This window comes from Centruroides sculpturatus, unplaced genomic scaffold (genome assembly GCF_000671375.1).
Source record: "Centruroides sculpturatus isolate CEXI.00-Female unplaced genomic scaffold, Cexi_2.0 scaffold312, whole genome shotgun sequence".
NCBI classification, from domain to species: domain Eukaryota; kingdom Metazoa; phylum Arthropoda; class Arachnida; order Scorpiones; family Buthidae; genus Centruroides; species Centruroides sculpturatus.
Genome location: NW_019384497.1, coordinates 459,409 through 531,497, shown reverse-complemented (window position 1 = coordinate 531,497; position 72,089 = coordinate 459,409). Strand labels below are relative to the sequence as shown.

The window sequence follows — 72,089 nt, the reverse complement described above, 5'->3', positions numbered from 1 at the left end:
AGCATACACACAACCATTTTATGTAAGCTAGGCAGATCTGTAATAAGAGGAAAGATAAACATGTACTTGTATGTTTATATCTAATTTTATTTTGTTTTGATCGTTAAATGAGACTATCAATGAAGATGGATCAAAATGAATTTCGCATTTATTATCTTAACTAATTTTAAAATAAAACCTTTCAAATTATTTCCTCTAAAAGAAAAATATGATGTTGTTAATTAGATAAATTATAACCTAATTATGTAAACATATAATGTTCACAGTTATAATTCATTTAAACGAAGTATGAATTAAATATTTAATAACTCGACTTGAACTAATTTAAACTGTTTCTATGGAAATTTCAATCATTTATGCCAAAGCATTACACTTTTATTTGACATTGTAATACTTAATATTAAAATCATAAATATATTTTAAAAAGAAAAACAAACTGAACACGTCGTATTTGTTAACTTTACAAAATGCAATTTTACTTTATTTAATATAAATATGTGATGATAGATTAGAATTATATCCCTTGATATATTTTAGATAATGTTCAATGTAGCTAATATTCTTATTCTCTTCTCATATAACTGGGTTTAATACATCGAATAAAAATATTTCCTACAGACATTAACAGTTTTCTTATAAATTTGATGATAGTAATTAAAGCAGATTTTACATACTCTTCGAAAATAATTCACAGATGTAAAATGAATATTTCTAAGGATTTTTTCTAATTAATGAATGCATTATGTATCCCATGCTACTAATTGTTTGGTTAATGTATTCCTTTTGCTGAAAGTAAAAGTTTTAAGATCTTACGATTATGTTAAACAATTAAATAAATAAATAATTTTAGATAAATATTATGAAATTAAGAGCACATTAAATATCAATTATTTAGTAAAAGAGAATTTATATAATACTAAATTATTTGTAAGTTCAGTTTCAATGGAAATACTTTCTCCATCAACACGAATTGTGAAATAAATCAGGGTATTACATGTTTCCAGAGTTGGATTATCTATTCAAAAAATTCCAATATTCGGCCCTTGTCATTATCAAGAACTCTTAAAAGGAAAAAAAATGCAAGGTGGAATCGATATAAATGCTAAATTTGCCAGCAATGATAGACTATAGCACACTCCAATTTTCAGGTCGATTTTTTTGATGATCCTGCAATACTTCACACAGTAAAAATTGCTTAAACCACTAAGTTTACATAAATCATCAATACTTACAATCTTAAAATAAATTTATTAATTTGATAATCATAAAATATACTAAATTTTCATAAAGGAACATTTAATTCTTGAAAATATTAATAGCAATTATTTAATTACAACTAAAATTATTAGCAAGAGAACATTAATTTAAAACGAGCATCCATTTGATTTTTGAAAATCAATTTATGAGATATAAATTTAATTTTAATGCTCATTCAGCTTATATAGACTATCGCAACTTTGTCTTAAACTTTTGATATATTTCATAATAGCAATATTATTCAGTAAATAATGCATTTTTTACTTTTCGTCAATATTGAAATATGAAGTTCTTTAATATTGATTCACTGTGAATTTGCTTAAAGAATAAATCAATATAAAACTACATTCAATAAAAATGTTTCAATATAAGGCCGAAACAATAATAATTGATGGGTTCTACGATTAAAAATGAGATATATAATTACAGTAAATAAATTTTATATTTACATAACTTATAAGAGAAAGAGTTTACCGCTATAAATTGAAGAAATGTTAATTCTTATATTTTACGTGAATACATAAATAACTTCCGATCGAAAATGTTAATATTTATAATAATAATACATAATAAAGATGCTATAATTAGAAACCTTTCATCAGTATTTTCAATTACAATAGCATAATTCTTCATTATCATCTAAAACAAGTTAACAAAGTGATCTTTTTTAATTCAGTATCAGATCGATCTTCTTTGATCTTCATTCTTTTATCTTCTGACCCACGAGTCTGCAGTAGTCGATATGGCCAGTTTTTCATCAGATCGGCTGTGCATAACTCAATATGCATCATAAAACAAGATAAAATCTTGAAGCAAACTAACTTATCCCTACACTTATTAGATCTTTTGCTTTTATCATACTAATATAATACACTCGCTGCTGTTATATTTATAAAGAATCATCAAATAAAAAATTAAAAAAAAACATTCATTAGTTAGCATTTAAACACACCAATTATCAACAATTTTTAGAATCAATTGCCGATCAATAAATACTAACAACTGTTAAAAATTAATATTGCGTTAGCAAATATTTTAAATTGTAAAAGTGTACCAAATAATGAAAATGGAAATACAAATAATATTGTATAGGCTACATCTTGCAATGAATTAAAATTTTATTTATGATACAGAATAAAACTGCCTTTGTCTGCCTTATTTTGATCGTAAAGTCATAAATTCAACTGTTTTTTCCCCCTTTCAATCCAAAGCAGCTCCAATGCAAATATACTGTATTGTCATTTGTCAATGAGAGATCCTTCAGTTTTTCACGGTATCCTTATTCTCAAAGGATTTTACAGAATGCATTTATTTTAAGTTTTCCGATTAGAATTTCTAGATAAACAGTTTAATAATACTCCTTGTCAAATGTCAACAAAGATTAAACTATATCTTAGTGTAATTCATCTTTCATAACAGATGAATGTCGTTTGTTTGTCCAATTTTCTACATAAAACATCAGTTTTCAGTTTTATTTATTCGATTTTTTAAAAAACAAAAACAAAAGAAGGATTGTTTCAGAAGAAGAAACTAAGCAAAATTTTCGAACCGGTCTCTTATCAGGTTTACTTCGTCTCTTAAAAACAAATGTGTTCAATTATCCGCTATAATATTAAAGTAATTTAGCGACGAGATGTTTGTATAGTAGAGATGAATAATTTATTATGTTTTAAAATCATAACTAAATAAATCAATTATAAGAATTATATAAATTATTAAAATCCATTACAAACAAAATAGCTGACGTGACCACATCGATTTAAATGAAACTCGTTTTATTAAACTGAAGACTAATCACGCTATTTAATTAAAATTATAATCTCTCGATATGCATCGTAGATGATGTAAAATATTGCAAAACTTTCTAAAGTTACGATTGTTTTCCTTAATAGCATTACAGAGATTATCACATTTTCCACAATATTCGAGTAAAATTATTATTCTAAAAAAATACTAAAATATATTCTCGAAATTTTTTAAAAGATTTAAAACTAAAAAAGTAAAATATATATATTTGTTTCTCGACTAAGAAGGAAAAATATCGTCGCTAAAAGATTAAAATATATAGAATTATTTAGCTTATAATAAAACATTAATACCGAAGTTATATATACAACATAGGATGCATCTAATACTGATTAATAAGTTATTTGGAATAAGTTTAGTACTATAAATTAGCTAATTAATGCAACTTCTGTTATAAAAAAAGCATTAATATATAAATATATAATTCTTAGATATTGAATAACATCTTTAGAGATATAATTTTAAAATTTATATTGGACGAAAACGAAAAAAGAATGTTAAAACTGTAATATTTTTTAAACATTAATAATATAAGTGTTATTGGATGTACTGTAGTTCTGTAAACCTTTCTGGAGATTTTCATCATTTTTAGTGTTTCTGAATGTGGCATTTATTCCTTTACTGAATATCATACTCGATTTTTCTAGAAAATTCTATATTTATCCGTTATCGCTTGGCTTTTAAATGCTAATTTTTCTTGTATCTTTATATAAATCTAATGTAATAACTTCTACAACGGTTAAGCTTTCACTAACATTAAATATAAATGATAAATTTCAGTTTTCTACATTTAAATTGAATATTCAAAATATAAAATCTAGGATTATTTGTATATAAATAAACATATTTTACACTTAAAATCTGAAATATTTAAAAATGTAATTTTTAAATATCTATGAAATTTTCTCAAAAACTACATTCTTTCAATATATTGTTGTATCCCTATTTTATAAAAAAAATATTTTTAGAATAAACGTAAACTCTCATTCAATATTTAAAGTTCATTTAATATTTAAAATTATTCATGGAATTTTAGATCAAATATTAACGTCGTCGACAACAGGAGAATCCAGGATCAATTTTCGTTGATCCTTCGTTATCCTGGACTTCTCCAATCAGTTCTTCTCTTAGACTGATTGGAATCCAACAGCAGCTTTTCAATCAGATCGATGCTAAATATGCTCTTTTTGTATAATTTAGAAAAGGCATAAAAAATCACGCAGTCGATCTAAGTAAAATATCAATACAAATCCGATTTATTGTCGTAAATATTAAATTAGTATTCTGTAGGAAGTATCCAAATACCTTCTGCTTCAATAATTAACTCTCGGAATGACTAGTCTTGTATTTAGCGATTAATACTGATGCGATTGATAAATCTCTTTGCAGAAGTTTCAACTCGGTTCATAGAGGAACCAAACATCCATTGCACCCGCATTCAGCAAACTACCGATTCAATAACCAGGTTATCAAGTGGTAAATAGGAGATTGTCATCGAGAAAGACCATTCTCCAATTCGACGTTTACCATTTGATGATTCTTTGTCGAACTAACAACTAAACGAATATTTGTGCAAAGAACAAACTTCAGACAAATTTTATTTTACGTCCTTTTAAAAAAAACTCGATTGTCGCTAAAGATTTCATACAAGATAAATCATTATTTACTTTATATAAATAACTTTATAATTTATATAAAACTATAGTATAACCTATTTTATAAATATTAAAAAATTAAATTTCTCTTTATATTGGCGTTTAAATTTCTAAAGTTCAAAAATACAATATAAAATATGACTTTCAAATAATGAATTACTCATTTAGTGAAAAATTGTGAATAACCCGCAAAAAAATGTATTTTTTTAGTAATATAAAAAAAAACAAATGGGTTAAACGTATGTATGGAAATTTTAATGCTTTATGTTTAAACGATTATGGCAATGTTTATGGCTCTTTTGGGAGGAGGGATAGGATTTTGGTGCCAAGCATTGACAAAGGACCATAATTGTGATTTACGAGCATTCTTTTCTTTTGTAAAATAAAATTATGTTAAGTAGGTTTGGATGGAGAAAAATTGATAACAATAGAAGCTACTCATAGTAATAATGATCCACACAAGTACAGTTGAGTTATTGATAAAATAATTTCTAAAAAAAATAATGTGAAAAAATAAAAGTTACGTCTTTACTAAAAAAATCATTGTTAAAGTATCAAAGCTACCGCCTGATTAACATATCTATAAATCTAATAAATATTCATGTAACAAGTTCACCTATTAATATTCCTTTAAATAAATCAGTTTTTTTTTTCATATTTCGGATGCTAAAATATATATTCACGCGATACTTTTTAAATTTAATTTCAAATTTTACAAAGTTCTTAAATATTAAAAGAGACGAGAACTGAAAATATCAATATTGACATTATCAGCGTTGATTTTTTAATAAGATTAAATATATCGTCATTATGATAAAAACTTTATGCCAAGTAAAAACATTCCTTTTTTTACTAACGAAAATTTTAAGAATAAATAAATAATTTCAACATGATTCATAATGCAAATTGTAATATAACTTACAAGAAGAGCATAAGTTACGACTTTTTTAGTCACGAATTTTAAAAATGACTTCCCTTTTTATGATTTTCCTTTTACGTGTATTTTATCGTTATTTGTATTTAATGTCCAAATTTTGTTCTTTTTTTTCGTTATCATTCGTTAAATATCTTTAAATGCCAGCAATTTTCATTACTTTCAATATAAAAGCTACCACCTAAAAAATACAAACATTTCAATTTTTAACTGCATAAAAACAGGAATAAATAAATAAATAAATTTCAAATTTTGATTCTATTTTTAAAAATTGATAAGCCGATAATAAAAATTTAGAACGAAAATTTGTTTTGTAAATTGTAGTATATTTTAAAGAATAAATAATGCATGTTTTGCCTATGAATATTAATAATTCGATGCTTTTTTGAGACGATAATTTTATTTAATGGAAGAATATCGATTTTATTAACGTAATTAACCAAAAATTATGATTAATTATTATTATATTTAAAACTTTAAACACGTTTATTGTATCCTTTTTTTTTTTAATTTTCTAAACGCATAAAAAAAGGATATTTCAAATTTACAAGGTAATAACGATAGTCTACGAGAACATCAGAGAAGTTCTAGAAAAATATACGATAACTTAAGTAGAATTGGTATGACGTGCATTTATCTTAAGAATTTAGAATTGCACTTTTATGACATTATTGAAGTAATAGAGGCGACGATGGAACAGATTTGAATAAAGAAAAAATATATAAACGAATTTTCGATCTGTTGAAAAGGCACTTCGTAGTTCTCATTCTTTAATGGCTTTCGAATTGACGGTCAATCCGAATTTACTCGACGTAATCACAGTCGGAAATGCATCATTAATACAGTTTCAACACATATATCAATTAACAATCAATAGTTCTATTTACTTTCCGATAGAGAGTATATAAATCATTCAAATTGAGACAACTCTCACATTAGATATACGAATTATAAATGATACACAAAGAAATGAGATTAAAATTAAAAATATATCCTTATTAAACATCCATCTCAACTATTTCTAAGAAAAAAAATATATATATTTTTCTAATTGTTTTTATATAAATAATTTAATATATGGTACTGTACGTTATCGATGTTATTTTTAAAATTATATTTTATATTGATATTTCGTCTACGAATGTTGAAAACGAATTATTTCTAATAACATTGGAATCTATGAGGGTATCAACGACATAAATATCTTTCGCTAAATAACGACTTAGTGCAACAGCCACTTTTCTGCTTAACAGATAAAAATTAATTTTTTAATAGGAAAAAATATATATACACAAGCAAAAACGATTTAAAATAATTCATATTTCATTATGATAATATATTTTCAAACAAAACTGTTTAATGAATGCAATGCTATCACCACTAGAAGTTATTTTTATGAGTCTCACATGGAATAATAAATAATTATAATTGTTGATATAATTATTTTAATAACGGCAATTTTATTAAAAATAAATTACCGAGAAGAAATGCAATTTTTGAAAGCTTACGATATAAATTTTAAAGAAAACATTAAGTACTTTAAAGCAATCGCATAAATATTAATAAATCAAAACGGTATTCTCTAAACGTATTAGAATCACGTAGAAGGCAAGTCACAGTTTATAAGTCAGTTGTCACTTATTTACGTGTTAGGAATTTTAAACAACCTGATCAAATTAATTTTGTCACATCTATCACTCTAGAGAATCTAGAATTGAATTTCGCTCTTATCTTTTTTGGATGGATATCCACAGCATCAGATATCTGTATCTTATCAACATGGCCAACGAGATACCACAATTCAATAAAGTGCGCAATAAAATGCGTAATTATATTTGTTGTTACCGTAAGGTTAAAAATATACATTGGCCTTACAGCTGGAAATATAATATCCTATCTTTTAATGCCATCCGGATATATCTTCGAGGCTATTTGGCTCATAAATCATTAAATTGCTTGGGAATCGTTAAAGCGAAATCTCTCATTTGGTCCTTTTTTTACTTGTTTTTTTTTATTGACTCAGAGATTATTCTTTAACTCAATGAACAATATATTGTTCATTGAGTTAAAGAATAATCTCTAAGGTCTAAATAATACTTTGTTTACTTCAACTGAATTAAATGTATTTAGAAAAATATACGTTTGGTAAATGATAAATGGGTCTCTAACAGAACTTTATAGTACAGTACTATATGTATAAAAACAAAGCATATTTTTTATTTAATATCTAAATTATGAACACAAAAATGTTTGATTTACTGCCTTTTGATTGTAGCTTTTGTGGGCAATGTAAAATTCTAATTAATTGGAACATTTAATAAAGATATATAAAATTTTTAATCAAAATTTTTATTTAGTTTGGTCTTTAGATTGGCCTCTATAGTACTACTTATGTTATTAATCAACCAAAATACTAAAATATTTATTTAAAGTTTTTATTTATAAAAAAAACTATAATTTTCAATCATATAAAAAACATTTTTTGAAAAATCTCTTATGTGGTTATTATGTAGAACGAAGTAAAGTTCCTTCAAAAGAGCTTTTCAAAATTGTGAAGTCTTCTTTGAGTACTGTTTATTTTACTAATTATTTAACTTTAATAAAGTCCGTTCGAGTAAACACAATCTTAAGATACTATTACTTTTCAAACTAATGAAAATTATTAAAAATGTTATTTCAAAAAATTATTTATAAAATAAAATGCATTGGAATTTTTAGTGTACACATTATAATGTTCTGCAAAAATGTAATTACACCGGATGTAAATTACACTGGATACAAAATGATTGTGATTTACTGCAACAAATATAGCATTGAATCGAACATTAATTTTTATACAGAATTCAAATATATTCTTGGTTCTTCTGCATTCCATAAAATTTTTGAGTAATATAATATAAATTTAATATATTTTTATAAAAATACATAACCAATTTGCATTCCCTAAAATATAAATGCAGTTGCCTTTTGGTAGTATTTTGCAAGAGGGCCACCAGCGGCCGAGCGGTCTTCGTACCCTGAACACTGGGAATTCGGTCATGGATTCGCGCCTGACTCGGACGGGCTGGCCACGTAGAGTTTTCCCGGTTTTCTCCACGTCTGTAACGCCTAAATAGGAGCCAGTTTCACTTAAAAAGACCTCCCGGAAGGCATCCTCCCTAGGCAGATTGTCCAAGCGTTGCGTTGCCATAATTTAACAAACAAACAAGTCTTTTTCAAGAGTGTAGCTTTCGAGTATTCGGCTGAAATTATTTAGCATATTTGGTTCTATATGCCATGATATCCTTTTACCTTAAGAAAATATCTTGATTAAAGCATTTATCGTGTTCATCACCATAAATACTATTCAGGAAAGAAATCAAAATCTAAAAAATTCAATGCTTACAAGTTAGGATGAATTCAGACTATTACATTATAGTTTCCTGTATTATGAATTTTCAAAAAGTTCTTCGTAATATTTTTGAAAGATTGCTATGCATGAGTTTCTCATATTTAGTCAACCGATCTTCAAATTGTTCATCATTTATTAACTCCCTTATTTGAGAATCTTTGATTTTAACACCATACTCAGCTTTAGGAAATTATCCTTCAAATATATAAATGCACCATCAATCAACTCCATTGTTTTGACAAATACTTTTTTTTTATCTGACCAACATAGTGTGCAGTTTAGATAAATTTTTTCAACATTAACCAATGGTTCGCATAACATTTTTCTTTCCGGAATGTGTGATTTTGGTTTTGGCCAATGCATTCGCACATTGATTTTTTCAGCCTGCTAGTCCACGCAGAGAAAAAAACAACAGTATTTCGTGTATACAAGTTACAAACGTAGTAAAATAGTAACCGCTTTTGTCTCACAAATATTTCAGAAATAATACATCTTAAATAGTATAAATTCGTCATCCTAAAATAGCAATTTTATGGAAAAATCTTCATATTACACTATCATATAAGTGTTGTATACCATATCGAAACACTAGCTGTCAAGCGAAAACTAAGAGTGATAGGGATGCTCTGATTACATTTCTGGATTCAACATAAATTTATATATATTTGCAGGAAACACTAAAAATATTATATGTGACAAACTAGTGTTGATATAATAATTTATAAATACAAATATTTTATTTCAAAAATAATAAAACTATGTTTCTTATAAACAAAATCTATGTATCTCTAGCGGTGTGCATGCGAATAAAGTTCACTAAGATACAGTATACTAATATTAAGATTTATATATCAGCTATATATCATGCCGTTTCTTTTGTCAAATTTAAAATAAAAAATCGATACATTAGTATTGTATATATTAAAAAAATTAATTTTATTTTTCTAACAGAACAGAAACATAAATTAATATTCTGGCGTAATTTAATATTGTTAATTACCATCATAAATTTCATATTGATTTTCAGATGTATTCGGGTAAAAATCTGAAAAATAATTTGATGGCCCAATAACGTGGATAACATTTGCAAAAAGGATACGAACATAAGAAAAGTTAAAGAAATGAATTCAAATGATTAACTTCTGCTTTATGTTTAGAGTGTATTACAGCATCTTTAAAATACAGTTTCGGAAAGAAAAATATTTAAGAAATGTATCGGAATGATGAATAATGAATTATCCGATTACTTTCTCTTTCAATTGCCTCGCTGATGATTATTCAGCATTTGCATAATGATTTCATAAAGACCCGAATCATCATCAAAGAAACGACTATCAACTAAAACACGGTGATCAGAAAATACAATTTTCCTATATCTGTTTTTGTTTTTGATCAATTTACACATTTATGGACAGAATTAGAACAGAGAAATACTTTTTCGGCAACTCGTACCTTTGTAAACCGCCAATTCTTATAGATAAACAATTGCTAAAAATATTCAAAACAAAAAAAATATGTCAAAAAAATTTTTACCTATTAAATTTTTTAATATATTTTTATCGCAATTAATTTACATAACCTAATCTTTATTTTTAAACAAAAATAATTAATTAGTAACGGTTCTAACGACATAAATTACATTAAATTAAAAAAATAATAATAATAATAATTTAATGCAATTTATGAAAATTTCATTATCTATGCACTTATTCAAGAGTATAAAAAAATAAAATAAAAACAAGATAATGATTTTTTTTTATATTAATTGAATTCTAAACGTTTTTCTTCTTACTGCTTTGATTTATTAATGATTATCTCTCAATATCTGCAAGGCTTTTTATAAATTCTTTAAATTTCCTTCGTTCTGCTTGTTGACATAAAATTAGATTAGGTTCAATTCTGCACACTAATTCGAAGAATTATCTTCAGATAAAATATAAATCCTACTAATGATGGAAAAGCGAACGTGCAAACATAAATCCAACCTTAGTAATGCTTCCCTCGTAGAATTAAACCTTTAATCCGAAAGAAACGTTCCACGTGTGACATTTTTAGACCTCTATTGACTTTTCTTATCTTCACTGTTGTCATTTATAAAGTTTTTATAAAACCTATATCTTCTTTTGAAATTTTAAATTACAATTATTTCTCTTCATCGAATCAAAAGCTGTGTATTGAATCATAACTATAAATTTGATTTAGTCTTTCGATCGCGATTAAATTTACTGCAACTTTATTAAGATTTCAAAACATCTTAAAATTAAAAAAAAATATCGTTTAATAGCTTTTTTTGGTCTTTGGCTTTTGATTTTTCTTTTGGTGAAGTTAATAAATAGGTTCAATCTTGTTAATAGCCTCATTTTAATTACAACACAGTAAATTAGTTCAAGAATAGCAATAAATTTTCTGTACATTTGGAAAAAATGAATTAAAAAAATTGGTTATAAAATGTAAATGTTCGCAATAACATGGACAATTATGTGAATAACGAATTATTATTATTATTATTTTTTAATTAAAATACAAGAAAACAATAAATTAATTATGATAAAAATCATTATATAAAGGCTATATATATATATATATAAACTGCAATAGATTAAACTTTGCACAATTATAATTACTTTAATAACTCTTGGTGAAATAGTACAGCTTTAAACATTAATTATATTTAAATTTCAAAGTAGAAGCTACGAGAAACGAAATAATAATTCTGACAAAATAACTGCCCCTGAAAATAATTAAAGTAGTTAATTTTCGCTCCTAACTGTAATAATTTCATTTAAGGTTCATTCATTCAACTTCTACTATAAATTAAAATAATAAATAATAATTTTATTTTGAAAAATAAACTTAACTCAATAATTTAGTTACGTAAACAGAAGAAAATAATTTATCAAATTATCTGTTTATGTCTGGCAAGATGAGGATTATAAATAAAAATACAAACTTTAGGCTTTATTGACAAATACTTATTTATTATTTTTTTAAATAATTCTTATAAAATCGATATAGATCTATTCAAAAATTCATTTAACTGAAAATTTAACCAGGTGATTAAATTAACTCAATTTCAAAATAAATGAAAATGACTGAACATAAACCAACTTAACCCGGGGCATCTTAGGCAGACAATATTTATTTCTAACTTTAGTAAATTTACAGAAATTAATAAATTTTCAAAATGCAGTCAAACAAACCGAATCGAAATTTCTTGTTCAAATATTACAAGTTTTTAACACAGCTTTGTGCAATTGTCTTCCCTCTTCCTCTCTCTCTCTCTCTCTCCCTCCTCTCCTTCTCTTCCTTCGTTACGTATATTGATCTCCACTTAAAATTTGATTTTGAAATTTAATAAAAAGAATAAAGTAATGAATATCGATCTTTTCCACGTAACCTTTATTTTTGAAAGAATTATAAATAAATAAGCTATATTTTTACGTAAAAATGAACACTTGTACGCAACTTCGATCGAAAGCTTTAAGTAAACATCACAAGGAATCGTGTTTAATAGAGATAATAATGCGAAACACTTATGAAATGCTGATTAGCAAAATTTTAAAAATGACTCTTGTTTAAATCGTTAAATGAATGTTTTAATAAGCTTTTGTTTTCTTTGCTTCATTTGGAGGAAAATTTATGACATCTCGAAACGAATTCTATCGAGGAATTTCGAAAAAAACTTGATAAATCAAATGATATTTTATTTTAAATTAATCAGCCGATATCAAGTTTTATGGCATCAGTAGACAAAAGTGAGGTTAGAAGGGCAGGATAACTTCAGTCATCTTATCGAATATCGATAGGTAGCTTAGTGTTCTTTCCAACTCAGACTGATTAGCCTAGGGAATCATTCCTGACTGATACTAGTCGATAAAATGTCCAGTCAAATTCTTCTACGTCAAGGGTCGCGTAGGCCAAAAGAAACAATTTAAACTCAATATATTTTCTAAATTTGGAAAACTCAATCAAACAATATCTTAATTTTCTAAAATTACTTTCAGTTTCTGGAAACAGTCTACATAATTTAATGTAAAATTTATAAGTACCACAAGCAGCACTTAANTTTCATTATTTTAAATTTCGTTCTTGTTTCTAGAATTTACTTGGTAATCATATTTGAAATAAAGAAACATGTACAAACTCATTTTATTTTACAATGTGAAATTACATAAAATAGAGTTTTTGAAATTTAATAAAATATTTTTATTATACAGAGTTAAATATTACATACTAATGCATTTATAATGATGTATCCTTTCTATTATCATAAGAGCCGAAACGGAAAATAATATATCAAAACTTCCATTAATTTTTCTGTAACAAAAAGTTCTTTCGTCATACAATCGCCCTTTTCGAGATAATTTATTTTATAAATTAAAAAGTAATTTTTCAAAAAACAAAGAAACAGTCGAGCAAAATCTATTCATATTGTCCTAATAAAGTTTCAAAAATTTTAACAAAGGTTTAAGTCTATATTTGATCAACATTACAATTCTAAATAAACTATAATTAATTAATTAATAATACCGTTTCAATTTTAAAAACAAAATACGAAGATAAGGAAAATTATCAAAGAGTGAGATGTGAAGATCCGATCTTGGCTGAGGATATCCGTAGGATATGACAGTGTATGGATAAAATTGCCTCGAGGGATAACCAAACAATGTCGCTCTAGTGATCTTGCTCCAACAGACACGTTTAAAAGCAGCAACTTTATACCGACTTCACAATTCCTAGAATAACAAATTGACAAAGTTGAAACAATGACAATGACAAGGACTGTTATATATACCTGAGAGTGAAGGGAGAGATGGTGATGAGGATTTGCTGATCGGGAAAAGAGAAGAGGGAAAATTAGTTATGACTTTCTCTGCTCTCTTCTTTCTGCCTCTTAAATCGTCTGGGCCTTTCCATTTTTACAGACTGAAATCATCGCCAGTCATTTGGAATTTGGATGGTTTAAAGGTTTCTGAAATAAAACACGATCATCTCTCTTCTTTTAAAGACTAAAGATCGGCAAATACTTTATCACGGTTACGTGACATTTTTCAAGAATGAGATCGTTTCATCCTTGACAAATGTCACGTAAACATTTCGTCTTCTGTTATCAATAATTAAAACAAATATTTACAAAAGTAAATGATTGCGCTTGTTGTATGTCTAACATTTCTAAAAGGTAAAACTTTATGTTTTTAAGAGGCGCAATTGATAATCATAATGATGTGAGAGCAGTGACCCCAAAAGGATAATCGACGATCTTGCTTCCAGAAGTTCTACCTTGAAAGACCAGGATTATAGATAATGACTGTAGTTTCAGAAAGTAGCAGAATTCCAAAACCAAGGGACCAAATATTTCCAGAACTTACGAACATAAAGGCAAGATTTACGTGATTAGTGCAATGAAACAAATGAAACAAATGATAATTATGTTGTGAAATATATTTTTAAAATGTTTATCTGTGTTTTACTCATAAGCCACTACAGTTCTCTGGGGGTTAATGACTTCATCTGTCAGCGGTTAGCAAAATCACAGATAAGCATCGTTTAAGACTTCCGGCCTTCAATCAGTCATTCCTTTATTACGGATGCACGCTTCTAAGGAATTAAGGTCCCTATTGGGTGCAACTTACGACCTTAAGAATTACAAGTAGATGTAATAAGATAGATTATAAGCAGAAGCAAACTAAGAAATTTATAATTAATATACCGCTGAGAATTATAGGAAATAATTATTTGTTATCTAAGAAAAGGAAGAAGCAAAACCTTAAAATAAAATGAAATAATAATTTTGAAACTTTAAAACGAATAAAAATTTATTTCTATTGCTTAAAATAATGTATAACATGTATTATTTTACATGACATAAATATATATTTCTTAACGCATTTCAAAGGTGAAAAAAATATGTGACCTGATGTTAATCATATTTTCAATCGTTTATTTTCGTTGAAAATATTTTTAAAGGTAATTTGAATAAAAAATAAACAGCAATGGTATTTTTCAAATCAATTTGTAGATTGCTCCTAGTTTTAGTTGATATGTTTTGGGATTTGCTCGGCGCTTGGTTCAACTGCAGTTTTGCATCAGGAATCGAATTTTACAAAACATTTTTTAAAAAATTGAAATTTGACTATCGTTTTAAACCGTCCAAATAAAGTCTGAAAGCCCCTACACAGTTCGACTTCGTATAGAATTTGATTTTCCAGACAAATTTGACAGAAATGGGTTGATCCACACGACCTTAATCAAATTCACGTAAATGCTAAAAATCTTCGATTGCTTAAAATATTATAAGATAAAATATATAATGTAAACATGAGTTACAAACATAAAAATTAATTCTAATAACAATGGAACATAATAAAATTTAAACATCTACCTTTAAATAGTATAATGGCAAACAAATCTTTAAAACAAGCAGATTTACCTAAGAGAAGTTATAAAGCATTTTATTTAAGACTTACTTGAGTTATTAGATAACTTTATATTTTGAATTCAATGTGAATCTTCTAGAGTTCAAAGTATTTTAAAGCTACTTTTAAAGGCTCATATTTTCCAATATCCCCCCAAAAAATTCTTTATGGGAGAGAAGTATTACCTGAAATCTCTTATGTTGCAAAATTGATTTATATATTTATTCTGTTGAAAAAAAGTTATTATACGGCTATCTTTTATTATATGATCTCGTAGAAATATAGAAGATCAAAAGTTTTTTGATTGTAAAAATGTATCCTTTCAACAAGAAAAAAAAATCCCAACCAGTGATATATTAAAAGTATGATAATATTTCAGTGACAGTTATTTAGAAAGGTAGTGGTAATAGATTCGAATTGTTATCTGATGTTAAAAAACTGAAATGGTAATAATGAATGGAAAAATTCGATCGTCTTAAAAATCACAGATAGTCTTTTTCTATAATGATTCCGAGATAGTTTGTTGTAGATGAGAGGACCCTAATCGAAAGAGAAGCAATTGATCATATTTTATATTAGAAAATGACAGAGATTGAAGAGAATCCAAGAAAGAAGATATTCAAAATTTTATAAGAAAAAAAAAGTAATTCTGTAACATCCATAATGGATATAATACGAATGAAAAATTAAAAATATCTTATTTATTATATTTTTTTATAATAAATATCTCATGCCGAGCTTTCGCTAAATAACAAAAATATCAATATAAATTGATAAAATGGCTGGAAACCATATACTGTATTAATGTACTGTAATACTTAAAATATAATTTAATGATATATTGCCACATAAATACGAAAAAAAATCTTGTTAATGGGCTACTTTGTCAAAAGTAGTCAGAGTTGTACATTATGAAAGATAGTTTGTAGCATGTAATGTACTGGATAAAAGTACAATACGAAAGACGATTCATAACAAAAATAACAATTATTTTTAATATTACATTCGTAAATTTCTTAACTAAAAGTACTATAAAATTGAATATTATAGTCTTAAGTTGTAAAGAAATCAAAAACAATAATCTACAAAAAATTATTAAGGTTCAAACTAATATATGCATTTCAGTGTATTTTCTGCAAAGAAATATTAAGAATTACAATGCTGTTGCTTTGATTTTTAAGTACACGAACTAGTTTACAAGAAAAATATCTTAAATTGTATAAAAAGCAAGAGGAAAAAAATAAAAAACTAATGCTATTAGAATTAAATAAAAAAATGTCTTTTAAATTACTACGAACATTCCTCAATTTGTTATTTTCTAACTTTATAAGAAAGTAAATTCAAATTTCATTTCTATGTTTATGAAAATCAATAATGTAAAATCATCGATTTTTAATGTGGCAAAATCATTGATTTATGATTTCGTAGCCATTAATTTTTAACGAGGTTTATATTATTTTCATAAAACAGTCTGCACGCCATAAAATTTTAATTATAAAAAAAGATATTGTACAGTTTTTTCCTGAAGATTCGACATCAAGAAATGCTATTTATTTAAGAGACATAAACAAAAACGTTTTTTGACACGAATCGAAATATTTAGAGGAAGCATTGTATCATTTTCTTTCGCATTTGTTTGTCATAAATATTTCATCATTGAGGAAAGATGCGTCTTTTGATGAAGTTCCTTTTGACAGGTATCTCTTTCATATTTATCTGAATAGAATCTAGACATCTTACACTCTTATATTAGCAAATCCGAGTGCTAAAAGCAGATTGAATAAAAATCCCTGTAAAATAAAAGATTCGTATTTTCCCGGAAAATGGAATATCTTTAAGCGCAAACAATGATAAATTCGTTTTTAAATATCGTCTTTAGTGCTTGTTTCCAAGATATACTTCACATTAGGTCGAAAAAATAAATTCAAAAAATTAAAATATGATTAATAATCTTAATTAATTTCAACTTATTTTAATGTACAAGTGTTTTCTTTTATATTTTTCGAACGAGAAAAAATATTAGCTTTAAAAGACAGAATATGGGCGTTTTCCTTTTACATTTTTCTTTATTTGAGACGAATATCAATTCATAAATCTTAAATCTTGTAGAGAGAAGAGTATTTTAGTTTATAATTTATTTTACTGCATTATTAATGATTTTATCGATTTTCTAGATTAGAATATCGACATGGAAAACTATCATATATTTTTTCTTAATAACACGGTTCATTTTCTACGATATATATCTAAATTGCTGAAAAATAACAAGTTATAAATTTTCTAGAAATAATTCGAAAAGTTCAATTTAGAATTTATTCATTTTTATGTTAATAATTTATCGGTTCATTAGATCAAAAAATTCATCTAAAATTATGGAATTTTACGTAATTTAAATTACAGAACAAAGCAAAATAAACGCCGAAAAGTATTCATTATTTAGACTTTTTTGTCATGAATTCAACATTTTATTATTATTTTCTATTAAGAATTATTTTAGAATAAAATTTCATAAATCATTAAAATTTCGAATGTCTATAATCTTTTATAGAAACAATTTTAGTATATATAAATAAAATTTTTCCATTAATAAAACATTTTTTTTTATATTTCCTTTCAATTAAAAGAACTCTGTTTGCATTTTAATATTTAAATTATTTTATTTGATGTTATTTTTAATAAGAACAACAAACAGCATCAATCATTCGTAAATAACTGTAAAAATCACAAAAATGTAAAAAAATTCCCTAAAAAAATTTATTGTATATTTATTTTTTATCGTCATTTCATATCGTACATTTATTAAACGATCTAGAAATTATTTTTCGCACGTGTAATCTATATTGAGCTGTACTCCTGAGACAATATTTACTTTTTTAACATTTTAAAACACCTGTACACGTTATACAGTATTTATATTCTCTACACTAAGAGAATATTAATACTGTATAGTCTCAATATCAATTATGTTAACATAATTCCTTGTTTAATTACTTACAAGCGAAGTTTTTGATAAATTTAGTAAATATCACGTAACATATTATGTAAATTAGTATAATATAATACAGTAATTTAAATACATTACAGGCATTCTGAAATTCCGATAGCCTTAAGAGCTTTTCAAACTGTCAACAAGAATTTAAGAACGTTTTAAATATATTAGAAAATTGAATAAGTTGGAAATTTACTTATTTTTTTATAAGTTGNATCTGTTCAAAAGTAACATTTAAAGAATAAGACTCCTTTAAAAATACTAAAAAATGACTAAAATTTACAGATAAATCCAATTGATCCTATCTAAAATATCAAACTGACAAAAAATGATATATTTTAATTAAAAACTATAAAAATTATAATATTATTTTAACAATAATTTTCGATCAATAACTGTTGTACTAACACTTATTAATATAAGTTTGTCCGCTTGTTTACAATTATTCCATCACAATTTGACGGTGTAATGTCTAATACATAGATAAACAGCCAACATGAATAATTACAATTATCGCAGTTTCTCTTGATGACATAACAATCTGCCATTGTAGATAGGAAATTGAATATCGGTTTTTAATAGTAACATGATTATAATAAACTAAACAATAGTATATATTCAGTATTTTATAGATTCTTTTATCGTTTATACATTCCTTCAAGGCTCTGGTGCTGTCAAAAAAGACGGATTTCCAGGATGTCTACTAGGCTATTCGCCTATCGCGTTGCATAAACATAAACAACAGTTGTGGACATTTTTTCTCTTGACGGATAAGCATTGAGGATAATACGAGAATAAAAGAATTTTCGGATAATTCTTTGTTTAAAATTATACACATTTTTAGAAAACTTTTCTTGAAACTTTTTATACTGAGCGTTAAATATAAACTTTCTCACCAACTTTTGATAAAATCTAAAAGTATTAATGTTATTTGTATTTATAAAAATATAATATTTATGCAGATTATTGTTAATAAACAAGTCAAATTTTTATTTTTCTACTAGGAAAATTAAAATAGAATTTAACAGCTTTTAATATTTTTATATATTATTTTGCATAATATATAACTAATGTATAAAAAGAAATGAAAGTAATAATTTCTTTCATTTCTTTTGAGAAATTTTAAGAAAAAATATTAACCTGAAGAAATATAAAAATATTTTATTTACGCCTAATTTTGATAACATTAATAAACGCAAATATGTTCAAAATGTTAGCAGAATATTAATATTTGCTTCTATAATGATTAAATACACAATTTAATAATTTATTTAACAATAATAAACATGCAAAATAGGCGAGAATAGAAAATTAATACAGAAAGCACAATTAATATTATTTAATTTTACATAAGAAACGTAATACAAAAAATTATTTATTAGTTTATTTTTTCTGCAAATGAATAATTAAAATGATTTTTATTTGATAAGTAAATATAAATTGAATATAAAGCACAAATGAATAAAGTAATTAATCATTTACTTAACTATTTAATAGTCGATAGGAAAGAGACAAAAATTGTTCAAGTTAAAGCGAAGTTTAAGAATGTTTATATAACTTTTGCCAGTAGAACATCTCATAAATATATATAGTATATAGTACATATATACTGTATATATAACTTTCTCGAGACCTGAGAATAAAAAAAAACATTTTATCTCTCATTTTGAGTATTTTCTTTGTCCATGATATTAACTATTGATAGGATTTGTATCATATTATTATATAAAATATAGAATTAATTTTATACTTAAATTATTATTACATTTTTATAACGTCTGAAAAATAAAATTTTATCGACTTTTTCTATATACTCATATCTAGTTCATACATAAAAATATAAATAACATTTATTTATTATTTTCTTTTTTTAACACAAAGCATCTAAGAATGCTATATTTTATCACAAATTATAAATAGAGAAAAATTTTATAATGATAATCAGCTCTTATTCTGGACCAATTAAATTATTTCTTTCAAAATAATTCTTGCAAAAAGAATATATATATATCATAGTGACAAGAGATACATTATAGGTCACAGTTTCAATTGAGTAAATTACTTACTCGAAGAACCTAACTTCAATATAACCATTTTATTTTAAAAGGAAATTTGTTTTTAAAATCAATGTAACAAAGCTTACATCTATTTTTAAAATGTTTTTTATGTTTCAATGTGTATATTTATATAAGATGTTTTTTTATTAATCAGTAATGGATTAAGATCTTCTGGAGTTCTATATAATTTTACACTTTCTGGGACCCTAATTTTACCTCATAAACTAATAACGTCTAATCGAAGCTATATAATTATCTATAAAATATACAATTGCAACGATAAAATTGCTTAATTTTTGTTCCAATTTCGGGCCTCCTAGGTATATGCCGCACTGCCTAGTGCTACTAATTTTAATACTGGAGTATATCAACCGTAAAGCAGTAAGACAAATAAAGATTGAAAGCATTTCTAAAATAAAAGATTTTAATAAGATAAAAATGTAAACATTAAACATAAAACTCACTAGAGAATACGTGATTAATTATTAAACAACAATTATAAACACCAAAATACATTAAATTTTTTATTCAATAAAGTTCAATAACATTTTTTTTTCTTCTTTTTTTGAAGAAATACAGATGTCATTTACGTTTCCCTTCATTTTGTTATTTTCTCTCGGATGAAATTCCTTCGTATTTTTTTAATCATTAATGTTCCAATTTGTTTAATTTAATTTCAATTTTATCTAGATACGCAGAAAATTGTTAAAGTGAAGCGAATCGTAAAAATTTGACTGGAGTATTGAGTTGTAGCAATACTCATTTAATTCGGAATTACTGGAAATAATGATTTTAATTCTTCATTTTAATAAAATTTATTTATTTTTCATTAAATTTACTTCATAAATCACTTCAGCTTGATTGATAAGCCATTATAATAAGACGTTTGCAAGAAAATCAATACACTCATTCGTTTTGAGTTTATTTATATTTTGTTATTTATTTATCATTAATATGTACAAGGTTGAACATTAATTTTTACTTTCTGTGAAATTTTGCGTAATCCCAGTTATAATTGATAATTAGAAACGTTTAAAGATAATAAGATATTCTTTGGTTGTAATTTATCACAAAATGTGATCATAATTTCATTCAAATCTTTGTTTGCATAGAGAAAATGAGTTAATTACCTATATACTTGATAACAAGTATATAGATAATTAACTATTTAACCTCATTTTCTCTTTCTCAGGATTTTAAATTAATGCGACAAAAGTTCTTAATGCAGCATTAAGAGAAGCATTATGAAAATTACTAACAAAAACAGATTTATTATTAAATTATTGACGACTCTTTTTATTAAAACATAAGCCAGTTGTTAGCTGATTTTGGAGAAGATCCTCTTTTCATTATTAAAAATCCATCCACTGCATAAAACTAATTTTATTATACTTTTAGAAAGTATAATTAAAGTAAAATTGGCAACAGTTTGGAGGAACCTTTACTGAATAATTTAATATGATGATTTTTTCCCGGCTCCAAAGGAGAAAAACAAGAGCGCGAGAGAAGAAAAAAGAACACTCTACAACGTAAAGTTCAAAAAAATAAAACGGAAAGGAGCAGATTGGACGGAAACGGAGGATATCCGAGAGTGAATGGTTCGCCCCTAGCGTTGCACATTTACCAGCTTAAACGAAGGGATAAAAGATTGACGAACGTATAAGGGAGGAGCAATTTGTCACCAAACTATGACACCGGATTAGAAGAGGCATTGTTGTTTTCGACCATCAAGATAGCCAGNGCAAGAATATGTAAGAATACACCTCTCATATTCATTTGACTTCCACTGTCTGAAAGAGATTTACACAATTGATTATTATAAATAAAATATTTTATTAAATACATAATGAAATGTCGAATTATATGTACAGTACTGTACATATTTATCATTCAATATTTGCTAATTTGACTGTATTTGTTGATATGCTAATGGTGAACAATTATCTCTTACACGTTTCTCGAACATAGAATTTTACGTTTAAACGATATAAATAAATTTTATAATCGTACATTTATCAATATTAATGCATTTAAGTTATTATAATCGGAAATTGTCGTCATAATTATTTTCTAAATTATAATAATTCAAATGATAATTTACTCAGATGAATTATTAATTCCAATTTTCCGCCATTAAGAAAAAAAAATAATAAGTGGATAATGTAAAAAAAATATAAAAAAAAAGAATCGAAGTTTTATACAAATTGAATATTCTTTCGAAAATATGCTAAGCTTATTATTCGTTTTTAAAATTCAACAAACTGGATGTAACCATCAGAACCGAACAGAACCAATTACATAGTGAAATCATTACTCCTCCCATTGCTTGTACTGCTTGAGAGCATTGCTGGTAATCTAAGAATTTCCCAGCTTTCGTGAGGATAGCTTTGCAACAAGAAAATTATTCAAAATGCCTCAAAGGAAAGTTTTGAATAGTGTGGATTATGATAAATATCCTCGTTTTATAATTGGTCGACTTCTGGCCATTACTCCGCTATTGATTTTGTATTTCCTGTCATGTTGCTGATACTAACAATATTTACCAATATTACGTTAACAACATAATGTTGTTCGATGACTTATACCAATTATATTGGTTTGAAACTCGAGTAAATGCGATAAGTTCGCGCCATAAGTTATAACGATTACCTGGGGATAAAGTAAACGAAAAAATGTATTATATTTCACTTCATAATGCAATAAAAAAAAAAAACAAGAAGGAAACAAATACTTCTTACCGATGAAAATATGATGATGAAACAAGCCAGAAAATAAATAAAATTTAATATCTAAATTAATTTAAGATGAATAGCGCGATTCGCTTTGAATTTGATGTATATATACAAACGGTTCGATTGATGGCTAGATAATGCGTGAAGTTTTTGAAAAAGTTTTTCATATTTGTCGAGTAGAAAATATGCGATCGAAACAACTTCCAGAAAAAAGTAGAATATCGGAAGGTTAAAAAAAAGAAGACGAAGAAGAAAGGAAAATTCCAAGAGGAAGAACAAATATTTTTGGTATTTGTGAGAATTTACCTGCTGCTTCAGACGTAAAACATATATCCCAACTTAATATTGATACTGGATTTTCTACTAATATTTAATTACAGAATTAAAGATTACATTTTTTATAATATAAATGACTAAACATTTTATTTTCTAACGCATAAGGTTCATATATTTTAAATGCTATTAAAAATTAAAAACAGGACGTGCCGCGTTGAGAAAGATGAAAATATGATTAAATATTTTTCTCTTGGCTTACAATAAAAACAACTATTTTTCAAAGCAAGCAATAAGTTAATAATTACAATTTTTATACGGCTTTTAATAACAATTAATCATAGTCGTAGTATACACGATGTTAACCTACATAACAGTAATATCAACTATAATTATAGGTTATGCGATTTAATTACTCAACGCCTAATCCTTTATAACGAAGATCCATATGCTTAATATATATTAAGCTGAAGGTTATTTTCGGAGCGAGAATATATATCAATTAAAATATAACTCTTAATTATTGGCGATTAAATAGTTGAGATTTATGGTATTAGTCGTGTCATAGAATTGACTAATTCTATAACTAACAACATTTACTGTATATCGATTTAATCAAGTTCTGTTTACACAGAGCATCGTGCAGATAGCAAAGCTTGGAAACAAATCCGGATTAGCTTTGACGCGATCATGTTAGAAAGCTGGAGGATTTTCCTATCTATTAAATTGGAGCATTTATGCTATATTAATTTTGTATGACTATTATAAAATAATCATTTTTAGTGATGGCCGATAGTTTTTCCCATCTGTACCTGGAAAGAAAAGATGCTCGATAAAGAAAGAGATAGCGAAGAAAAAAGGAACATGTTGTGGTTTAACAGAATCTAGTTTCTTTGCTTGTAATGCTACTCCCTAGAGAATAGGCAGAAATTAGAATGGATTGCCATCCTATACTTTCGATGTCTGGGACTATGTTACGCTTAGTGACATGTTTTTCAATGCCATTTCTTTTAGTTTCGCTTAAAAATTATTGAACTCCACAGATTTACGACACAAATGACTTTCTTGTAATCACTAGAAATCGTTGCCATCACATAGAAAAATTTTGTGTAGAAAAGAGCCAATCTTTTTAAGTCCGACTAATATTATTTTTTTCCCCTTACAACAGACATTCTACCAAGTTTTGATGTTGCCGTAAATCTTTTATCCGAGTTTCTAGCTTTTATAGATTTCTATCTTCGAAGAAAAGACGATTGCTTACAAAAGATGCAGCCCTCTCTTTCTATACAAGCAATTGTCTTTTCGACAAATTCTCCAAAGAAAACTTTTACTGCTGACTCTTTGTAATTTTTATCATTTTTGAGGAGTTGTTTGTTTTTTGTATCGAAGTGTTGTTCAAAAGTAATTCTGTGTAAATTAGAAAGTATTATCTATTATATATGAAGACTGTATCTAATTGTGAAAGTTAGCCCGGAAAAATCAAGGCAGTTTGCCACATCTGGAGCCAGTAGACTCGCACGCTCCATTACTTCGATAGAGAAATGTTGAAGGCAGTTGTTTATCACTTTCTACATACAACCCTAAGTATTCTATCTTCCCGAAACAATAACTTATCAGTTAGAAAAATAAATTATTTAATTTTCTTCGATTAAAATTCTCGTTTTCTTAACGGTAAATCGGCTCGTTTTCTTTAATCTAGGAATTTAAATATCATTAAATAAATCCCTTTACGTGCAAAACAAAAAATGATTTAAAATATTTNTCTACTGTATTTATAACTGTGTGTTTTATACATAATATATAAAACAACACACAGTAGTTATAAATACATATATATTTAATGAGGGGTTTTAATTCTGTTTAAAATTAATTTCAAATTATGAAAAGAAATTATATAGAAAATAATAAATACCTCTTTTCTAGAAATTTCACATTCTTTTTTATATAATTCATACTTGGATGTTTCTTCAGTATATATGTCAAGAGCTTCTATAATTTGTTCTGCCTTTAAATAATAATATATTTATTAAGTAAAATAATGTTTTAACATTTTTTGTGTTGATTAATGAAATAATATCTCTTACAGATTTTATTGTTTCTATTGTTTTCTTAGAAGCTAATCCACTTTCTTCATCTGGTTCTTCTGTATCCTGTCAATCAAAACAAAATATTACATTGTATAAAGTACAATGTTGTAATAATTAACTTTATTTTAAAATGAATGCACTTTTTGAAGTATGAACTTAAAAAACAAATTAGAATTTTAATATTCATTCTGATCATTTTGAATGTATATTTAATAGGCTAAGAATTTTTATACATATACTAACTTACAATAATTAATAATTATAAGTAAAGTAAAAATAATAAAAGTTTTCTTATGTCATATATTCTTACATTGAAGAGCAGAAAATTATAATTTCAATAAATCTTTCTTGAACATAACTTTAATATTTTCAAACCAATTTACCAATGAAGAAGTAATGAGGAGAATTTTCTTTATTAATTTTAATCATTAGTTCTTCAATCTGGAGATCTTTCATTGCATAGTTCCTATATACAGGGTGTTTATAAATGAATGGTGCGGTTTTAAAAATTAATAATAAATCTATTTATTACCTTAATCTCAGGCATTGACCGAGTTTATGTATTGTCAATGCCCGTGTCCCTTGAGGAACTGTGTGATCAGATAAAGCATTGCACTGCAGACCATCACGGAGGACATGCTACACTGCGTATGGAAAGAATTTGATTACCATGTAGATGTGTGTCGTGTGACCATGGGTGCACATATTGAAAAATTGTGATTAATGCATAAAAAATTTGGACAGTTACCGTTACTTATGCTGTAACGTTTGCCCATATAAGGTAATAAATAGATTTATTATTAATTTTTAAAACTGCACCATTCATTTATAAACACCCTGTATAATGAACAGTTTTTGATTGGCATTGTAACTTATTTTAATCAATGTTACAAGCATTCATGTCAACTGAAACATTCCTCAAGCTTCTTGTTTCTATGACCCTATTGAAGAGATATTTGCATCTTATTTAAAGTGTGCTGCTCTTTGTTTTCACAGACTCATTCATTTTTATTTGTTTACATTCATTCTTCTTAAGCAAGATAATGTGTACCATCTCTTTTTTAAGCATCTGCTATTATTTTCAGAGAGCAAACTCCTAAAATAACTTTTTGTGGATGCACAATGGACTTTTTAGGTCAAGATGCTTTCCACTTGCACAATTCAGTTAATATATAATAAACATCTTACATCTTCAAAAGCAAAAAGTTAAACAAACTTCTATTCTAAACTATTACAATTTTTTTCCTTTTATTTGGTTATCACCTCTCTGCTAGTAAAACATATTTTACAACACTACCAAAATTCAGTGCATAAAAAAAATTAATTTAAAATGTTACAAAAGAAACAGTAACTGTGCAAGTCTTCCATAGAATTAATTGACATGCATGGAGTAAGTAATTGTAGCATTCCATGATACCTGCAATCGTGACATTATGATATCTAGACTTTGGGGTTATGTGAAGGACAGGGTTTATGCTGACATCCCAAAATCAATGACCTCAATGATCTTTGTACATACTGGACACTATTGTTTTTGTTATACTACAGATATTGCAGAATAGATGGCAGAAAATTAAATGTCATTTAGGTATTCTTTGTGTAACAGGAGGAGTACACATGGAGCTTTTATACTTTTGTGTAAAAAGAAATAAAGATAGAACTATGCTGATTTTTGCAGCAAAATTTAATGAGTTTGTGTTCAAATTGCAGACCTTACTTTTATTTTAATTCTTACCTAATTTTACTTACAACCTACAAAATGTGTCAGTTTGAATTTGGACATGACTATCCCTCTCTCACCATGTGTAATGAATAAGGACTAAATAATTACCTAATTCCTGTTTATGATAACTGTAAAAAAAATAAAATTTTTGCTATTTTTTTGGCTTATTTATCCTAATTTCACAGGATGTAAAGCTTTCACAAAGAAATATAAAATCAACAATTCATTCACCAAGTTCATTTTTTCAACGTAAGAATTAAAAATGTGTTTAATTACAAAATTTTTTATTATTGTTAATTATTATGAGAACATCTATACTCAGTGTGTATATGTTATAATAGTATATCTTGCAGTGCCATAATATTGTAAATAAAAATTATTCTTTATAAAATTTATTCTAAATTGTAATTTAGTAGTTGTAAGTTTCAATATCTATTTCATATCAGCTTATATCTAATGCTTAAGTAATTATTCATAGTTATTTAGTATTATTAAAGCAGGAATCATTTCAACTGAAAATATCCCAAAGGAATTCTTTCACTATCCTTAACAAAGAATAGAACAAATTTAACAATTTAATAGAAAATAAAAGAATTTCAGGCTGCTATGTTCATCTACATATTGATATTATAAAAATCCTGAATTATCTTAACTTCATTATGAAGTTAAGATAATTCAGAGTCAATAAGCAATCATAATCATCAGAGAGTGTACTTATATAAACATATATGGTATAGCCACTATTTGTATAGACTGTGTGTGAAACAATTGTGTGAAAGCTTAATGCGTATGAAAGGAATGTGAAACAATTGTAACAAAAATAAGTATTTATATATCTAAACAGAAAAGGTACAAGCAGCTACAAATTTTTCATCTCCATTATAATCTTGTGGGATTTCTGTTATATATATGCAATCTGTTGTTAAGTAGAACATTGTTAAATAAAGTATACCTGTATTACTTTTCTATTGAGCACAAATTAATGTACAAATAAAATCTTTCAAATTTATAAAAGAGATCACTTTTTCTGTATAAATATTCAAAATTTTCCAGAAATAATTAAATAAAATATTGAATAATTTTAATTAATACAATTGAAAGTCAAAACAGTTAATTTCATAATATATATAACAATAATAATAATTCATAACCCAATTTAATTAATTAATTCCAAACAATGAGCTGAATTATTGGGCTATGTTAGGTTATAAGAGTAGACTTCTGTCTATCTCTAGTCAAATTACTGTAGCTATTAATTTATTCATTAATTTAATCAAAAGTAGCCTGATAATTCAGCATTGTTTGAAGTTAGTTAATTTCATAATTTTAAGATATTCAATGTTATATTTATGGAAATGATTTAAAACAAGTATTATATAAGTATTTAAAAGAATATGCCTCTTAATATGATTTATTTAAGTGTCAATACTTCATTACAAAAATTTACATAAAAATTATGTGTACTTCACTGTAAATATATTATATTGTGTAACTAATTAACTTGTTTAAAATTAATTACAATTCTTTATTTCTAAAATATCATATAATTAATAATTACTTTATTGCTTTCTTCCAAAAAAGATTTTTCATATTCTTCTTCTCTTTCCTGTAAGTAATAAAATAAAATTAAAACTAAAAATCAAAATATATTTTTTAACATTCATTATATCATATAAAAAATACTCTACTTAATAATTAAACATAAATTAGCATATTATGACAGTAATAGAAATGCAAAATGAGCCTAAAATATATGACTAAATATGATCAAAATTATATTTTCACATTTAAATGATTTTTCTGTCCTTATATAAAATCTCCTAAATAAGTATTAAAAGAAAATGATGACTTGTAAATTTATCTTTATACAAATTTATTTATTTTTTCTCTCTTTTCACTAAGAATATCAAAAATAGAATTTAATAAAATAGCTTCTAATTTCAGAAAAAAAAAAGTTTATGATGTTGGTTTCTTACCTTTTCTTTTAATAATAGTTTAATGTTTAGAAAAGTGAAGGTAAGAGAATTAAAATAACAATGAAGAGCAAAAGTACAATAAAAAAAAAAAAAACCATTTTAATATGATCTATAAGTCAGGACTGACCAACTTATAGATTGACGAACGTATAAGGGAGGAGCAATTTGTCACCAAACTATGACACCGGATTAGAAGAGGCATTGTTGTTTTCGACCATCAAGATAGCCAGATACCTTCCGCCTGATTGAGAAATGACTGTGTGAAAAATGGGAAGCGGCAAGATGATTTTCGAACCGAAAAACTAGAAAAACTATTAGGGTGGCAAACTAACGGCGGCATCAGTCCTATAGAGGCTCGCTCTCTCAATTAACGAGTCGTTCGTTAAAACTAACCGACTACATGTCGTATAAATCTTATTTGATTTACAAAGACCACTTAACGTCAATCTTTTATGTTTACAAAGAAAATTTTGTCTTTCGGCTATACTTGGCTTATATTTTAATTATCTTTGCTGTGCCGCCGGAATTTTTGTCGCTGATAAAAATTCTTATCGATAAGACTCGACGAAAATTTTATTAGATGCCAACTTGATTGTTAAATGTGTATTAAGAAAGCTTTGATGTTTTTTAAAAATACCCCAATTTGTTAATAAAGGATGTTGTAGGATTTTAGATTTCCTATTTACATAAATATACTTCAATCCAGTAATAAGGAGATTCTGGTAATCCCCATTTCGAATGTTTTAAAGTTCGGTGAGCCTTTTATACTTACGAACAAAGAAAGAATAGGCGTCCTTGACCCAACGCTCCACAGAAGAGCTGCTCGGACTATCGATCGCTACTAGAATTAACATGGAATTAGACCGAATCCACGGGAGATAGTTTGTTGCAAGATAACTAGGAGATTTTTCTATTCGTTCGCCACTGGAGGTCTCGGAAACGTAAAGTATCCAACTCTAATCTTCTGTTCTAGGATTTGCAAAAATCCTACTCTCAAGCTAGGAAATGGCAGACATTTGTCTTGAAAAGTAATCTGAAGCCGGCTTTCTGTGTGAGATATAGTTCTTTCGGCCAGGAAGAGGCCTGTCAAATTTATAAACTCGTCTTTTTTGAAGGATTTCTTTCTTTTGTGCCTGATTTGTTTCAATATAGGAAACATTCGTCATTTGATGATAAAGGATTTTGATTTGAAATAGATTTAAGTTTCGAGTCATCGCAGAACTTCCACTTCTTATAGCCATTCTAAAAAATGATCTGTTTTTTTATCATTAAAGAATCTAAAGAGAAAAAGATTGTTAGCAGAATCGGTTTTATTCGTCAGAATTGAGTAGTTTTTTGTTGAAAGCGATTTTCTCCTATAAGATATTTTGAGAGGATAATACTTTATTTTAAATGGCATCCCTCTATCAGATGGAGAGGATCTTCTAGTTCTAGAATCTAGAATTTCTGCAGTTTTGTGGGCCATTGACTAAAAGGCCTCAACTGGCTGTTTCGGTCGATGTTCAGAGATCTTTAGCTGAAATGATCTTTTGCAGTCGTTGACTGGGGAAGCTTATCCACACCAACTGCTCTAATGATTACGACCAGACAAAGAAGAGATAATTGCCATGTTCTTCTTCTACTCTCATTTAACTGTTAAATAGATTTCATTTGGTACATTTTATGTTTTCTTGACTGCGTTTAGAAATATTTTTCGAAATTATTATATTCCTAGGAAAGCTTTGCTAATAAGAATTGAACTGAAGAACTAATTACCATAGCTTAGAAATATCAATTATATAATAAAAATTTAGCATTATTTAAAATTTATTTTTTTTAAAACATTGCATTTAAAAGCTTATATAACTTGTAGAGAGGAAGAATTAAAATGTATCTGAAATCAATAAATGTATATTATAATATATTACAACATAAAAACTTTTTACGATAATTTAAAATGTAGGTCTATATAAGATTATTCTATTGTATTTATTTATTTTTCTGGTTTCAATAACACATATATTTGCATTTTATTCAATTATTATTTCAACAAAGATGAATAGCAAAGCAAAAGTAGCTATAAAAACTCTCATTAAAATTCACTTGATCTATTTTCATAGTTATTATCTCTAATGCTAAATCTTTTTTCCTTAAATCATTAAGAAGTTTATAAAGTGTCTATGGAACTTACTTTCTCTTTCGACGTCCTATTGTGATCATTTGCATTCGGACGTTCAATACATTTAAATATAAGTTTAATTAAAATTCAGACAACATTTAGGAAGTCGAATGGTCATAACAATGAGAACTCGAGCCAGCAAAATTGCTGCATCCATGCATTTTGTAAAAAGAGAACATTCTGAAGGATGAGATGGATAGATTCTGCGAGAAATATCTCATGGCTGACAACATTGTTTCGCGGACATTGATGTATTATCAGAAATCTCACTGTTAAACTCTCAAACGGAAAGAGATATCGAACCGAACCGTGGGTCAATCCCATTCACCATACTCACATTACCGAGATCAATTTAAATTTCTGCCAAAGAACGTCACACTTTGCATCCTGGTATCTAAAATAACCAACAACCGTCACTACTTTTAAGTCTAGTTTATAATTAGACAGAAGATTAACGACCTATCAAATTCTTTATTTTCTGTATCTTAAATAAAATCCGAATAAATACTTATTTTTGGCAAACAATATATTCTCATCAATAAAAGTAGAAAAGTGTTCTAAAGTCAGACCAACTAGAAAAACTATTTCTTTAGATGTTGTATCTTCCATTCTCAGTAATGGAAGTTTCCATTATGATTCTGCCATGGTAATGTTTCCCGGTGGAGAGCGAGATGTCTTTAATCGAATGTCTTTCAAGAGTTCTATCCTTTCTTTAACAGCAATCTTATTTTTGGAGGTGACGATGGCCGTTGACTTTGATATTAGAGAATGTTACCTCACAAACAATGCTTCTGTCGTAATTACAATTCTTACTTATATCTTAGCAGAGAAGTATGGTTGATTGCAAATGAGAATTGAAATGTCTTTTCCCTCTTGATTAAGAACTTTCTCTTTTTCTTTTCTTTTTCTTCTATAAATATTAATGATTTAAATTTGGCCGAGAGTGTAATTTCCTTTTTTTTCCAACAGACTTTCTTCTTATGGAAACTACATAAAATTTTAAATAACATGTTACAAAGGATTACGTTTTTGTCTTAATAACTTTCACTATCAAAATTTTCTAATATCAATACTTACTAATTTTTCAAAGTAGTCGAACAGATGAGGAAAGAATTCATTACTTGAACATGTTTAGAGAATGATCAAAAGGTGCTACCGCTAAAAACAATCGAAAAAATAATATAATAAACTGAAAATTCTTGAAATTGTTTCAAAATCCTTTAACAGGGAAGAAAAATTTTTCTTTGATAAAAAAATAACTTTTTCTTCTTTTAGAAAAAAAAAGTTCGTTTTTTAAAAAAATCTTTAGAAAAACAATTTTAAGGAATTCGCGATTTAAAGCAAAGGAAAATATTTTGAATAGCAATAACAATTTTGCTTATTATTATTATTTAAATTCAACATTCTCAAATTGTTAGGTAAATTAGTTTCATTGAAATTAATGACTTAATTAGTTATCTATTTGAAATAAATTCAAACATGTGAGCTTTGTCACATCAAAAGAATGTAAAAGGCAGATGCTCTTAAGAAAACTGATAAAAGAAAATTTATGAGATGGATATATTTATGCAAACTTTATTTAAATTTTAATACTGCTCTCTATTTATAAGTTTCTTTTATATACTTTTTCGCTTGTTGTTTGTTTGCATTTTAATGAGAATGCGAGCGAAGTAAGGTGCAAATGTTAGTGATTGACGATCCAACGTTAATACTAAAGTAATAAATCTTATTAGGAGTTCGATTTTAAAAAGAAAAGAAAAAAAAATTAAGCATTTCTATTGAACTTTGGCTTTACTTGACATAAAGATTAGTTGGTAAAAACAACTCTAAAGTTTCACTTTTAGAATTAAAAATGGAGAACCGCTAGAGGCTTCCTTATTGTGGCTTGCGTGATAAATCGTTATCGAGATCGAGCAGAATCACGGGTTATTAACTCTTTACTTTTAAAACAGAAAATTAAAAACTTCGTAATTTTAAAAGCAAACATTTACTAAGTTTTCCACTTATTCAAAATTCATACTTTACTGAGATAATTATTTTTAGTTTCCAATAAAATACGGCCCATTAATTATCTTGTTACAAGTGCTAATCTGGACTTAATGAATTCGTATTATCGCTTTAATTTTTGGAAAAAGTTTAAAACCTTGTTATTCCTTCTTCTTTAAACAAATTCCAATAACATAGTAACAGAGGGCACAAGTTGATAGTGGAATCTCATCAGCCAAGTAAATGCAAAGAATGAAGCGAAAGAGAAAAATTCTGTTCATTGATTAACTTCCCTCGATACAGACAAGATTAAATCTGTTTAGCCTCCCTTGTAATTTATCGATATAAAATTCCGAATCAAATATACTCCCAATAATAAAAATAATAATATTCTTTCGACTTTAAAAGTGAATCCAGAAATTCTGAAGTGTATAATCTACGTAACCATCAGAAAAATTAATGAATGCTTTAAATTTTCGTTCGTGAAAAATTGTTGATTGTAAATACGATAATTCTGATAGGCGAAAAAGAAAAAAGAAAAAGAAATAAAAGCCAATCGTGATACAAGTTAAGCTTTCCAGATAACGGACAAAAACCGATCATTCGCTTCTTTTAGTGCTTATTAAACAGATAAGCAGAACCAAAGCAGTTTGGTTTGAGTTAAAAATTTTAATTTTTAATTCGAGAGAGAAGCAAACATCCTGATACAAACAGGACTCTGTCTACACAATTACCGAATTGTTTAATGCTTGAAAATGAACAGATTTACATGAGAATAGCCGAAATGTTTAATTTATGATAATTAAATGATATTTTTAAGACGTTTTCTCGGAAAGTAAAGAAGAAAAATCTTTAGAAGTATGAAAATTAAATATTTAAACGTAAACATTTCCTTACAAAATCTAGATTTGGCATCCGGTTAACAATTCAATTTAGTGCTAACATCACACTTAATCAATTCATTACCAAATAGATAAATATTTGAATGTCAATTGAATATACTATTAATTAAGTGGAAACATTTGAATATCCGAAAATTATTGGAAATCGAAAGATTTATAAAGAATTCTTAACGATTATCTGCCAAGAATTTCTTTCTTTATCGTTACAACAACAATTTTACGAACTGATAAATGATTTCAGAGATTTCAGAGTAAAGATAATATGATACAGGGAAAAGGTAATAAATTGGCTATAAACCAGGCTAATTATAAGAAATGAAATGTCATAAAAAATCAATCTAATCCTTCATTATTATTTAATAAAAACCCACATTTAATTTCATTACATTATAATTAATAATTGATTAAATTTTAATGATAAAAAAAAACATAATTAATTTTTTGGAATGATTAAAATGTATTAAAATTCTATTTTAATTTTTCTTACTTTTATATTAATGAAATATAAATTTGTATTTATCGAAATAAATTAATTTGCGTAAAAAATTTTTATAGGAGGACTAAAATTTGTTTATTTTTATCTCGCTAGATGGCATTCGAAACTTACACTTGAAAACACTAGAAAAAGTAGTTGTCTGTAGCTTTCTATTATCCCTGTTTTTCGTAATGAATGATTTAAATGGGCACGTCGTTTAGTTATATCTCGTCTCGAATGCTAGAAATTGTATAACAAATGGATATTTAGAAATATCGATAGTAGTTATAAGAATAAAGATTTATAAACAACGAGTAATTAGCCGGAAACGTTTGCTGTAGCCTTTCTTTTCTTTATGCAAATGATTATCGGTGGCACGGCCCGACCCGACTTTCCTAATTAAAACGATGCGGTGCAGTCGACACTTAATCCCATCATAATTAATTTCGGCGTCTTTCCTTGGGGGAATGTTTTTCCCACAAAAGAAATTGTCATCAACGACACGACACGAAGAAAAGTCGCTAGATAAGTACGAAAGGTAACGCGTCTACAGGAACAGAAGCAGAATGAGGAAGCTTTCTGTCTATCATAGTCGACTTAGCTGGCGGCGATATTTTATTAGAAGGAGGAAAAAAATGATAAAAAAATCATTTGTCAAGATGAAGAATCGCCTGTTCGGAGTGTGTTTAATTCGTTAAGGATGTTCGGAGATGTCTTCACTTGTGTTTTTCCGGAATTTGTTTCCATAAATTTATATAATAAAAAGAAAAAAATGATAAAAATAAAAAATAAAATTCCAAATTAAATATTCTTTCAAAAAATTTAAAGAAAATGAATAGCGATTGGTTCGGAAACAATAAAAGTCGCAATTTGTCCGTTTGTACTTTGTCTTGTTTGTTTGTTGTCGCGTAGATCATCAATCCATGTTTACCGCTTGATCGAGTTAATCTATGTCAACGTGTTGAAGAAGGAACAGATAGGAAGGTACAAATTGAATCAAAATGTCGAGATACGAATCTAGAAAAAAAAGAAAGAAAATCGCACAATTTGAAATCCAATCTTGCACTTTTATTTCATCTCGATTTTATCGACTGAAAAATGCACGTAAGCCTCTATCTTATATTAAAACAGAAGTAATTGGAAATAGTTAAAGATTTTTTTAAAACAAAAGTTAAAATGAATGTTTTAAATAAGAAACAAGTTATTGAAGAAACTTAAACTGTTCTTTATCGAATTTCTCAAAGAACAAAGAGCTGTAACAATATCCGATGCGAGTTGGAATTAATGAATGACATTAACAAAGACAGGTGGTAATTTACTCCCATTCTCACGGGAAATTTCCCTACGTTTGGTCTAAATTTTATTCGAAATTATTCTTTGGGCTCTACATGTTCTGTAACTAATTCTGTTTATCAAGTGTCTTGGGACCCAGAACCTGATATCGGCCAAACTTTCGGACTTTACAATATAAACTCTTCTGTTATATTTAATCTGGCTAAACACCGAAATCCAATTCATTTGTTTCCTGCAGATTGCTTAAATTCTGTTAACAATGCATGAAAAAAAGACGAAACTCGGTCGACGAGGGTTGGAATTTATGAATACCTCTTTTCTCTTTCGGGTATTCCCCTTTGTCGATTTTTTCTTTGTACTTTGCATAATTTACCTTTTCATCACAGCAAGGAAAAGAAAGGTGTGAAAGGTCTTTGTAACGAGCGGTATTCATAAAATATCATTTAGTTTTACCGGCTGAAAGGTGCATGACCCGCGACAGTCATTAGTGCTTTATGTAATTAACCCAGACCCGTCTGAAAACTTTGAAAACAGAAAAAAAAAATTATATGCTGTAAGAGGAAAAAGAAAAAAATAAAAATAAAATCAGATTTATGTAAACNTATAAAAAATATATATAATTGTTAATTAGAAAAAATAACAAATTAAAAAGTTGGAGAAGCAATAGCATATGTGCATAGTAAAGTCAAGTGCTGTTTTATTTTGTCAATGTGGCTTACTGTAAGAGATATGAGGGTCAGGGAAATTCATGGAATTTAAAACACATATTTAAGTTGGAACCCAGAGTGTAAGTTAACAAAGACTTTACATTCAAGAAATTGAAGCTGTATGATTTTCAATTAATGAAAAATAATAGAAAAATCAGATACATAGTTTAAAAAATTTGTTTTCTTGTTTGTAATTATACTTAATAATGACAATTTATTAATTTATTTTTGTAAGAATTTATATTTTCTACTTACTCTATTGATATATAAATTATTATATTCATATTAAATTAAATTGTGTAAGTTATATAATAATTCTAACATTAATTACAACTCTTGTTTATTCATTTATTTTAAATTTAAATTATATAATAAAGTGAAAAATTCTATCGTATGCTAATTATCTTGTCATTCTATTCTATCGAATATGAATATGTTTTTATATGCTGAGAACAACCATGTTATTAACTATATTATGTTTTATTCATTAAATTCTTCATTAACATTTTCTATCTTTAATAATTGTAGAAAACGTTAAAAAACGTTTTGATGCACGTATTATCTAGCTTTTAATTCTTCTTAATACATTAGATTTCGTTAAAATATGATCGAGTCGCACAATTACAGCCACGATAAATATGATTGACAAATACTAATTAATATTTAATGATATGACATCGTTTGCAATCGGAAAACTAAGACTTTATTAATTTAATGACCATATCGATATAAGCCACGTCTGCTTTTAAAGAATTGTTTACGGTAAATATTTAATTAAATGAAAAGTTTTAAAATGCGTTATCGCAATTATAACGTTATAGAAGCGTGACTTGATTACAATCAATTTTAACAAAAGCAATAAAAAAAATTAAAAAAAAGCGATTAGCATATACAACGTACATCTGTATATCCTATATATATATACAGTACACATAAGATACTACATTTAGTCATGGTTGTCACGCAAAATGGAATGAAAACTTACATAATTTAAAGTATTTACTACTCGTTTGTTCATTCTCACGAATTAGAAATATAACTTTTCTGATATTAAAGATTAATTCATCCGAAGTTTAATTCCACTTAAGAGAATTCTTGTTAGAAATAATAAATTAAATAAAATTATATTATGATTTTATATCATTTTTACTAGAAGAATTTAAGTTTGTTTTAAAAGTAAAAATTTTAGAATCGTGCATCCTTCTAACTAGATGATAAATAATTTTTAAAAACAAATATTTTTATTTCACTTAAAATTCCTTAAGAGATATTATTATAGTTTTTATTACATAATTTTTTTTTTTAAATTTAATTAATACTAAAAATGTAAATGTAATGTAAATAAAACAGTTTTATGCAACGAATGTATACAATATATTTTGTAATTTATTTAAATTTATTAAATGTTCATACCTTTTTCGCCATTTATTTATATTTATTTTTATTTTTCATTTTTTTTATTTAGTTCTTTAGTTGATATATTTTTTTTTTTTTTTTTTTGCGTGACAAAACCCACTTTAGAAAATTATACAATTGGGAGCTGAATAAATTCATTGTACCTATAGCTAATAAGTCTCACTTTTGAGAATTCTCTTTGCATAAAGTAATCACACTTACTGCTAGTTTTCGAATTTTTAGTTGTTAGGAAAATAGATAAGAACAAAGAAATCCGAGCATTCTTGTGACGAAGAAAAACAGACATTGGCCCATTTTTAAAATTTATGTATATTCTTTATCAGTATAATCACAAATACTACTTCTCTTAAATGCTGAAATATTAAGATAAATCTTTAAAATATTTTTTTTATTCTCTTTTTTATTTGACAGAAGTTTTTAAACAAATCTTTGAAAATGGTATTTTTTTTTTATTTTAAGAAATTTTACTTGTCGTCCGAAATTCCCTATCAACAGAACTAAATACTGTAAATTAAATCTATTGAGTATATTGCCAAACTGTTTAGGTTATTATTGAAATTATTTTTAAAATATTTGTAAATTTTTATTTTTATTTAAGCTTTGTTTTTATTATTAAAAAGAAAAAAAAACTTTAGTAATAATTTAATCTGTCCTTTTATAAAAATAACATTCTTTTAGCTTCTCTTACTGAATAAAATTCGTTTCGGCAATCTGTAATTTGTAATACAAAAATTTTTTGAAAAAAATTAATATCATAGACCTAATTGTTTTACATCAGTCGCTTCGTTTAGTTACTCCAATTTCGAAATTAGAAGAAAAGAAATTTTTACGATAAAAGCATGAGATTTTTCATAAAAAATTTCTCTTCTTCTAATCTTGGATTCTATATTCAATTCTCACAATAATTAATGCATTATTGACTTGGATTATTTTTCTTTAAAGTGTATTTAGTAATGAAATTTAAAATTTTGATAAATGCATTTCTATTCAAATAATGAGTTTAGTTGATAAGTACTGTACTTCTATAATAATAATAACTTTTAAGATATTTTATATATCTGAACATAGACAATACTATTTTAACTTACATCGATGGTTGAATGGTCATGGAAATTAAAGCTGTGGTCAGACAGACACTTCTTACGTTACGTTAAGGTCACATCTCTCTATTCTGTTACGTTATATGCAAGTGTCCATTACAGTTAACAAGTAAAGTACTTACACTTTTACAATCTTTTTCTCTAGAATTGTATAAACTTGGTTATTTTTCTACTTCAATATTAATTCGGTCTTCATCTTGCAACATGCACGCAGGAAATGTTAAGACAATTTCGATTAGTTGAAAGTTAGATTCCTTCCGTGAAAATCGACTTGGGACTGGTTCTAACGTAACGGCGTTGCTTCTGAAACGGCTTCCTAGCATATAACAACGTCACGTTACGCCGCTTATGCTATGCTATGTGTGTCAGTCGGAATGCAGCTTAAGGTGTCGATCTACCACTTGGACCCGGGATTAAATCCGGACGGTCGAAAAACTACATAAAACATTTATAATTGTTACAGGCTTCAAAAGTTATAAATTACAAGCAAAATGTGTTGAATGAAAAATTTTATAACAGGTTACAAGCTACTAGTCGTAAGTAATTCTGATTGCTTTATATAAAGTTAATTATAATCAGTAACAAGTTACAACATTGTTTGTCTTTCCGCTTGTTACTTGCAAGTGTTATGCAAAAGGATCCAGAAATTCTTTATGGGTGGTTTCTCACCACCCGGTCGCCTCCATTGTGGGCCTATTCAAAACCATAATAGGTATGACAAAAGGCCCTCTTAGTGCCCGGAGGGCGGAAAGAGACAATAAATAAATAACAATCACCACTAGTACACAATTATTAGTTATTTATAAAATATTACTACAGTATTTGCATATGCTTAAATTAAAAATTTTATTAAGATAGCCACGCATATTTTTATATTATTTATGAAAGAATAAAATAATTTTTGTAAATTTTCTTTTACTATTTAGTGATTTTTCAGTCTAATGATGTTTAATTAAGTGCGAATTTAAATAATTTATAAATTTATTCAGTTTTTCGAATATCGAATTTAAAATTTTAAGCATCCTACCCTTTCATCGATTACATTTAACACATACATTTTACTTTAAATTGTTATAATTATAGAAAAATCGTGTTGATAACCTGTGAAAAAGTATTATGTAAATTAATAGCTATATTTGCTACGTGGTTTATCATGTACTAAACTGATTAAATTATTTTTTACAAATATTTTTCATAATATCTAAATTCTATTTTCATAGATATCAGTTTAAAAATTATAATATATAAAAGGATAAAATGTTTAATTTTTGAATTATATAATTAATATTACAGTTCTCATAAGTTGCAAAATATAAATTGTTTCAGATTATTACTATAACAGTAATGAATTTTCAATCACAGCACTCATTAAATGAAATAAAAATTAACTTAATAGAAATCATTAATCCTAGTTAATGCGTTTAATTATGACAGCAAAGGAAATTTAAAATAATTTCTTCGCGATATTCATTATACAATTTTTAAAAAATCAATACAAAATAATTTAATATTCATAATTTTATTGATGGGCAGACAGAAAATTAATTGTCGGTAGGTGAAAGTAGGCCAAAATGCAGCAAAGATACATTGCAACAATAGGATTTTTTTTAACTGGAAAAAAGTAATCATTTGAGAAATGAAATTGAAATTCTTGCCAATATTAGCATTTGATACGAATTTTTCATTGTTTTTGTTAAAATATATATATAAATCTTTATAATTGAACAAGATAATGAGTTTAATATTTAATTAACTAAATTATTAAAAGTAAAAATTCGCCTATTATCCTTGTATATCAGATTTCTTTATTTTATTAATGCATTTTCTTCAAAATAAATTATCATGACAGCTTCGCACATTATAGATAAAAGAAAACAGGAAATTGGGGGCAAATTACAACAACTGCCTCCATTTCCGTTTGTGGAACAAATGTAGTTGATCTAGACACTTACAGTAAGTCTATAAATAATTGATTTAGTAAAAGAACTAACTATTTTTCACTTGCACCAAATATATCTATTTTTCAGCAGACAATATTATCATTTTTTTTCTGCAAAGCCTAATTAATTAAGAAAACTTCCATAAAAGGAAAATTTTCTCATACACCAAGAGAAAAATGTTCTTAAAATAGAACGATTAGAACGTGAAAGAAAACATATGACAGAAAAAAAAATAAAAAATGACTACAGACGAAAAAAGAAGTAAAAAGTTTTTTTATCGTACAAAAATTTCCTTATTTTATCTGTTAAATGCAACGTCACGCATTATCTTTGCTACAAAAACTCATTTGCAACAATACATATTAAAATCCCAGAAGCACAAACAGTCCTAGTAAAATGAAATTCGAACTCGCGATCTAGCGAATAAGAAATATCGTTTGGACAAACTCTTCCCCCAACACGACAAAAATTTGTTTAGATATTCGACATGCTTATTTTTTTGGAGATGAATATATCGAATCAAAAGGAATGGTTTCAATATTTACGATATAAAATGTTCTTTGGATTTATGTAGGAAATAATCTGTTTTTTTTTTGTTTTAAAATTTCAACCAGGCCATTCTTCATAACCGCTGTGACATACACCAGCAACTACTGTAATTTATTTCAAAGAAGGGACAAGGGACAAGTTCCGAAAACTGAAAAATTTATTCTTAATGTTAATTTTTAAAAATCTTTTAAATAAATTATTTTTATCGGAATTGATTTTATATCTAAGTATGAAATAATCTGTTTTTTTTTTGTTTTAAAATTTCAACCAGGCCATTCTTCATAACCGCTGTGACATACACCAGCAACTACTGTAATTTATTTCAATTTTTTTTGTTGTTGTTATTGTTGGCTAAACTTTTATAATTTTCGTTGTAATGTCGATTAAAAACACTGATCTACGATATATTTTAATTTAAAAAATTTTCAAAAAAGAATTTCAATACTGAGATAGCTTAAGATGACATCTCTCGATTAATGTTTATTTTGGCATAAGATCTGGATAATATACATGCACTGTAAAATTTACTCACCAAGGAGATGGCTTTTTAAATGAAAGTTTATTAGTGCAAGCATAATGACGAGCATAATAAAAGAATAATTTCTTATGGAGCAATGGTACAGTGTAAAGGATCTCAAACTCAAACGACGCAGCAAAGGGTTAGTCTATTAGATGTAGTCTATATCAAACGCAGAGCGTATTCAATATTATTTGGCAAACCAAAACATAATGCAATTAAAAAAACGGGTTCTAATAAAGGTTCTTTGTTGCCAGGCTTTTAAAACTTATGTAAACAGTTAGACGTTTGAATTTTTTCTGTTTTATTATTTTCCCACAGATGTTGCAACTGCCATGTCTTCCCTCATGGTCGAAGCTGGCATTTAGCTATTTTAACAAATGACAGAGACAAATCCGGGTAGACAAAATAAGCATGGCAACGTAATAGACACATTCCTTGAAAACCCCTAGCTGTGGGCAGGTTAGCATTTTCTTGTAGAAAATGGTTTGTTTGCAATCTTGCCATGAAAGGCGATACATGAGAGCACAGGACTTCTTGAGTGCTGCTATACCATCAAAGTCCCTCACAAAAATTACTAGAGGTGTTTAACTGTCATACGAGATGATTCCCAAACCCAGCATGCCAATAGTGGAGGCAATTTGCTGCTTAACAGTAAAGCAGGATTGAAGCATCGACCAGTAGTCCTCCACATTATAACACAATAATTGTTCGTTCCCAAACTGAACTGGAATTTATTGTTAAAGATAGTACGTTGCCAGTCCATAGCAGTTCCATGGCATCACTTCAAATAAAGCCATCAATGTTCGGGTGCTATTGGATGGACACAACGATCGCCGCACATATAATTTGTCTATGCTAATAGTCTGCCAATGGTACAGGAAAAGACAGATTTTCGTAGGGAAGCTTTCACCTGTCTCTGGATGATGGACAAAGACAAAAGCATCATTTCATCTATTTGTACTTGTCTCATGATCAGACGATCAACTCTTTTGATGGTCTGTTTGGGGCATCCAGCGCCTGCTGCCGTGTATTATGTGTGCCTTGATATATTTACCACTTCCAAAATCTCACTGACAGATCATAACGGCCCCGATGTTAAACAAGTGAGTAAAATTGCCATCTTGCTTCCCCCAGCTTCGATAATGTGGCTTTTCTCAAATGCCGTCAGCTATGCGTAATGTCTTGACTGTACAGGCCATCTTGGAATTTGAAGACTTAAACAACAGGCACACTTAATTCTAAAACAGTACCTTATGCTACTGTTTTAAAATTTAATGTGATGATGATGGCATTATCTGGAGTGTAATCGATCCACAACTGTAATCATTTACATAACTGAGACATAATTGTATATCAAGCTTTGCAGTAATCGGAAAATTCTATCTGGATGCATAACTTTTTTGTGAATGAGTGTATGTATTTTTTTCATTTTTGATTACTTCCTTCCTTTGAGCACAGAGGGCTTTTTTCTATATCTATTGATACTACGAATTCAGCTAAGCCTGCAATGAGAAAACCTGAGTAGTGAGGGACGGGATCCCTCACTACTCAGGTTTCAGGGATTGTCTGTCCATATTTGGAACCGAGAGCATTAAGAACCGAGAGCAGGCGGGCAATGCTCTCGCCTGCTTTCGGTTCTTAGTCCCCAGAGTAGTGACGGCTGGATGAATGAGAGAACAAAGACAAAAGCATTATTTCACCTATTTGTATTTGTCTCATAATCAACCTATCGCTCTGAGGAACCCGGGATAAAATCCGGATAAGTCGAGAAACTACAGGAATTTTTCATGGGGTAGTCCGTCTAGATATATTGAGCCCTTCCCTCACCACTCGACTGCCCTATTGTGGGCATGGCTAAACCCATAATGGTCTTAGTAAAAAAAGGCTTAGTGTCAAAGGCCGGAAAGAATTACTAATCTAAAAAAGATTCCCAGAGTGGTAGGCTACGCCTTAACTATCCTGGCTATTCGGACGTCCGTTAATATACGCGTAGGTTGAGAGAATAAATAATACAGTAATAGCATTAAACAGAGTGATTATAATTAAACTGATCCTAATAAGATTCCGCTGAGGCTCGTTCTACTGGACATAATTATATCGATGAAACTTGGTATATATGCTATTAACAACATGGGGAAAAGATTTTTGGGAAACAAAAATTAGTTAAAATTTTCGCCATTAGGAGAAAAAATGGCAGCGCTTCAAAAACAAAAATCGTAAGTCAATAAAGCAAAACATTATTTTGCACTTCACTTTGCACCATATGTTCAATTTGCGTGCCAGTTGCGTCGATTACACGTTGAACGCATTATATTGCATAATCAATTGTCCTCAAAGCATTTCGGTTGGAATATTGGAGATATGCTGTGTTATGCTGGAATTCAGCTGAGGCAGAAGCTGTTATAGCACGGGCACATTGTTTTCTCAGTAATTTGCATAACAATACATCACAGTACTTATTCTTGAAACCCATACTTTCGTCTACATACGAAAATTCGAACTAATTTTTATTTCCCAGAAATATGTTTTCCAGCTATGAATAGCATACCGCGGATTTTTATTTTCATGGCTTTGTTTTAAATAATAGAAGTAAAGTATGGCGATCAGTCAAAAAAGACTCGTTCCAAGATTATTACATTTTTGTATTCAGGGATCTTGAAACATCAATAAATGCAAAAACAGAAAAGAAAATTCAGGTATGAATGTTAGTGTGTGTATATGTGAGAGCACGATTTTGTTCACCCTCTTCGAAGCTTAATAACTCCGGTGCTTTTTGTCGAAAATGTCAGTGGCGTGCTGTCATTAGAAGCGGTGGATGCGCCGCTTCCCTTGTATTTTTTAAAAAATAAATACATATACCGCATTATGTATCTTACTACAAATTTCTATACTACACGTGAAAAAAAAGATAAGATTGCTATTGTATATTCGAATATTAGTGGCGGAGTGGAAGCGCCGTATCGTCAGCATCCAAAAAGCCAGATTCGCGCATGCGCTTTACAGAGCACCAACCTCACCCGGTTTAGCCGATGGAAGCATATGACCTCGGGTGGATTCTACACGTATACCGCATCCTATTCTATCCAGGACCGGTTCTGGGCTGTTAGCCGCCCTCGCCCGATTACGTGAATCACGAGTAGATTTATAACTTAACCCAACCGATAAGAATTTACTGGTATGTTTTTATGACAGTTCTGTATAGTTGGCAGGAGTTTTAAAAAATCTATTAAAATATTTGATATTTTTATTCCGCTCTCCGATTTTATATTACTCACGGATTTCAATGTTAAACCAGTGATATTACGATTTCGTATGTCCCATCTATAAGGAGATGTAGGCTACAATTCTTCTATAATGTTAAAAAATTACCTGTTACTTTGGCAGCATCATTTACGACTAAATTTAATGAATGAGAGAGATGCACGAGGTACAGAAAAAGCTCTAGAATTTACTTTCCTTAAATTTACGATTTATGTATCCGTTGTCATAAAAATTTGTCTTTCCACTTTTTTCCCGAGACTACAAATATTCGAGTACAAACTGGTTTCGACTTATTTCTACTTAAGAAGTAGTTAAATAATTAAGCGATTAGGGAATTGGGGACGTAAACAAAACTCTGATGAAAGATCCGGAATATTACTTAAACAAAAGCTTATGTCTAGCCAAATACAGTGGGGACTGATTTCTTCGTAATATTAGACGTAATATAAACAGAAATTTTTCCAGTTCAATGAGAGTGACCGAAAAGTTGTAAATTTTGTAAATTTCCGTGGATAACACCTGGTCCTAAAACGAATTAGTTAGAAAACAAATGACGGACAATCTATTAAATTTAACATATTTAGATTTTTACAGCTATGGTGAGAAACGTTTAAAATTTACAACAACCCTGTCGCGTCCTTTGAGATATACTAGTAATGCGACAAAAGAGGCATTTGACATTAACCGGTATGGGCACCCTCGGGATTTGGCATGCATGCACGCACTGCACACCTACCAAGATCGTCTCTGATTCCATCCATGAGCCACTGGTAGGGAGCAATTTTAACTAACTTGTAAGCAGATTGTTTTAATATTTAAAAAGTAAAGAACATTTTATGTTATTTTTATGTACGTTTCTTCACAAAACTATATTCATACAATTGAATATTTTGTACCAGGTATGTATAATTGTATATCCATCACACATTTTATTTTAACAAGTAATTTTTTATAATTTTATTTTTAATTTTAGCCCTTATATCGTGGCTAGCGATTCAGAATGTAATTGCCATATTGAAAATTTATTTTAAAAAAGTTTTCGCTCAAGATCATATAATGAAAAAGAAAACATTATTAAAAGAGAAAGGCCAATGCCTAAGTTAAATATAAATACTTCAATAAAAAAATTTGTTCGACATTTTCACGATAAAATGGCTCTGTAAATGCATAAAAATGCAAAAATTGTTTTGTTGGCTTGCCTACTATTTTCAAATGAAATTAGTGTGTGGAATAAGAATGGCTTTGACAATTTAGCTGGCAAAAGACACGAAAAATCGTCGATTCTTTCGTATTTGAAGCAATTTGGAAATCAAAGCGGAATAGAATTTAATATTAGTAAATAATATAAAATAAATATTGAAAATTATAACGAGATACACAGTATTTAAATTAATAGATGTTATATGTTTTTATCAAAGCAAGAATCGGCATTTAGGGGGCGTAGGGAATCTATTGAATCTTATAACAGAGGTAATTATATTGAACTTGAATTACGTCAGATAAATAATCTATTAAAAATACATTTAAAGAATTAACTGATTGCCCTTGGAAGTCGGCTTCTTACAGAAACACAGCTTTCCTATCATCAAATGTCACGGCACGCCACTGGAAAATGTCTGCAATTTTTCAGGGAGGTTTGTGTATTAGGGGATTGTTTGTTAAGAGTGAAGAAAGAATGTATAATGGTACACTGGTTTGATTAAAACATGTGTTTAATAAACGAACAAATACAGAAAGAACAGCAGAACAGCACAAGTCTCGTTCCGCCATGTGCTACAGAACATGGCGGAACGAGACAAAAAGAGCGCGTGAAGATTTAACGCCCCCTGGCGCAGTATGAAATTCACATTCCTTGACATAATGCTATTAAGTTTTAGTGGTTAAAGGTCGACAAGATGGAGAGATAGAGAGGGTCCATGCGTCATACCTTGAGTAGGGTCTGACTTAATAACGATTTTATTTGTTATTAGCATTTACAATCTTTTCATAAAACACATTCCTGGCCTCAAAATTAAGCTTTTTGCCATTTTATAATTAAAAATATAAAATGTTTTTCTTAACAAGATCGCATAACGGTGCCGCATGCAGTTTTAAATGTTGCCGGGAAAGTTAAGCAACTCGTTGTTGGAATTTTTTTCATTTTATTTCGTGATTTACAAATATATTTAAATTTTTTATTTATATACTACTTTTATTTATTTTAAATACCTCTTTAAAGTGTGGTCAGTTTTCATTATTTTCATTTTACTAAATTATCGACGTTAGTGTTTATTGTAATTAGATTATTAATATAGTATTTTGAACCTGTCGTCATGATATTTTCATAACTTTTGCTGATTTATACGTAAACCTGTATAAAGAAATAAATAAATAAATCATGCAAAAACAGACATGTTTGTTGTTTTACTATTTATGTTAAAATCCTAATTTTTCATTAATCACGCAAAGAATTTATTTTAGCTGGCCCCACTATTTTCTGGGTGTACGAACCGCCACTATTTTTGTTATAAAGCGTGTCTTCGCTTGCCACCAGTTTTCATTTAATCGAAACGATTTCTGTTATGGCGTTTTCGTGTCATCTCTTCCATTTTTATCGTCTTTGATGGAAACGACTGTCGGGTCATTTAGCATCTCGGTCGTACAAACTAATATATTGTTAATAATGCCTTTACCGTCGATAAAAAAAGCTTCCCTCAAGAAATAATATAAACCAGAAGTGATGATGTAAAATATTGCCGAAAAGACAATTCAGAAAGGAAATATAGAAGCTGTTACCTAAATCAAAACAAAGATGACCGATATGAGTCATTTTAGTGCCTGTGTAATTAGTGGGCACTTGTTTTTAAAATCGAAAAAAGTGCCTTAAATGTAAATTTGGCTGATATTTTCAATTATAAGTGAAGGCATGTACAGTACAGCTAAAAAGAGGCTGACGCTGTATTTAGGCTAATGTAAATCACATTATTTTTGTGCGGTAAGTAAAATGAAAATAAAGTTATGGCACTATATCATATTTTTACTCCGCCAAATTTCATCTTCAACTGATTAAATATACCAGCAACATAACTTTCTTAACTTTCCCGGCAACATTTAAAACTGCCTGTCGAGATCTGTTATATTTTATTTTTAAAATTTTATATTTTTAATTATTATAAAATAGCGAAAAGCTTAATGTTGAGAGTAGGAATGAGTTTTCTAAAGAAAAAAAAATTGTAAATGCTAATAACGAGTAAAATCGTCATTAAATCCGACCCTACCGGAGATATGTATGACACACGATCCCCCTTTATCTCTTCACCTCGTCGATCTTTGACTATCAAAATTTAATAACATTGATCTCCTAATAAATAAACTTCCTTGCAAAATTTTTGACAAAATGCATAGGAATTATTAAATTTTAACGAGGGTGAACAAAATCGTGCTCCCCCACAACACATACTAACATTCATACGTACACAAAAAACACCGAATTTTTTTCCATTTCTCGACGTTTAAAGATTTCCTGAATCCAAAAATGTAAAAATCCTGAATCCAAAATTGTAAAAATTTTATGACCGATCTCCATACTTTCACTCTGTTACATACAACAGCGCAGGAAAAGTAAAAAAAAAAAAAAAAAAACATATGGTAGTGTTCTATGCAGGCACAAAAGTTTTTCGTATTTTTTAGATTATTGCTATAACAGTTCTTGATAAATCCTATAAAATTCAAATCCTCCTGAACCAAGGTAAGTTTACCTATTTAGTTAAATAGTTATCTAGATATGTAAATTATTTATTGCATTATTTACTATTGAAAGCGTTTTTATTTTGTTCACTCTAGATTGAAGCGAGTGGGAGTACAGTACAGGAGAATCTTCTAGTAAAGATAAACATGTAACAGTATTTTTATATTACTAATTTAGTAGCTTTTAGAAATATTATTTATTTAATAGTACAATAACAAAGAAATTCGCAATTAAGTGTAACAAATACAGGACAAACGAGTGGTACAAGTATCTAATATCAACAAAAAATCATTTTAGAAACAATACCAATACAAAACTTTTACGAAGTCCAACAAAATAATCCTAAGCAAACAATTAATTTTGACGGTGAATTTGCAGAAACATTTTAAAAATAATCCAAGGTAAGTTTTTTGCTATACTGTAAGTATCTAAACTTTTAATTGATTGTTTGCAAACAATTGAGCTGCTTCAGTACCCGAACTGCTTTACACTATCATCGTACACGGGAACATCCCAGTTTATAGCTTTATTACTATTATTTTGTCTTTTATAAGAATAATTATTCCAGAGAAACGAGTAGCTTTTGTATGGAAAAAGAAATTTTGCATTTTCAGCATATTTTGACTAACTGTGAACGTTTTATATCGCTACGAGAAAAAATTATTTGGTTATACTGTTCTTTTCGGGGGTCGTGATTCCTCTGCTTTAAATTCGATTCAACTGCTGAAGAAGTTTGGGAGCATCTGTCACTTTATGATTTTGTTATTAACATTTTGTCTCTTATAGGTAAGAAATATTATTTTTATTTATATTGCCAGATGCTCCCTAATTTAACTTAATTTAATGTTATTTTATTTTACCTTACTTTTTTCTAATTTTATAATTCGGTGTAGAATGTAGTTAATACCAAATATTTTGTATTTGTGAGAGTTTGTTTTTCTCTCCTCGCATCATGGACTGTGTATGTATTATGCTTAATTTAAATAAATAAATATCATCGTAAACATAGAAGAAAAATTCTATCTTTAAGTATTCAAAAATCTTGAAAAGTTCTTGCAACACAAAACTTAACTGTCTAAAGCAGATTACACATCCCTCTTCCAAATATAAAAGTTCAAATTGTAAATGTTTTTATTTGAAAATGTCGTCATAGAGAGAACAATCTATTCATTTAAATATTATTACAGTTGATCAAAAAGAATGTGATATTTGGCATAAGAAACGAAAGTTAATAACTAGAAGTGAGGCATATGGACTATTGTATATATACAGGTCAAACCTCGGGTTTCGAACTTAATTCGTACTTAAAAGTTGTTCTAAAACCGAAACAAATTTTCCCATAAGAAACAATATAAAATGATTAATCCGTTTCCGATCCCCAAAACAAAACCTGTTTTTTTCTTTTACCTTTTCAGCTGTATTTTATGAGTAAAAATGCCTATAAAGGCAATATAATATTATGTATAATATTATTTTATTTATATCTATATTTATTCTATATATATAAAGCAAAATGTTGTGATGTCGCCAACCAAAACTGAAACTAACACATTACAAAGTGCTATAAATAGAAACTCAACTCCATCTGCATGAAATACTGTATAACCAAATCAATCCAGACGGACAAATACTTTCTGAAATATGTTTCAATTGATTTGATTTCAATTTTAATTAATTTATTTTATTTTTTATTTTACTTTTAGTTTTAATTTCTGTGTAAAAGCCAGTTTTTATTATTATTTTATTTGAATGTCATTTGTATTACGTGAACGTTAATTAACGTGGTTTTTTATTAATTTTATTTAGATTCAACTGTGGCACGTACTGAATAACGGAAATAGTAGCTTTTCCGTATGCACATTGATATATAATTTAATTAGCAACGTCATCGATGATACGTATCGTGACACAGTGCGATTTTGGCGCCACTAACTTCTGAATCAGTAGTCCTGTCGTTGATTGGTCGGGCTGTCGATGTTGTTAATACAGAAACTATAGGACCATCGATGGCCGGCTCTGCCGAGTAGCTTGTTCGGCAACCGAGTTTTCTAGCGGCAGTCGGGGTAAAAAGGAATTCAAAATTTTGTTTGTAAACCGAATTGTTCGAAAAACGAGGAGTTCGAAACCCGAAGTTTGACTGTATTTGAAATCGTATTCACGGTTGAAAGTGAAAAATATTAGAATTATAACTGAGCTACAGTAGAGCATCGATTATCCGAATCAATTGGGGACTGGGATTAGTCGTATAATTGAAAAGTCGGATAACCCGAAAAATATGAAAAAATCCATTATTAGTGTAGTATATTATTATATCCCATGTAATTAGTATATTAGTATATCGCTATTAACCTACTTCGCGTTGAATTTTCCTCCATGTTAAGCCTATCAAATTTTTATAAAAAATAATAATCGTCGCTATTGTATCGTTAAAAATTAGAAAATTAAGCCTCGTTTAAATACTGGCTCCTTTTCATGGTCGATCCAGTTTTGCCGGCTAAAACACGTAAAAATAATATTAAAGTAGCCAAGACATAGCCAAATATTGTAGCGCCACATCACTAGCGGACATTTGAATTTGCGGACTAGAACGCGGTCGATTAACCCCCGATTAACCGTCACCTCGGTTAATCGGGGGGTCAGATAATCGATGCTCTACTGTATTTCAAGGTAATAGTTGCACTCAATCTGGAAACATAAAAGAGTGTTACATTCATAATTTTCGTAAAAATAAGACGAAAAACAAAGTTCACAGGTGCTGATTAATTGTAAATCCCACGTTTTCTTGGTTGGACTACAATTCAGATTAGCATTTAGGCTAATCGTTTAGAAGAACAAATTGATAAATTTATTAAACTAAAATGTCCTATTCGGGATTCTAGCTCGATTATAAATTTTAATGAAGTTTCAAATATATAGAAAAGCAAGATGATGGAAGTTTTCCTTTAAAAGAATTACATACTTTGGACAGATACAGTTTGGCAAGAACAGTGACCATTTAGAAATATGGCACCTCTAGGCTCACGTCTTTCCAAACTAGTATTGTCACTTTTGCACTGAATGATCCTAGTTTATAAATTTAATTTTGCAGTAATTGTATTTTTGCAGTTTTTTAAATATCGAAAGGACAAACGACACTACTGTTGAAAATCCGATTAGTACTGCCAACTACTATGTTCGTGCTAAATACATCCATATTTTAATTCGTATTACCCAAAATATATGCCTTATTTTCTTCCTACTTAAACTTTTAATTTTTACTAGTTCCTTTATAAATTGTTTAAACATGAAATTATTTTTTCATTTTATTATTATTATTATTTTTGAATTTTTTAATTCCCTTCCCCGAACTCTTGCGCCTGTAGCCCGGTCTAATGGGCCTGATGGGAAATCTGCCACTGGACATTGGATTATTAAATGCCTCTCAATTATTGTTGATTTTATTATTTAAATCTCACACGATAAAAAGTGTATCGTTTTACAGTGGATGTTGACAAAGCATATAAGAATTTTTATAGATGTAATTCAACATTTGTGTAAAGCTTATTTTCACTATTATCTTATAGAGTTGATAAAGCATATTGTATTATAAAAATGCATATTAATGGAAAATAAGATACCGTAATTATCTTATAATTAATTGAAAACATTTATTAAAACTATTTTCGGACTAAATTAGAATACAAAAGTTGGTTATTGAAATAATAACAGTATTATATTTTGTATCTGGAGTAGTAATAACAAGGAAATCGTATCGCAAACAACTCGAAATATTTTAATTCGTTGCAATTATTAATTCTCTCTAAATATACTCTTACCCTAGCAATTTTGACTGTTCAAACTATCTGTTCGACTTACTGTAATTGAGATTTTTTTAATAGGGGTCTTATATGCTTTAAATTCAACTCTTCGCATTATTTATCTATTAAAAATCTCCAGTATCTCCTATATTTAATTTTGATGATGAGTTTTCCTTTATAGCTTTGCCAGAAGTTTGGCAATTTTGTTTTGTTTAAATAAGTTTTTAACCCTGATGGAGTTTATATAGTCGACTCTCTATAACACGGGTGCATATAGTTCGGATTATTCCGCTGAGGCTCGTTCTACTGGACATAATTATATCGATGAAACTTGGTATATATGCTATTAACAACATGGGGAAAAGATTTTTGGGAAACAAAAATTAGTTAAAATTTTCGCCATTAGGAGAAAAAATGGCAGCGCTTCAAAAACAAAAATCGTAAGTCAATAAAGCAAAACATTATTTTGCACTTCACTTTGCACCATATGTTCAATTTGCGTGCCAGTTGCGTCGATTACACGTTGAACGCATTATATTGCGTAATCAATTGTCCTCAAAGCATTTCGGTTGGAATATTGGAGATATGCTGTGTTATGCTGGAATTCAGCTGAGGCAGAAGCTGTTATAGCACGGGCACATTGTTTTCTCAGTAATTTGCATAACAATACATCACAGTACTTATTCTTGAAACCCATACTTTCGTCTACATACGAAAATTCGAACTAATTTTTATTTCCCAGAAATATGTTTTCCAGCTATGAATAGCATACCGCGGATTTTTATTTTCATGGCTTTGTTTTAAATAATAGAAGTAAAGTATGGCGATCAGTCAAAAAAGACTCGTTCCAAGATTATTACATTTTTGTATTCAGGGATCTTGAAACATCAATAAATGCAAAAACAGAAAAGAAAATTCAGGTATGAATGTTAGTGTGTGTATATGTGAGAGCACGATTTTGTTCACCCTCTTCGAAGCTTAATAACTCCGGTGCTTTTTGTCGAAAATGTCAGTGGCGTGCTGTCATTAGAAGCGGTGGATGCGCCGCTTCCCTTGTATTTTTTAAAAAATAAATACATATTAATTTTAATTATATGAAAATAACGCACAATATTTTATTATTACCGCATTATGTATCTTACTACAAATTTCTATACTACACGTGAAAAAAAAGATAAGATTGCTATTGTATATTCGAATATTAGTGGCGGAGTGGAAGCGCCGTATCGTCAGCATCCAAAAAGCCAGATTCGCGCATGCGCTTTACAGAGCACCAACCTCACCCGGTTTAGCCGATGGAAGCATATGACCTCGGGTGGATTCTACACGTATACCGCATCCTATTCTATCCAGGACCGGTTCTGGGCTGTTAGCCGCCCTCGCCCGATTACGTGAATCACGAGTAGATTTATAACTTAACCCAACCGATAAGAATTTACTGGTATGTTTTTATGACAGTTCTGTATAGTTGGCAGGAGTTTTAAAAAATCTATTAAAATATTTGATATTTTTATTCCGCTCTCCGATTTTATATTACTCACGGATTTCAATGTTAAACCAGTGATATTACGATTTCGTATGTCCCATCTATAAGGAGATGTAGGCTACAATTCTTCTATAATGTTAAAAAATTACCTGTTACTTTGGCAGCATCATTTACGACTAAATTTAATGAATGAGAGAGATGCACGAGGTACAGAAAAAGCTCTAGAATTTACTTTCCTTAAATTTACGATTTATGTATCCGTTGTCATAAAAATTTGTCTTTCCACTTTTTTCCCANGACCTACTAAAAACCATTTATTATTTAACGTCCATAAAAATTATATTTATATTAATGATGTCTGCAAAGTTCAGCGAATTTTTTGCAAAAAAAAATAATTTATCAGGAAGCACGCGAGCGCCATTCGATGACAAGCTCCACGAGGAAAACAAGCTTAAGCAATGGCGTCGTCGAATAGTGCACACTCGGTAAGTAATCCTACAATTTTTTGTTTATGGCATAGTTTATATGGATTATTTCCAAAAAATTATACGTATTTTGGAAATGTTGAGTCGAATTAGTCTAGAATCGATTAATTTTATGGAAGAAAACATTTCAAACAGCCGTAGTCCGTAAACTGCATACGTGCAAGGGCTGTGATTGGCTCACGTATTCAAGAACTCTTAGAACATCAATTTTATAAAGAACGGAACGTATCTACCGTGTTATAGAGGGGTCGACTGTACTTATTAAAAATTTACAAATATGTTTTTAAAACGAATATGATTGAATTCTGCATTTTCGGTAGACATTTTCAGTTTCTGTACAATCTAGTACAATTCATTTTTTTTATATTTTCAAAATACACCTGATCTTTTATAAAATTTCTTCTTTATCTATTATTCTATATTTTCAAATCATGGCTAATTGGCTACTTTTTGGCAAATTTTTACATGGAACTACACAACCGTTTAATTAACCTCAGGAATTTTTCGGGATACGGTTCGTCTGGATATGTCGCGCGTCTCCCCCCACTCATCCAAATCATTATGGGCCTGGCCGAACCCGTAATGGGCTTGCTAAACAAATGTCTTGGTGCCCACAGGGCAGAAACAGTTTAAAAAAATATTTACTGAAGTTTTCTTGGGTGGTTGCAAAATTATAAGCATTTATTTAGTAAAAAGATCAGAAGATTTTTGAAATATTTTCCTTAGATCCCAGGATAGAGAAAAAACAATTGGTGCAATAGTAATGAAATTTTGTAAGAATGATGTCAAAAACCATTCTCAGATGGTACTTTTTTTTGTGTTTTTCTATTTGTTTTCGTTTCTTAGTTGCAGGTTTTAATGTGAAAACATCCATATTTAGAAAAATGCATATCCTGAATAGTTTACTGTTAGCAAATATAAATTCCTTTAAATTATAATATATTTAAAAGAGCAAAATAATTCTGTGCTATTAATACAATCATTAACTCTAAAGTTTTTTACTGATTTAAAGCAAAAAATTTAGCAATTTGAAAACCACCTACTTGGGGGACAGGTTTGAATCTGACTTCGTGCAAATGAAAAAGGGATAATTTTTTCCACTTTTTTATGCCCTATGGAAACTAGTGTCATAGTAACATTGTAATCATACCCACCATTCGGTCAGGTCCACAGTGAGCAACAGGACCGAGCACCCTCAAAATTTCTAGGGTTTATCGACCGCCTGGATTCGATACTAGACATCACAGAGCGGTAGGCTTGCATATTAACTGCCTCGGCCATCCAGTTGTCTAGGTATAGACTAGCTCTCAAAAGTGGCTTATCTTCAAAGTTTCAGTTCTAGCTCATGATCAGAAACCTTAGCTATGTAGAAACAGGCATGCATCTGAATGGGCAACTAAGCTGAGTTAGACTGGTCGGAAAAACATATTCTACGCCCTTCGTGGAGTCAATACTAAAGACCAAACATGTATCCAGCTCTTGTACTTGGAAAAAAATAACACAATCAATCAAATCTTTATTAATGTCTAGCAGTACTAAACATTAATAAAGTGTCTTAAATAATCTTTTAGTAATAATATTTATTTAAATATTTAGCAATAATCTTTATTTAAGTAATAATCTTTTAGTAATAATTTTTATTAGTGTCTAGCAGTGCTATGCGGAACTGGTACGAAACTATCAGTTCCGCATAGCACTGCTAGACATGAGACATACAAATTACTTCAGAACTGTTTGTAATATTTACATAAGTTACTCAGGGCTGTTAATTCTATTATCATCTATAACATATACGCAAAGGTAAATTAAAATTACATATCGCTTGTTACATATATGACTTACCTAGGTACTGTACTAGTAGCACATACAGTACATTCAGAACATTAATACAGGTACTGTACATAACTACTTATCTACATGTGACAATATCACGCCTACATATACAAGCGTACACGCATGTTTTTGACGAAAGTAAATAATATATTGAATTGTTTGCTGCTGCCTATAACCCTTGCACGTAACCTATCGTTAAAGTATTATACCTTAAAATAAGTCTGGTGAGAAATTCATAAACTTCCTTATCGTTGAGTAGGATGTCCCTTTGTTGCATGGCCATTCATGATCCTGCCTCTTTATTAACACCTTGATTTGGGATGATTTTTCAACTCTAGCATTGGACACTGAAATACATTGTGATCAGTACTGTCCCGAGTTTCGCAAATTGGACACTAATCAAACTCATGATTGATGAATCTACTCACGTAACTCTTACGGTGATTGGAGATAGAACTTACCGTAGTTGGTAAGGAAATGAGTTAATACATGGTTTTGGAGATCCATGTCATTTTATTTCGTTTTTTTAACATCAGGAAGGTATTTATAGGTGATGCTGTCACGTTTTTGATTCCAATTTACCTGCCATTCAATAACCATTTCCCATAAAGACATCTTTATGGGAAATGGTTTATGGGAACTACTAAAGACTAGAAGCTCATTGTAACCCATGGGAAGGTTTGGGTCCCCTGCTGCTGCCTTTGCTAAATATTTTTCCAAATCGTTTCCTATGAAGCCCTGGTTGACCTTAATCCACGTTAGTGAAAAGTGGTTAGATGAGCTAGTTAAATTATGATGGATATTGTTAACAATAAGATGAGTGATATTTTTAATAGTGGTATAAATGGCTGTTGTACTATCAGAGATAATATTGATATAACTGTTCTCAAATGCCATGGAACTCCAGTGAATTGCCTTGCAGATAACCAGAAGCTCTGCTAGCTGTATTATGCAGTTATTGAGTTTATGCTGCTCGTGGTAAATTTCCCTGTGCTGTTCATAGCCACAAAGCTGCTGCCAACACCCTCGTCATGCTTAGACCATCTGTGTAGATATTAAGTGTTGGTTTCTTATATAGATTCGTGGTGAAGGTATGCCTGGGTTTACTGTGTTCTCGAATAGTGTTCTAAGTTCATAACAGTCAGTGAGTGCAATGTCCCCATTAAGAGGATATGTCCCTCTGCCGGCTCCATATTTCAGCAAGATATTTAATGCGCAGATCTATTGGAGGTCTATTAGCTATAGTATGCAGGCTGCAAGTAGGAGCATCCTGTAGCCCATTGTAAAATGTAGAAGAGCTTTCCTTTATGCTGACAGAAGCCACCTTCGATTGCACCTTACCTATTTGAGTGTTCCCAGGCGGGACATGCATATGTGACAATGGGCACAAAGATGATATCGTAAATTGTCCCCACTGCACTCGAAGTAAGTCCCCAATTGTTCTTGGCTATTTTTGAGACAGATTGGAAGAGAAGTCCTATCCGATTTGCTGAGCCCAGGAGAGAGTGCGATCGAGAATCCCCAAGATATTTCAGTGTCTTGGTGATCCTAATACTCTTCCCTGACATCCAAATAGTGGGTTTCCTTGTATATAGGTGGTGGCCTCCCGATTTATTAAATGCAATCTTCTACGTAGGAAAATGTGCACTCAGCTTAGGTACAATTAAGTTAAGAAGTATTATTGGATCCATCCACTGTATCCAAAAAAGCTCAGGTCAGTTTTCCTTAGAAAGTCCTTCTGAGAGGAATCTCTCTTGACAGATCGCCGATGTGTTGTGTCGACTTATTCCATCCATTGGAACATTATCCGAGAAATGATTACTACATTTCTCGGATAATGTTTCTACATTTACAAGATATACATAACTAATAGCTATAGAGAATATTTGGGTAGAGAATCTCTGATTCACAGAATTTCTGGAAAAGTAGGAGCGCAGAATGTTTTTCTGACAAGCCAACTGATCGCAGTTGCCCGTTCAGATACACTTTCCTATATAACTAAGGTCCCTCATTATTAAGAGTTGGACATGAAACTTTGCAGATGAGCCATTGGGCACTTTTTGAAAACTTCTATACCTAACTATTTTCATCAACTCCTAGGAATTTGATTGAAAACTACTTTTTACATCTTTAGGTATTTTTATCATGAAAGCATTATCCTATATTGCATGAGAGCATTTTTCAATAAGTTAGTATGTTTTTTATACTTAATTTTCAATTTTACGAGTAGAATCCTAAGCTATTCTTCCAGCAAAGTTTGCTATTGACAGAAATTTTATAGAAGGAAATGTTTTCTTTAAAATAATATCAACATTCAGTGACACTACAGAAGATTCTGTTTTTGCTGACACGATTTTTTTCTCATTCTCATTATTATAATAAAACATAATCACAACAACTTAAACCACACAAACAAAAATTACTTGTCTTTGGCTAGAGTTTTGCAAAACAGAGTATTTCGAGACTCGATGAGTCCAAGTCCAATGCGATTATAGTCCGAGTCCTCGTTTAAATACAACACACTGTATATATCGGTTCCCGTTTATTGAACTTTGTGGCATCTGGAATGCATCCAAACAACGAGAAATGTATATATTTTTAACAAAGTCCAAATAAAACATCTCTTTGTGTAGTTTAGTTAGAATACTTTTTATTTACGCCTGTATGTCGAAATTTCATACATTTAGCAAATATAGTTTATTTATTTATTTATACAAATAAATGGAAAAGTCCCGAAGGACAGTTGATATCCAAATTAACAAATATGCATAAAAAACAAATACATCAAATTACATAAAATTAAAAATTATACAAAGCGTTTTTACATTTTAATTTAAAACAAGACAAATTAATATATAAAACATACGTAGTCGACTAATTAAAATTCTTATCCTGCTTTGCTAACACTCCTTTAATTATCATTACTAAATTATTATTGTTTGCGACAACACGTTTCCGTTACATTTCAAATACGCATAAAATGAACCATTATTGTATGAAATAAGATATCTTAAACAGAAATAAATCAACTAAATATTTAGAAAGTTTACTGTAAATACACATTTCACTTATGGCATCCTACTTATCCGGAGTAGACCACCTATGAAAAATTCTTGGGGAGTTGACCCTCCCAAACTCGATCCCGAAAAAATCGCTTGATTATTTAATTGTTTTCTGAATCTGCGTACAATTTCTTTTATGATTTGGAAATATTTTCAACTTTTTGCAACTGCAAAAATTCTATTGTGCAAGATGTAAATAATGTTAGTATTGTAGACATGACGTCGAAACTAAAATTAGCAAGTTTGGTATTTAAACCAAACTTGCTAATTTTATTTTACTTTTACTAAGTTTTAAAGATAAAATGCAATTAGCAGATTATCTTTAATAATAACCTTTTTGTTTCCTTATATCTTTAGTAATAATGTTTCCGAACATTTCTATTTAATGATGTTAGACTCGGACTCGTCGAATTTTAGATCCAATATTCAATCCAGGTAAAAGTAAAGACTCAACAAGTCAGAGTACTCGAAACGAAAAATTCCTATCCATTGTCTATATTACATGCTTACTTAAAAACTGATGATGTCGAGCTGTCTTTAGAGGGCACAAACAATGTATTTTTTACATATTTTGCTACGAGTGTAGCGACGTTTCTTTCCATCTTATTAAAATAAATTATTGTTGGGTTCATTTTATTACAATTGGAAATCCGGAAAAGATTCAGCGTTCTACTCATTTGCGAAACATTTTGATACGAGAAAAAAGTGGATTTTAGTACTGTAATCTTAAAACTCGTTTCGAATACACATTTCTGTAGAATAGAGATCTAAATCAATTGACATTTGTCTTTATTTGTTTTAACCTTAAACACTACAAGAATAGAAATATTTAATATTTAACATCCTGTGTAAACAACTATTAGAATCCGACTAATTATTACGTTTATAACTTAGTTAAAAATAATCATTAAAATTTATAATAATATTATAAAACAGTTGCAAAATAATTAATGTTTGACTAAATTAAAATAAATTACCACAGGTAAAAATCTAAAATCAATATTTATATTACTTTGGATATTCAGAAATGTCATTTAATATTTCAAAAATTACTGTAGTATTTCAATACATATTTTCTACATATTGTTACTAGTTTTTAAACTTTTTAAATTGAAAAAATAAGTAGTTTAAATTTTTAAGCTAATTGTGTTTTCAATATTTAAAATACAGTATGTATAATTATACAATGTATTTTACCAAAGTTTGTATGATATATTTATATATAAATAACAAATAACCAGGATTTGTAGAAAAGCAAATTTTATTAATAAATCATTTGAAATACGTTTTGAAAGTTGTTAATTTTTAATTTCGCAAATGAAAATTTCATTTTGTTGTTTTATCCGATTTTTTTTATGTACCGCAAATTGCTTACAATTAATACATGTGGAAAACACGTTATGTGTGGATGTATTATTGACAAGACTATGTCTTGTTTATGAAATCGTACTGCCGGCTGGCTAACCAGCTTAGAGGTATGAAGGATTACATGTTAGGAGTTGCAGTTTGGCACAGAGTATTAAGTGCCCAAATCATGCGCGCATAAAAAAACCAGACTTGTAGATACACAGGGGACCGAGAAGTGAGTCAAAATAAAATACAAAATGGCGATACTCTCTACAAACAGGCAGTAGTACGAGATTTGCGCATGCGTTGCTCTTTGGGAAATGCGAACGTTGTGAAATCGAATTTTGACAAATCGTATCTTTGAAAAAAAAACATTTACCTGTCTCGTGTTATCTCTGGTCGCCACGTTCTAACCTTGACCGCTTGACCGGAGGTATCTCGTTTCATCATCGGAACGTTTTTGAAACTAGATAGCGTGTCATTATAATTTTATATTAAAGCTAACTTCCAAAATATAATGTTTTTTTCTTTTTACATTTATTAATATATATATATTGTTTGTACAAAATAAAAAAATATTTTCAAAGGATACAAGCCACCGTTATTTTTTCAAGAACGGGAAATTTTTGATAGGCATCGACAACAATTCAACCCGGAGCGACATGCAACGGAGAGAAATCTCGACATAGGATAGGTTAATATGCTATAGGTTAAATTCGCAGAGTAAAGAAATATATATATATCGAGGTTAATTTCATGGAAAATGTATCGTGGTGATGACATCGCGGTCGTGACCGTGGCCGACGAAGTTTGAACGATCCCGTTCAAAACCAGCGATACCCAAAGAAGATTGGAGAATGAGAACGAGACCCGCCATGAGCATCGAAGTGATCCCGTTTAGTAGTGAGTCTCCGAGATATAGTCTTGTCCCAAATACGGCTTTGCCGTTTTACTTGTTTATTTATTCTGATCTTACACAAATTAATCACAAAGTAAGGTAAATCTTACTTTGTGATTAAGTTCAGAATTATGTAATACTAGTTTCGTATTATATAATATGTCCAATAATTCTTAGCTATTATTAATATATAACTATTATTTATTTATTTCTCATACAAAAGGAAATTCGCAAGACAATTGATTTCCTCCTCCGCTTGTAACAAAGGATTAAATTACAAACGAACAAAAGGTATTGTGATATCGTCACAATGCCGGGCTGCAATTTTTAATCATATTCCTAATTTATTTAATTTAAAATATTTTTTCTCGATCTCAAATTAGTGTTGTCTTTGCCCTTGTACATTATGCTTTTCCTCATAACAACAGAGTCATACCGGTCATATATGTAATCTCGTTCAGGGGGAAATTTTTGAATTGAAATCACGTGACTTTCCGGTTGCGACCGGAAGTCACGTGATTTCAATATATTTAATCGAGTTTCCTGCCCTAAGCTTTCCATTGTATTTAATAAACTACCGATGCAGGCGCCCTATGATCCTATCATCACCCTGCCATCCTTTTTATCACTTGCCTTCTTCTCTCTTCCTCTTCTTTCACCATCTTTTCAACCTCCAGGCCGTACCTTTGAGTGGAACCAGGAGGCAGCCCCTTCTTTCAACTAGTAGTAGTAGCCTAAGCTTTCCATATCTGGACTTGCTAACACCGTTCTCAAGATTAGCGAAGGACAGACAAACGGACGAGAGTGGAAATTTATAGATTACAATTTTTTCAAATCGCAGACCAATAACAAAAAAACTGAGTTGATAAATATATATACTTAAATATAATTAACAAATATAATAAAATAATTATGAAGTTTTTTGCGAGTGTATAACATCTACAGAGAGGCTAGTTTCCCACAAAAGGCCTCTCGGAGGCATCCCTCCTTGAGACTAAGTTTCTGAGAGTAGTGTAACCACTCCCTTTGTATATATTTTTTCTAATTGAATCAATAAATTGATTGATTAATTGACGTTATAAAAATTGTTTAACAAGTTGTGTTTTTAAACTGAAACTTTATTAAAATTTTTAAAATTTATTTATTTAACAATAACTTCTCTGTTGAAACCGTGTCTTTACCTGTGTTGAAACCATTGAGATTTATCTCTCCATTAACATGGGAAATGATTGAAAAGAAATTAAAAAGTTTAGATGTGCCAGATCACATAATAGAACTTACAGAGTTTAATTACAGAAGTAATTATTTTTTTATGAAAGATAATTTTTACACACAAGAAACAGGAATAAGTAAGGGATCCGTAATTGGTCCAAACTTGGTAGAACCCACAAAGGAAACTATTGACCTTAACATAAACAACATAAAAGATGTAAAAGTCTATAAGAGATAGGTCGATGATATCTTCATAAACGTTGATAATAATAAGGATATCGATAAAATAGAGAATAGAATGAATAAGTTAAATCAAAATATAAAATTTAAAATAGAAAATGAGGCTACGAATAAAATTATTTATTTAAATCTTACAACAGAAAGGAAAAACTATAAATTAGAATTTAGGACTTACGGAAAAGTGAATTATGGACAAAAGATAATTGATTACAAATCAAAAATTCCTCTATATATTAAGAAAAATGTATTTAGCATGGAGTATAATAAAATAAAAAATAAAACAAACAAACAGGACAATATAAAACGGACATAAATGATGTAAAGAAAAAATTAGTGTTAAATAATTATCCAGACAATATAATTGAAAAATTTTTCAATATAATTGAGTATAAAACTGCAGAAAAAAAAAAAAATATATATATATAATACACAGCCTTTTCATACATTCAAGGTCTTTTTGAAGAATTAAGTACAATATTTTATAGTTTAATATAAAATTAGCCCCTACTTATAAAATACCACAAAACCAAATGATTAATCAAAAATCGGAAAATAAGAGAAACGATTTAACTGAAATAACAAATGTTGTAGGCCTATACTCTATCCCAAGCGTACTGTATGTACAGTACATGCGACAGTTCTCAAATTTATATAGGAGAAACAAAAAGGAAAATGAAAGTTAGATTAAAAGAACATACTACCGATTTAAAATAGAATAGAATTAATTCTGTTTTTCATGAGTATTGTACACTCTATAACTGTAATATAGATAAAAACAATATAAAAATTTTTCATCATAGTAGAAAATTTAAAGAAAACGTTGAAATTATAAGATCTAACAATAAACTTAATAAAAATTTAAATATTAAAATAAATGCTAATTGAATAAAATTATTGTAAAATAAAATAAATAAATATTATGCAAATTATAAATGTGTATACGCGTATATGCAAATTAGTTAACGTAGACATGTAGTTTGTGGGATGATTGGCAGTGTTAAACTTGTGTTAAGCAGTATGTGCAATATTGTTGAAACTGTATCAAAAGTAAAAATTGAACTCTACAAGTAATTTTGTACATAAAAATTGCACCAAGGTATGTAAGATTTTTATTGGAAAAATGTAGCGTTGTATAGTTTTAGGAATTTTTAACTGTTTTACAATATACGATAGTGTTTGGATTTATATACAGTACATCAACAATAGATTTAAAATCACTGTCGAAAACTTATATCGGATATGTCTAAAAATTAAAATCTTTATAAAGCGATATTTTGTTAATATTATGTACAGTCAACCCCCCCTACAACACTGTCGATTATTCCGTTTTATATGAATTCCATGTTGTACAAGTCACTTATATTTTACAAATACGTGTGCCAGGCTGTGAACGGCTCATGTATTTGTAAAATCTGTGACTCATATAACATGGAATTCATATAAAATGGAATAATCAACAGTGTTATAGGGGGGTCGACTGTACTAAATAAATATTGTTAACCAACAGATGAGGGGCACTAGCCTGAAACGCGTATTGCTATAAAATACTGAAACAAAAAGCATTTGACTCAAGGTCACTGCGCAAATATTTAAAAAATTCGCCAAAAATCAGATTTTCATTACAGACATATGAATAAAATCAAAATTATTTATTATTAACAGTAGTTTCAACTATTGTTTGTTATAAATACAGTATTTTAAAAAAATTTGACCTTACAAAAATGTGTAAATATGGAAATAGTATACGCGAATCATCAAATTTTTTTTGGACTAAACCAGCAAGCTAGCGAATATTGTTCTGTATGTTTTGGTATAAGATTTATTTATACGGTCTTATTGGTTACCGAATTAAGTGACATGAATCGGTCTATCACTGGTGGCAAACTGTGGCACACGTGTCGAAAGTGGCACGTAACGTATCACATGATTTCGATTTATCATCTGTGTTTTTCAGTCATCCTTTTGGTTTATCACCCGAAATTAGAGTATTCCTGTACACTTACTTTATCGAAATAATTAAGGTAATTGTAAGGTCCCATCGAAATTAATTCGGATAATATACGTTTCACTGAATTGCGTGCATTCGTAATGTCCTCACTATATTATATTTGATTTTCGGCCGAATCCACGACGATGGCCGTCTGCAAAAGAGTGGGATACTGTTCTCTACGTGGCTTTATACTGTTGTATAAGTAGATGACTCTAACAGCAAGCATAGAAATTCTGCTTATAGTCAGTCAATCATCTACGCTTGCTGTTTGGACTGATGAGGGACTATAAGTCCGAAATGCATTTCCAATACTAATGAAGCATACATTTTTTAACATCATCTCTGGCTCAGTTTCATCATTTAATCTACAAAGGTGTGATAAGTCTGTCCAAATCATCCAAATTTGGGTTACATCAGGTCTAATATAATCAGAGTCGATAGATATACTGGTCCTTGAGTTACACTAATTCTACTTGAAAGCATGTCAAGTTCCCGATAGCTGGTGTTAGATTCGCACTACGACGAGAAGTTGGTTTATCTATTTGTTTAGTAGGTAGTTTTACCGCACCAAAACACTACGATATATCGAAAATAACCAGGTACGATATATCGATATTCCAATACTATCACTAAATAGTAGTATATTACAGCTATTGACAGCGCAAGGATCAGTATATCTATCGAGTCTTGTTGAGTCAGCGTTGACAACAGTGCCACTTCCACGTTGAAAAAAGGAACGACTTTTACCGAACGTTGAGATCAGCGCTTAGTCAGCGTTGAAAATTGGAATATTCCGATATTAAAAGCTAAAAGTGCTGATATCATTAGGGGATGTGCTGATTCGTTTAACTAATGTGACATCACGTGTGACGTTGCTCTCAAGTTGATACTTTACATAGACAGACTATAGTTATTTCTAATTTAGATTATCCGAAATAGGTTGCCAACTGTTCAGAATTTTCCGAACTGTACTAAATTTCAGTTATTTTCATAAAAATTGTTCGGAAATATCCTGAAAAATGAACCAGTTGTTGTGTTTTATATTTATTTTCGGAGATGGAAAGTCGGGGTCAGGAGTCTATTTTAAAAAAATGCCGACTCCACATCCCTGTTTGTTTTAGCTGGTTCTTTAGTTCTCTAAAGCAGTGTTTTTCAACCTTCTTCAATACACGATCCCTTTACAAGTTAAAAACTTCTGGCAACCCCCAAAGCCATATTAAAACTATATCAGTGATTTTAAAAACTACGTACAGTATTTAATTTTCTTTCTGTTGAGACCTAAATATCAATCGAAAAACCGATTATACTGTAATTGGTTTTTCGATTTTGTTGGTTTTTTTATTGTAGTGTAGGACCTACAAACACTTGTTTTTTTTCTTTTACCCGCGACCCCCGTGTAAGGTTTTGCGACCTCCCTGGGGTCGCGACCCACAGGTTAAAAAACACTGCTCTAAAGTAAATAGAAACACAACTGGTTGCACCCCCAATTGCAATCCGAATTATCTTCATACCTGATAATCTTTTCTTCCGCTTTTGTTTTTCTCACTCTGTGAATAGTAATAGGACTGTTTTAATCATACTCACCTCGGACCATGCCCATAATGGGAGAGGCAAGGTGTGAGGGACATAGACCTGACATATCAGGAACTGACTGCCCATGAAAAATTTTCCTGGTATTCGATTCTGGGACCCCAGAACTATAGGATGATGCTTTAACTGGCCATTCGGCTGTCGTCATCAACATCATAAAGGGAGGAAACGTTGCCAAGTTTTGTTTGCAAATTTTCTTTTGCTCATCACTTTTTCAAGTTGGCATTTTTTCACACTGTGTTCGGAAGTTTTTAGTCTGAAAGCTGGTAACTTAATCCGAAACCTTGGCAATATATTCAACATCAATAATTTTTATGATTGCATATTCACTTTTCATAATGTGTGCGTACATCTTTATAGGAATGCTACAATTAATCTATACTAATATTATAAAGAGATAATGTTTGTAAGTTTGGATGTAAGAAAGAATGGAACTTCAGTTTGGATATAGGCTGTATATTATTCCGTTAAATATTCATATAAATTAAAAGATATCATCTAGGGTTAAGGCTTTTATGTCCAACGGATGGCGCTACGAGTACGACGACCTAAGTTTGCTTTTCTGTGAGGCATTATGCTTTTCTATGAGGATGAACTAAAGCAGATCATCTATCTATCTATATAGATAAAAATGTAATGTTCGTTTGTTCCTACCGATTCCTTTGAAATTTTGACACAACGCTGCATTCGAATACGCACGTGTTTTTATATAATATACATGTCGAAATTCCCCCCACTGGGGGAGATGGACATGATTAAGGCTTACCGTGAAGAACTCTGCTTCTAGTTATACTATTTTAGATGCGGTTTTTTGCGTTTTTGATTGCGTTTTAATAGGGTACGTCAACAGAATATATACTAAGAAGGGATTTTTCGAAAAATTTCCCCCATGGGGGAAGTGTTATACATTTATAATAGATACATTTTGAGCCACAACAATGCGTGGCGGGGTCTGCTAGTAATGTATACAGGCTTAATACTTAAAATGTCACTTTGTAATGAATTATTAAAAGTGGAATTGAATTACAGTAGAACCTCGATTATCCGGACTAATTGGGGATGAAGGTAGTCCGGATAAGGAAAAATCCGGATAATCGAAACAAATACTTTAATTTGTCTTTTAATGATAATACAACACGTTTTCTTTTCGATGACATATCGGTAATATTAGAACTAAATACTGTGTTTAAATCGTGATCAAATTTTCAAGAAACAAATGTTTTATTGAATTCGGACTACTACTGACCAACGCTAACAGACTAGCTATTGTTTAAAAGGCCCTCTGGCGGCTCAAGAATACGGATTTTATAAAATAAAAAGCAGTTGAAACTGCATTTTTATGAATAAAAATTTGACAAACTATTTATCGTTTTATGACGTGTAAAATTTTTTCGTCTCGTTCTCGGCTTTTAAGTAATGCATAAACCTTCGAAGCGCGAGGCCCTTCGGACCGCGAGGCATAGGTGGTGGCCCACGTCGCCCATGCCTTACGCTGCCCTTGGTTATAGAAATAATGTAATTTGAGTATAAATTATTTATAAATACGTATGTCAAGTTATATTTTTATTACGACGCAAAATATATTTAAGAGTTTACGACCACTGTGCCGGGTGAGACGTTGTTGAAACAAAAAATGTTATGCATTCCATCACGTACATAAACAGTGTCGTAATTCGCCAAGTGCAAATCAGCAAATTCGTAAAAATTTTATTTTGAACAATCCGGATAATCGAAAATCCGGATAATGGAGGTCCGGATAATCGAGGTTCTACTGTATATTTAATAGGTAGCCTACTATACATTCCAAGTTGTAAGTAACTATTAACGGAAATTTTTAAAATTACTATTATAAACTGATAAAATCACAGGAATTATCATAACTTTACTGAATTATACAATGCTCAAATTAACAGATAGTTTTAACTTAAAACTACATGTTGATAATCTATATAAATATAATAAATACAAATTGATTAACATTTCTATGTAATTATATGAAACGATTTTCTCTAACAAGTAGTTTTCATTTAAATCGATATTTGCGGCGCTTGTTACATAAAACAGACATTTAAAATGTAAAGTAAAAAATGTTTCTAGACTTTAATAAAAAAAATACTGTAATTAATGTAGAATTTAAGTTTAGAATGTTTAAAATGTAGTATAGTATATTATATAAGCACACTAATTTTTATACTCAAAGAAAATAATTTTTTCAATTAGGCAAATAAACTAGGACCAATCATTTAAATATTTATAAATAATCTGACATTCTGGAAAACTTCATCACTAATAATTGAAATTTAAAAAGAATTTATACAAAAATTATTATAAAATAAATAAATTGGAATTTATAATGTAAACTGCAGAATGATCCAAATAAAAATTGCATTTAGCAATGGCAAACTTAAATTTAAATTTATTAGCCTTCTAAGTACATATATTATTTAAATTTGTTAGTATTATTTAAATCGAATTAGTTCTAATTAATGCTATAAAACATTAGAAATATGTTTTATCTGTTATAAAATATCTTAAGAAATTCCCTGTAGCATAATTAAACTAAATATTCTACATCTCAGATTGGTTAATTGTTTAATCATTGAATTATTTACTGATTACAATTTCCAACTATAAACTTTATTATTGTGAAAGATTTCTATAAAGTGAATTCTAAAATTTGTAAATTAAGTTCCGACATGACAAATGAATTCGGTATTATATAATTTCAAATATATAGAACACCGGAAATATCAATAAATTATTACGTACTGAGAACAGAATTATATTTTGTCAAATGTATATCATAATCATTTCAACTGGAACAGAGTAAGTTCTATGTATTATAAAACTTATCCATAATATTAATCATTATATGAATTTACACAAGTGTAAATTTTCATTTAACATGTCGAAATTATTAGATATTTTTGAATATTGAAATAACAATGTTTAATGAATATTATTCTTAATTTAATTCTGTATCTATTAACGATAAAAAATTCCTCCATTAATATTAGCAAGATCGTTAATTAGTAGTGACACTAATATTTCAAACTTAGCTGTTCTGACTATGCACAAAGAGGAAAAAATTGTAAAAAGATGGGATATTTTTATTTATAAATATGAAAGTTATTAGATAATTATTATTTTTGATATTTTTCCGAAAAGAAAAAATTATTTCTTGCCATCCACTTAATTATAATTTGATTTATATTATTACTATTTAAACTCTGTTTTTTGTCACAAAGAGATCTATAAATTACTTAATTTATAATTAAAATATTTCAAGTTAAGATATTTTTCTTAAAATAAAAACATTAAAAGAAAAAAACTATGAATTTATTAATCTATCAGAATTATGATTTGTCTTTTAATTTTGAAATTTTACTTTTGCTCAAATTAAATTTATAAATAGTTCGAATTTTATAAGTAAAGTTGATAACGAAATAGAATTATATCATCAAAACTTCAGAAAATTTTTAAGGTTTGTTTGTTTGGACTATCGCTTACCTTTACGACGGGGTGTTACGACATTTCTCAGTTTTAAACGGAGTAATGTTAAATTAACTTTAAAAAATCTAGCAACGGGTTGTGTAACTTTTCCGGCTGTTATGCGATTTTATTTTAAAAATCTTTTATACTATTAATCATAACAAATAAATTGTGTGTGGCGCCATCTGTTATGAGATAGTTATAAATTTTTTTTAATATTTTTAATTGTTATAAAATGGCAAAAAGCTTAATTTTGAGGGTGGGATGATTTTATAAAAATTTGTAAATGCTAATAACATCATTAAATCCGACCCTTCTCGAGATAGAATGGGTCATGTGTCATATCGCTCACCCCCCTAGACCTTTAATCACCAAAATTTAATGACATGGTATCTTTTATATAAGGGGTATTGATATCAATTTTCGTTTCTTAATCATTACCCCATCCGGAGATGATAAAGGAAATAGACGCCAACGAGCGCGCGGGGATTTTTTTTTTTTTTTTTGCTTTTTTGGGTTCAGTAGGTCTCAAAATGTGGAGATTTGCAAAACACTCGAAGGATCAAATTTGACAGGATTCCATTATGTATACGTAACAGCCGGGAAAGTAAAATGTGTCTCCCGACCAAATTAACAATCCACAGATTCTTTCGATGATTCTAATTTACTATGATGTAATAAGTTATATGCTTGAGAAAAATAAACTGACGTGCCAAAAAATTAGAGACAGCAGTTTATGCAATGTTGTTACCTTCTACACACGGGAGAAATGCTTTCAGCCCGGAATATTGCATGTGACGCCATAGGTACGATACCAAACTCACACAACCGATAAGTATGTTATAGGAGCAATGGGTGTGTAAAGGATTTATCTCCGTTTGATCGTGGACAGATTGTTGGAGAACGAAAAGTGGGTCCGTCTATCAGCGAGGTGACCAATGCTCTTGGATTTTCCCGTGTAACAGTTTCAAGGGTTTACTGGGAATACTTAAATTCAGGGCATACACCAGCAGCACGTGCACAGTGTAGGCGCCGACGGCTGATGCAAGAACGTGACTGTCGGTGGCTAATCAGGCTAGTAACCACGCAACGAAGAGCAACTCTACGCCAAATCAGACTTCAATACGGGCGCTGCTGAACCCATAAGTCAACGCACTGTGCAACATAGACTGCATTCCTTGGGATTTGGTAGTCGTTGCTCCACTTGGTTACCATTACTAACAGCCAAACATCCAGCAATGAGCTTCGCCTGGGCCAGAGAACACCAAAATTTGACAGTGGATGTGCTGGTATTGTGTTGTTTAGTCATATGAATCTCATTTTTATC

The 72,089-nt window shown here is 29.0% G+C and overlaps 1 long non-coding RNA gene across 1 annotated transcript; it reads right to left on the bottom strand.

Annotated features, from left to right (window-relative positions):
• Positions 1–25,409: 25,409 nt before the first annotated feature.
• On the bottom strand, positions 25,410–28,927 carry LOC111621957. The gene is made up of 3 exons (XR_002756172.1): positions 28,879–28,927; positions 25,595–25,660; positions 25,410–25,515 (listed from the first exon to the last, which is right to left on the bottom strand). It is a non-coding gene; the product is annotated as an uncharacterized LOC111621957 (long non-coding RNA).
• Positions 28,928–72,089: the final 43,162 nt, after the last annotated feature.